Consider the following 72,089-nt stretch of genomic DNA (forward strand, 5'->3'; position numbering starts at 1 on the left):
TCAGATAGAGTTCACGGTCTCGAAGTTCGGGTAGGTGGAGCGTAGTGTAGCGGTAGTGAAGTGGAGTGGAGCCTGCACGAACTTCGCTCGAGGTAGTCTACCGTTAACCTCCCTTTTTATGACTTTCCTTGGCCTGGCCTGGGATAAAGTGAAAATTTTGCTGTTTCGACTTTTGTCTTTGGAGGATTAAAAAAAAAATTATTTATTATTATTATTATTATTTTTTTTTTGGGGGGGGGTTCTCCAGACTCCGTATATCTCGCCAGACAAGAAAAAGAAACAAAGGTATAGGGGGTCTACATGTATTGGGCTACTTTTCAGAATCTATTGTCCACATCTGCCACATTCTTGGGGAAGTTTTGACATTGAATAGGATGTTGCCTGCCCAGGGCTCTTTTTAAATTTCTTACGGGCAGATTGCACAAGAGGTTCTTTGCAAGGACAGTATTTGTGTCGTTGATTTGTAATGATGTGCCGTATGAGTCACATTTTTAATATCCATCTCATATAAATATAAAAAGATATACATGTAAATACATTTATTTTTTAGATTTAATATGTAGATCTACTATGCCAGGGGGAGGTACTTAGATTTGGTTTGGACAAAGGTGTGCGGCTGTAAGTTCGAAACCCGTACCCATATTTACAGGTCATTTTGGCTAAAAAGGTACCCATTATTAGGGATTCATTACAGGGGCGGATCCAGGATTTCCAAAAGGGGGGGGGGGGCACATTTTCGCCTGGAAAAACTTGACAAGCAAAAAAAAAAAAAAGGTTATCGCCCAAAATGTAAGGTCATTTTGTATTTGCACCTAAGACATTGGAGTAGAATATGGACCCATACGCCATGTTTAGGGATTTCTTCAAAAAAGGCGACCCATTCCTGTGGCATATCTCCATATGCCTTATCTCGTGAGTACCCCCCCCCCCCCGGGCTACTATGTAGCTGACTCTTGATTTTTATGCAAGCACATGAGGTGCTATATAGATGACAGATTTTTTTTCACTTTAAATTGTTAAATGGATGATTACAATGCTTTTCCAGGTGCTTTCAGTTAAAGGGTGTCTCATATGGTGCATCATTATTAATATTGAATGCATAATCATGATTTTTTTTTTACATCCTTTTACATCAAGCACAATTCTTGGGGGGGGGGCATATGGCATATGGTCCCCCTTGACATTTTTCAGAATAAATCTGCCACTCAAAATTTTATTCCCGCACCGCTGACTGACGTTTTACTTTCAAGTCTCACACAACTTTTGATACTAAATTTGCCATTCCCAGGTACAGGGTCAGGAAATTTTGCAACATCATGTTTGTTTAAGTACATGTCAGACAAAAACATGATTACATGTACAAAGTCAATATTCATAACTGGGTAATTTTTTTTTATTGACAATAGTAATTTAATGTCACTGATGAACTTTGTCTTGAAAATAACAATAAAAAAAAAATTAAGAAGTTAAGAAAAAATATTAAAAAAAAAACATGAATTGAAAGAAATTTATTTTGATACCAGATTTTTTACAGTACAGTTGTTAGGATTGCTCCAGAAAGGAATATGTACACCAAAGTTTGGCATTCTATTACGAGCTTTTTTAGTAAATTAAAGCAAAAGGTATGATTTCATAATTTTTTTAATTGCGCCGCCCATGGCTGAGGAACCATAGTGCCCCTCCTTAGGCCAGAAGTGACTTTAATCAAAACACCCTTGGACTACTATAATGATTAACACACTGGCAACTGAGCTTGTATATTAATTTCATGAATATGTTTTATCTCTTTGCTTTTTGCTTTTAATTGCTTACTACAGTTATGACAAAGAAGTCTGGAACCTCAGAACCACCATAACTGTGTCTGCTACAATGTGTGTTCTTCCAACCAGCTGATTGATTCATTTTATCAACTCTTGAATGGTAGGTTACATGTAATTGTAAACTGTATTATTATTAATAATTCACCATGATCGTAATGCGGATGGGGGTGAAAACTGTACACATTGACCCAAGGATAATGCAAAATGAAAAAGGCTAACACAAATCTCTATCTTGACTGGACTTCTCAGCAATGAAGACATCCCATTGATGGGGGGAGGGGATGGGGTGGTTGTGCTCATCCAAGGTGTACTGTATGAAAGTGTGTATTTTGCTTACATTGATTTAATTTATTACATATTTTAATTTCCATGATTCTTTTATTTGGGGAAAAACAATCAGTTCACACTTTTTTTATATTACATCATGGCAAATTGCCAATTACTATGGTCTCAGGAGTAAGCCACTATCCCTCTATCATATCATCATTTGGGTGCAAACAAGGCCCTTACCAGCAGACATAGGGGCATTTCTGCACCGATGGGTGCACAAAAATGTTTTGCTAAGGGCGTTCTTGCACTGAAAGGACAAAATTTGAACTAACCCAAGCTACATGTATGTATAGTTATGGGCTTGCATTATTTCCCATATTATTATTTTTTATGAACAGGTTGATTATCAGAACTGAATTCAGAGCTGCTCCTGTCTGTAGTAACATCATTATAAGAGTGGACTTCAGAATGAGGGCGTTGCTTGTTTAAAAACTTCACTCCATGGAGCTCTCCAAATTTATCTCAAATTAGACTGCTTCTGGAAACCAGATTTGTTCCTTCAAGCAGAGACGATTGTGGCTTTCCTGACTGGACTTCTATGGATTCTTCATGCCAACCTTAAGGACTGTGGTCTTCTGCATGAGACACATCAATTTCAAACAAGACATTCTGTGGTGAAACACTTGATGAAGATGATATTAAATTTTTATTTCATATAACTGAATCTCAGAAGTAATTCCTCGAGAGCAAGAAACATTGAAAAATGAAAATTAAAGGTCCATCAATAATGAATGTCTTGAGCAGTGTTCTTTTTTGTGCACAGATCAATGGATCTTTTCAAGTCCAAGCAGGGATGTAGTCAATGCTGACCTCGAGGCAACATTTTGCTGGCCTTGGTCCGAGTCACTGTACAGAATCTATGGGAAGTTCTCTCAAGCTGCCTCATGACTCTGAAGAATCAGCCTCGACCTCATCCCTGTATGCAAGTGTGATATATATCTACGATGCAATCTCATGATTAAAGAGAGAGAAACAAGAGAGCTTCAGATTTTGAAGTGTAGCAATCTCCTGAAATGTATGTTTTATTTGAAAATCAAACTAAAATAACTTAATTGGGCATGTTATTCATTATGATATGTATGAATGAAAGCATTTAAGCAATTTAGTGCTCTTGCAAAACATATTCTGAGTTGTATTTACTGCAAACGCTCAGATATATTGATAAGCATTTGCCAGTGCATGAAGTGTTTTTAATAAAGAGTGGCTTTTGTGCCTATGGAGAGTTATTATTTCTTCAACATTTCTTCATACAAATTATTTCAGAAATCACAATTTGAATATTCCATGACCTCTGATAACAAGAGCAGAATATTTTTGGTTATTGACACACTTTATAATGATATTAGGAGAGAATGTACTGAAATTGTGTGAAAATAATGGCATAATTGCTGAAGAGGCTTATAAAGATTGAAAATAACATTATTTCAAGTTTTTTTAGAAAAAAACCCATGGAAAATTGAAAATGGCATAATTTACACAAGTTTTCAACAACAACAACAACAACAAAAAATTTTGCAGAATTTTTAGTACACAAGCCTATGGACAATCAATTGAACGTAAATCGAACGCAAATTTTGCGCATCCTCCAAAATCTTACATAAGTTACGTTTGATTTGCAATCAATTGCAAAGCTTGCGCTTGATCTACGTTCAATTGATCAAACGCAACTTCTTCTTGCAACAGGATTGAACGTAACTTGCGTTCAATTGCAGATTTGCGTTTAATCGGAGGACTTACGCTCAATTTTGGGAGTTGCGTTCGATTTGCGTTCAATCGCAAGTTTCTTGCAACACCCCATAAGAGTTAAGACTAGACTCCAAACTCTCTGGCCCGTATTCTGAAGTCGGGTTTAACTTAAACTCAGGTTAAAAGTTGTGGTTTAAGTATTGATTGCCAATTGTTACATCAATCACTAACAGTAAAGATATCATATTTCAGCACATTTGGCTCTCAAAGCATTCATTATTGTCTAGGAAGTATAAATAGATAATTGTGTTCACCATCGATGAATCAGAAAAGAGCATACTAAACATAAGAAACATACAACTTAATTTAAAAAAAATACACTTTTGGCTTCCCATAATTTTAGCACAGAGTTGGACCATGGTCTAAGTTAACCTGACTTCAGAATACAGGCCTATGTCTGTGTCTATAGGGAATCTAGTCTCACTACTTCAGACTCTGCATTGTGCACTATGCAAATTGCAAGAACCAAGGGTCTGTACCTGCAGACTATTAAAGTCTGGTCTCTTACGTTTTTTGCTTATTTTTATCGACTAGGAATTTGTGCAGGTGTTTTCGTAACCAAAAAACTGCCACCGGACATTTTTGGAATAAAAAGACAACACATGCAGACCAAAATGTGTACATGTACATGTAGGTGGTGGTTCATACACTTCCATATCAGAGCACTGCTAAAATTTCACGTAACAGCAACAGACATGTATAAAGGCAAATTCAGACAAAAGCTGCAGCCTGTGCTGATAATATGCTAGTCAAAACATTGCTACAATCAGAGCTGATTTAAAGAGGCCACCTGTGTTGAAGTATCATTTGTCTGCTTGTTTGTAGGTTTCGTTTAATATTCTCCGTTGAAATAAGTATTTACACTACAGGAACTTGCCTGTACGACCACCTGCTCACGTAATCAATTGTTTTCTTGTCGATAAAAAGAAGCAAGTAACTAAACCAAATTAATACCTCGGCACATTTGCTCTATAGCGAGTTGAAAACAGCCATTTTATTCATTTTTATTCAAACCACCTTATCGAGCTGGTACAAAAAAAATGTTGCCGTAGAGCAAATGTGACCGAGGTATTACATCCCAACCATTCCTAGGAAGCTTTGAATCAGCCGGTGTGATGCCATTTTCAGAACACATCCAGAGGTGGACTTGGTCCAAGCTGGCCTCAGTCCGGCTTTTAAAACTGGTGGTGTTGCACATGTCGAGTCACCTCCAGGGCCGTATGTGTAACACCACCCTTAGATGTTTTAGATGCAGAAATATTGGTAATTTCCTCTTATGTACTAACATGTAACCAGGGTCCCATAACACAAAGGTTAGCAATTAATCGTATGCTTGATTTTCACGATCAATTGTACATTGTAGATAATGCAATCAATTGTAAAAATATGCTACAATGATTTCTAAGCTTTGTGTTACGGACCCCCAGATATATTTCTCATTTGTCAAGGATATGTAGCATTATGAGACAGCTAGTCACAAATATGTTCAGCTTAACAGTGCCTTTTTTTTTATTGATTGCAAATATTTGTAGTTTTTTTTTTGGACTTTCACATTTCAATTTTTTTGTGCATTTTACATTTAGGCAAGTTTCTCACATGTAATTATTGCTTTCTTTGTAATATAACTTTTGAAAATGATTGGAATGTGTTGCTTGCAGAATAATGATGTTCATATTTACATTCGGTTGCTATAATGTTGCTTTTTAAATATTGCCTAATTTCATTCATGGTGCACATTTATAATGTATATCAGAAACCTTTTTTTTTTTTTACAATCATTTGGTGCTCCCCTCTTATCCCACTTGTTCACCCTCTTTCTCCTTTCTCTCTCTCTCTACTCTTTCATCTCACCCCCCCCCCTCCCCACCCCATCTTTCTTTATGTACTTGGTTTAATGATACATGAACAGTAGGGTACATTTAGGTACATGTATAATAGAAAATATATTTTTTACATTGTGATTGCCAATTTGACATGATAATAATGCCAACATTCCATGCCAGGTTTAGTGCAGAGCTGATCTCGTACAATAAACTTTGTGTAATAAAGCGAGGGTACCGACAATCAGGGTTTGATAACTGATAACATGTATACAGGATAATCCAACAGCATGGCCCTGTTAAACAAAGGTTATCGATTATGCATTTTGTTCAGTAGACTGACTAGGTAGGAACCAATCAGAATTGATCCTTCAAAATTAGTGATTAATCGCTAATCTTTGTGTTACGGGGCCCTGATAAATTAGTGGAAATAAAGGATTTGGTTTAATTCAAATCTAAGCTGTATAATGATAAATAACGCTTATTTTTCATTTTTTTTTGTAACAATCTCATAGTACATGTAACTGGTATTGTGTTAAGCAGAATTTTTTTTTTGGGGGGGGAAGGGGGCAGCACCCCCATGATTTTTCAAGTTTGGTAGAAAAACTAGGAACAGGGGAAAAAATGTCACCCTTTGGGTTGTCTTGCCCCCCCCCCCACCCCAATCAATATACCATGGCCCCATCCCTGTCTCTCAGCAATTTACAGGATTATTCATGTGATTGATGTGACAGGGGCATATGCAGGGGGGTTGCAGGGGTTCACACCCCCCCCCCCCCAATTTTTTGAAAAACTTTTTTTGGTCAAATTTTCATTCAATTCGAACACCCCCCCCCCCCATTTACAAATCCTGCGTACACTACTGATACTATATATACTTCAAATCAGGAGTATGTGCATGAAAAGTACAAATATAGAATACCATCACCCCCCCCCCCCCATTATGACACTGTCGGGCTAAGATGATGTTACAAGAAAGCTACTGCTTTTTATATTTAATTGATTGAAAATTTCTATTGTGAATTTGAAAATGCAGAACCAAAAGCTTCTTGGTTTTCAAATCTACCCAAAAAATAATGAAATAGACAAAATAGAACTTTGATTACATTTTCAGTGCTAAGCTTGTTTTATTTTTTTTCTTTTCAAGTCAACCTTTGCTGGGCATGCAGGGCTTGACCTCTAATCATACCTGCCGGCCCAAATTAAAAATTTACAAATGTAACGCCCTAATTTTTTTAATATGCACTTTGAAGATGAAATAATATATATCAATGAAAATTTATGATTTTTTAAATGAATGATTTACTTGATCAGGCTCTCATTAAATTACCAAATCTCTTGTATGAAGGAAAAAACTCCCAAATTTGTGTAATGTGCATACCCATTTATCATGTACATATGTAATGAATGCATCGAAATTATGAAGAAGATATTTATGTACTGAAAGTTTAAAAGACTCTAGTTTATATATCATACAAGTGCAGTTTTTATGACAATAATATATATGGTGTTTTTTGTTATTGTACCATATTTGATCTTATCATTCCATTTTTCCTCAGAAATAATCTCATATTTTATCCGATTGTGATTGAATCGAAAAAAAAATGAATTGATTATAGTGTGTAAATAGACTAATAGATAATTGAATTGCATACTTTATTGGATGTGTGAATGAAATGAAGGTTATAAATAAATAATGGTAAAAAAAAAAAGGCATTCTATTTTGGGTTATTGGTTGTTAGAAGACGAAAGAGACTGTCCCGTTACCTTGCCCCGCTTTTAGGCTCAATATCCCAATCTATCACGCAAAATTTGATAATAAATGTCAAGAATATGATTGGGACGTACGTCAGTATAAAAGTATTCAGACGTGATCAACTATGTGTATAAGGCTCGTGTTAAAGGGAGGAATCAAGGAGTACCGGTACATAACTGCTGTGACGGAGCACAGTACATCACTCATGATGTTAACTGCACATATACAATGGCCCAGTAACACAAGACTTAGTAATCGATCATACTGCTGATTTTTATGATCAACTCCGCACAATGATCACTGCAATCAAATAAAAACTCAACACTACAATCAACTGATAAGCTTAGTGTATATCAGGAATGAGAATTGAACATCTTTGTTTGAAAAGACTAGTCTGCTGAGCAAACCCTTCACTTGAGTTAAGGTCAGACTATGAAAAGACATCCATGTTCCCTCCTCCCTCACTGCAGTAAGTGAACTATTTTTTTTTTAACTAGAAAATGGGAAATAGGAAAGAGAAAGAGAGTGATGGCCTCAAATATATGAATAAAAGAAGAACTATGAGCGCATGTAGGCCTATTACTAATACTTTGAAGACAGGTTATGGTGTTGATTTTTTACCTGATTGCTAGGAAAGCACGAATGCTTGTAAGCAAGCAACCAGAGGACCGACGGGTTAATGTCCTCTCCGAGGGACCTAGTAATGAGGATAAATGCCTTACCAAAGGGCACTAGTGCACCAAGTGGGATTCGAACCCGGGTCACTGGAATCCCAAACCCCCGCTCTACCAACTGAGCTATTGCACCTCCTCTACACACTAAAATACAATCCCAAATTTATTTAGTGAACAAGTTTGTCAGGAAATATAATTCGCAAGGATTTATTGATTTTGCAATTGATCCAGTCAGTTTGGAAGATTGCTTGTTGAAATGTTTTTTGCCTCTGGCATTACATCAATGAAATCAATAAAATATCAATAGACAAAAATAAGACCATGGTCTACAGCGTGCACTGTAATCAAGCACGCATGAATTATCTCATTCACAAAATTTTTAAGATCCATGTCGATAAAGTGCATTGACCTGTGGCATGCCTGTAAGCAATACTGGTGTAAAGTTACATTGGATCAATCGCCAGCTGTAATTTCTGCTTAAAACTGATGATGATTTTAATCATGGACCTACAAGTGATCGTATCAAGAGTCCATATTCACTTTTTAACTGATCAGAAATGAAAACATTAGAAGCTTGTTCCTAAGTTAACCATATACTCTTGAAATTGAAGAAAGCATGAAACTTTGGTAATTGCAATGGTACCATTTGCAGGGATAATTGATTATCAATGAATTGTGAATCTGAGCATGAATTGTCAGAGCATATGTGACCACCAGCGTAACCATGCATGTACAACACTGATCTCTCCACTATTGGTTAGTGGAGCGGAGATCGGTGATGTACATGTACAAGGCCTATTCACTTCAAAGCTCCATCTCAATAGGTGGTTTCAAACCGCCTCGATCACAAGAATCCCCGTTAAATTACGAGAACTTTTTTAGGCTGAAAAATACCCATTAATTATTCCTGCATTCACACCGCCCTGAAACATACCCTTCGGGATAAGTTCCTGAAGTTACGAGCATGCGCAGTATGGTCTGATAAGCAGCAAGGCGCGAAATTCAAAATCACTAGCCCAGCAGCAACCCATGCACGGCGCCGCACCCAACGACACGCTGGGCTAAAAGTTCCCGTAATTTGCTTTCAGACCGCCAAAATACCCACGAGCTTGGAAAAATCCCCGCGAAAGTTCTCGTAATTTCGCCAAGTACCTACTATTTATCGGGTATTTTCTTTCGGGGATATTACGCGTAGTTTGCTTTCACACCGCCAAAATACCTGGTATTTTCTGATCGGGGTAAATTTCCCGATCAGAGAATACCTGGAACTGGCGAACTTCGAGGCGGTCTGAAAACACCTAATGAGTGCATTGACCTGTGTCATACAAACAAGGACCTGGTGTAGGAGTTACAGTGGATTAATTGCTGGTTGTTAGCGAGTACTACATGTACAAGGAACGTATATATAAAACAGGGTTTGAATAGTTGTTTGCACAGAATCAGTGTATATTCTTCTGCAAAACCTACCCTGGAGAGAATCGTCTGGCATTTCATCGCATAAGTTATTTCAAGTTAAGAGTCAAGATGAAGTGGGCTTTCAAAGAAGAGCACTCCCTCGGTAAGCAAACATACTGTAAAAGAAAGTAGCTTGGGGTACGTGTGTTCAATCTTGGTTTCCAAATTTAGACAGGAACTTGCATCATGATTGAAAACGCTATTACAAAACGCCGATATAATGAGAAACAAAGGGTGTGTTCAATATATATCTTCCAATCCCGGTCGTAAGAGTAATCGTCTTTCAAATCACGATTCAGAGGAAAATTTAGACATAAAAAAACATTTGGAAACGCCGTCAGTTCAGATTTTACGAACTTCAAGATCGCGAATGCGACATAACATTTGCTCTCGCAGTGGAAGCCTACACAAGCATGCCTCTGTGCCAGAATTGACCTTTGATGGGTCAAACTGTGCAATAAAGCAGCGCTAATGAAAGCAGGAAATTTAAAGACAATTATTGACATATAAACAGCTTTTTCTTTTTGACACTGAACGGTGCACCCCTGTGTTTGGTGTTTTGTAATAGCGTTTTCAATCATGATTCATGTTGCTGTTTAAATTTGAAAATCGACATTCACATCCTTGATTGTGTTGTTAATAATTGATATAGTACTAGAAAAGGTATTTTCTTCAGCCATAGCATACTTACTGTATATGGATCTGACTTCTGGCTTCCAAAGTCAAGAAAGACAAAAGACACATAAATTGAATTTTCAAATTGGTTTGAATGATGAAATAACATACAATAAATGATTGGTGTTTTTATTTTCTATAGGCCTATATATCATTATTATTGTTATTATTATCATTATCATCCTCATCATTATTATCATGATGATGATTATTATTATCATTATTATTTCTGCTTTCATCCTTACTAATAGAGTTTATATAAATACTAGCAGAAGGGATAAAGAACATCTCGTCAGTGATAATAACAATAAATCCTATTATATAACATATATGAGTAACATTTATATTTATTCATTGAATATGTTGAAACAAGTGGATTACACTAATTTCAATGAACATTTTGAAATATTTTTTTATCATTCCTATATACTGTACAAAAAAAAATAGAAAACTTTGTGAGATGTTTAAATCTTTAGTGCAGCAAAATCTCCTGATATACCAGTCCAATGATCAACTAAGATCTTGCAAGTACATCTATAATGGAATGGAAAGGATGTATACGTGTATATATTGAAACATATTTGAGGAGATCATATCTATTCATTATATGCTCCTATATATTTTTTGTTTGAAAATTGAAGATTTTATCAACATTCCATTTTGACTTTCTAAATGAGAGACAATTAAAACTAGAGATTAGAAGCTTGTTTCCAATTAACCATATTTTTTTACATCAAAGTGATGATGAAAGTATGAACCTCACTTCTAACAGTTGCTTACTGCTTTAATAGAACAGGGCCCGTTTTACAAAGAGTCACGATCGATCCGATCAATCACAACTATGGACGGCCAGCAACATCAACATCTAAAAATGCAAATTTGTTCAAAATATAAATGTGATGTAGACATTTATCGTTCTCTTGAAGATTCAGTGTGATTCTCTTTGTTTTAAGGAGATTGTGCAAATTCCCTGTAGAAAAAAATTATGACACTAATGGATTTCCACAGAGTCATGATTGATTGGATCAATCGTAACTCTTTGTAAGACGGGGCCCAGATGGTCCCTGCACAAAGCCCATGCGAACTACAGGGGCCCGTAACACAAAGCTTAGCAATGATCGTAGAACAATTTTCTACGATTGATTCCATTGACTACAATGTACAATCGATCGCTAAATTCAAGCGTACAATCAATGGCTAACCTTTCTGTTACAGGACCCAGAATTCTCTAGGTTAAAGGAGAATGAAACCCTTGAAACCAGCTGAATCCATATCAAAGAGAAAAATCAAAGAAACATATTGTTGAAAATTTGAGGAAGATTGAATGAATAATAAGAAAGTTATGAGCATTTGAATATTGAGATCACTAATTCCATGTAGATCCTCCAATTGGCAATGCGACCTAGATCTGTGATGTCACACACGTACAACTCCCTCATTACTTTAGTACTTATTTCCCTTATATTCTCACTTTTATAGAGTCTATCACAAGGTGAGGTGTTCTCTTTATGAGAGGACAAGTACAGAGGTTTCACAACATTATATCATTGATGAATCGTTTGTCATATATGATTAGAATGAGCAAAAAGAGATGTTTTGGGGTATATTTTCAGTGTCCAAAAGGGGAGAGTTGTTCATCTGTGACATCATAGATCTTGGTCGCATTGCCAATGGGAGGATCTCCATAGCATTAGTGATCTCGACATTCAAATGCTCATAACTCTTCTATTGCTAGTCCTATTTTACTCAAACTTTTGTTGATGTTTTCTTAGATTTTTCTGCTTTCACAAAAGCTAACTTGCTCCAAGAGTTTCATTCTCCTTTAAGTGTTTAACCTAACAAGATTGGGGGGGGGGGGGTGGTTCAGTGCTACCCCCCCCCCCCTCCCAACTCAGAAGGCTCATTAATGCCTTTAAGTATATAGAGACATCATTCAATCCTTTTTTACTACATGGATGGTAAATTCAATTAAATTCATTCTAAAAATAGATTATTTCATATCTCAAAATGATCTCCACGATCCAGAATCCCGGTCAGCCGAATCTTCGCAAACCCGAAACAAATACCCAGACCGTCGACCGGTTATAGTGGAGAAAGCACCAAAGTCCACAATTCAAGACATTGACAAGAGACAGTTCTTGGTGCCATCCGACCTGACTGTGGCTCAGTTTATGTACATCATTAGAAAGAGGATTCAACTCCCTCCTGAGAAAGCAATGTTTTTGTTTGTCAATAAAGTAGTCCCAGCAACAAGGTGAACATTCTATTTCCTTATTTATTCATCATTCATCAATCCATTCATTAAAAGGGTATTCCCTGCTGAAAATAAAAATAACATTCAAAGCAAATGCTGTCAAACATTTCATCAAAATCTGATTACAAATAACAAAGACATTTTGTGTGAACAGTTATATGTTCGCCGTCATGAATATTCAAGTGGGCTATGATATACAGTATGTTCCCACTTTCCTTTTTCTTATATTATTGCATAAAATCATAATTATTTGATTTTCTCAAGCATGCTTGAATGATATGCCTCCCTACTAATGAAATAATTTGCAGCTATGATTACCTTACACATTAAATCAGTTGTTAATCCATTTTTTTCATTCTCAGTGGACAAAATTTGAATATGATTTCATATCATAAAATACAAAAACGTAAGTTGGGATATGACATCATCAGCAGCCTCATTTATTCATGAAGACATGAATAGAACTGTTTTACCATAATAACTCTAAAGTTTCAAATGTCATAACTTTGTTATTCCTTGTCCGATTTTGATGATTTTCAGTATCTTGTTTGATATAACTTCATCTATTCAACTCATATCACTTTCAACCTGGAATACTCCTTTAACTGTTTTATTCATTAAACCAAATATTTATTTATTCATTCATTTATTTTTACAACAGATGAAAATAAGCAATGCAAATGAAGACAAAATAAATAGAGTTACTAAAATTTTTTTTAAATAATATATTCAAACGATTGACACAATGGGCCAACAGAATTCACTTAATAATCCCCACTTAGTATTCCCCAAATGAATAGGTGAAAGTGATTAAATTGCACCTTTCTTACGAAATTAGGAGGGTTTGTCATTTCAAATCCAGAATAAGACATTTTTGTATGATAAAAAAACCTAGATTCTCAGCTTGAAACGACTTGCTATAATCCACGAAATAACAAGAACCTCGAAATAAAAATGAATATTTCAAAAATTGGGAGAAAACAGAGGATTATGAAAGTACTTTGTAATAATGAAATTGATGATTATTTTTAATCGCCTTGAGACTAATTCAACAGTTACTAGTAAACATTTATTTACCTGTATTATCATCATCTAATTTTTCTCAGATTTTTCATTGCATTTGTATGTCTTATACATTCATTGGAACATACATTTATTAGGAGCATTTATTTAATTGCAATTTAACATGTTTCTGCTCATTCACTGCATAGTCATTCTGTATCATTATGCTTTTTGTTTCTGAATAATCATACATTATTTTTACATTTTGATATTTGTTAACTTTTGTTAAATGCATCAATATTTAATATAATTCTAAATTTCATTACCACACTTCTATACTCTTTTTTCCTTATGCATGTTCATTTCAAACAATAAACTAATTTGATAAAATTTCAATCAAATTATTATTGGAAGTTTTTCGAAGTACTCTTGTTTATCGAAAGCTATTTCATCGCAAATCCTCTTAAACAATTACTCACATATAATGTTAATGAGTATATATCCTTCTGTCCATCATACTTTCACTATACAGTGCAACAATGGGAGCAATATATGATGAACATAAAGATGAAGATGGATTTCTATACATAGCCTACAGTGGAGATAGTACCTTTGGTACTTTTTGATATCTGAACAACATCAAGGATGGTGTTCTTATAATTAATCTTCAGACTAAACCATAATTTTAGTCCACAGTTTTATTTTATACTCGGTCTCATCTTTCTTTTGATCAACATTCATGTATGTGATAATACTGGTATACAAAATATTTATAGCAGCGATGATAGATAAAATAAGTGTTTGGATCCACTTCCAAGTTATTTAGCTTGTCCAAATTTGTTTAAGTAATGTATATTGCTTACATGAGAGATTTTTCTTTTTATTAAGGACCTGCCTACTGTAGTTGTTACAGAATGAGTGTCTTTTCTTTTTCAATTTTAAATTACATTCCATTTCCAATATATAGTTCAGTTCCAATTTCAAATTTAATTTACACACAAAAAAAAAAGTTTTAAAAAACTTGACACCTCACAAATTCTGAATTCAAGGAAAAATACCGGTATGCCATGATCACATAATTATCATATTTGACCTGAAAGAGTATGTCCTCCCAAATAATTTGATACCATATTCATGTGGTATGTGTTAACGCTTCGATGACCAGGAGATATTCTTTGTAGTGATGTAAATTTTTGTTTGCGCCAAATTAAGGCATGACTGCAATGAATGAATCCAGATGTTAATGATGTCATATTCCTACATGTACAAGGGTTGTATTAAAATCAACTTCAAAATACTTTTTCATTAATTTACATTATATTTCTTTAACAAGCACATTTTATTATCAATTCTCAAGTTACTTTTATTGCAAATGGATTAGCAAATATGCTCACCGACTCATGTAGGATTTTGAGCTCATTGGCGTCTGGATTTATTCATTGCAGTCATGCCTTACTTTGGCGCAAGTCAAAATTTACTTCACTGCAAAGAATACCTACTGATTATCCAAGCGTGAAGACATGCAACATAAATATGGTATCAAATTATTTGAGAGAAGATACTCTTTCCAGCTATACATAATAATTATATGTTCTTTGTAAGGTGTCAAGTTTTTTTCACTCACATGGTATATCCTATGCACATAATTTGTATGTATCACAATTGTCTGTATATGGCAGTATTTGACTTTCTGTAATTATGCTAATTTTCTATGTTATGTTATGTATGTTCAAAATACTATGCAAATTTCCATTTATTTATTATTTATTGGGACAATAAATACTACCATATGAATATTTAGATGAACAACCTTGGTTATAACTGAGAATCATCACTAGACAAACAAAAACATATCATATTGGGATGAGATTTATGATATGGAAGAGAAAAGGGAAGATGATGAAGTACATGAAGAGTAAGAATCAGAATAAGATGAAAAGGAGGTGGAAGAGGAAAGAAAGGGTAAAAATACGTCTAATGCCATTGCATCCAATTGCCAACTCGTCTACTATCATTTGGTCTTCCATTAGTTCGTCCACTCACCACATGGTCTACTTTCATTTAGTCTAATGCCATTCCGTCTAATAACCAGTTGGTCCAATAGCCATTTAGTCCATATACCATTTTGCCTAATGAAACTGAAGTGTTAATTGTTAAAAATGAAGGAAAAGAAAATGGGTATTAGACCAACTGATTATTTGACGAAATAGACGAACTGGTGATTAGACGAAGTGATAATTGGACCAAATGGTTGTTAAACGAAATGTTGATGGACAGAATGGCATTAGACTAAATGAAGGTAGACCATGTGGTGGGTGGACAAATTGGCAATTTACCTGCAGGGGGGTTACAGGGATTCAACCCCCCCCCTCAGATTTGTTTGAAACCCTTTTTTTTTGCTTGTCAAATTTTCATTCTACTCGTTGGTGTCACCTGGTTTGCATACTGATAAGCATTGTAGTAAAGAATAACGAGAGGAAAAGTGTGTTTTTATAAGAGTGCATTCTTTTTTTTTGCTTTAACCAAACATATTGGAAGTTATTTTTGAAAAAAAAAAAAAATAAATAAACATTATAGGAGCGGACATAGGTTAAACACTTAAACTTCTGTGAAAATATTGTCATCTCCATAATGGTTGCGTTGGCGATGTTATTGTGATGTGGGTTGGGTACTACTCAATATACTCCACTACAAAAAAAATAAAATGTCATCAAAAATTTACTCAGAATGATCTTTAACTATTACAATGAAATATAACAATATGCTATCTCTGTGACATTTGAGTGTTCCCTGCAGTAGTGTAATGAGGCATTTGATGGGCCAGACCTGGTATATGGGGCAAAATTTCTCAAAATTTGTGAGTGAGCAAAAATTTTGACCTTTTTACAATAAAACTCTTATTTTATTTTAGATTTTACCATAATATTCAGAAAATAATATCACATTTCACTCCTTTTCCTTTCTTTTTCTCCCTTTCAAGGAAGTACAAGACCCCCCCCCTGTTTCAGAACTTTGAACATGAAAAGTAGCAGTGTGACAAGGTATTTCATGGAATTGGGTTTTCAACGTCTGTTCTTAACATCAATACCACACCCTCAAAACATTTCAATCAACTATAATGAACAAGGGAATGTGGTGCTTGAGGAGAAAATTGTCAAAGTGAAATTTGCAAAGCACTATTTTGAATTTGTTTTTGAACTTTCATGCACAGCCGATTGTGACAAAGATCTAATCTTTGTGCAACGGAGCCCTGCTCATTGAAACTGGGATAATTCAACCGGCTTTGTAACCCATGAGCTGAAAACCTTTAAAAGTTGCGTCCAAGCCTCCTGGTAGTGACTGGCGGCCATCTTGAAATCATGGTATGTCTCGAGGTCTGCGTGGCGTTGAAGTGTCTGGGGCAACTTGTCCTTGCGTACATCAGCTAAAAGCTTCTTGAAGAGATGAAAGAGTTCATACTTGCAATTTTTGCTCCTGCAGCATACAAAAGATAAAGAATGAATCAAATATTCAAATGAACGTTCTAGGAAATGAAACTAGATATAACATACACATACCTTGACCATACATGTACCTTGAAGTGCCACATTTCCATCTTCACATAGATAGATATTAGTGTGGCAGGGTTTGGTGGGCTTTGTAACCCGTTAATAACATTGATACCATGACTCATGTCTTTACACACTTTCACGACCTCTATCAAATATATATATATATATTTAAAAAATCATAATTGTTCTTCAATTTGATTGCTAACTCTTCGTACATTGACCTGCAGCCACCTCTCCATGGCATCATTTTAGCAGCAAACTATTATTTGGGGTGTGAAAAGTTAACAGCCCATTTAAGAGGGCTATCGCTGTTTATTATGACGTTTTGAAAGAAAATATTACATTTGAAAGTTTGGATGGTGGTATGGACAATCGTGGAGTCGTTTACTGTACACCATGTTTTGATTCCTAGAAATTACTAGGAAAAGGTGGATAGAGGTATTAGTGAAATGGAGAGGCAAGGAATTGGAAGGTTGGAAAAAAAAAGAGTATCATTAGCTGACTCGACTCAAGCCAGTAGTATTCTCTCAACTATTCAAGCCTCTCTCATCTCCCCAACTCGAGCAAGCCTTCTCTCCAACTACTCAAGCCTCTTTTAAACTTTTTGGGTTTACATTCTTTGTAAGGACTATACTCATTTCCAACGATCTCTATTTTCCACTTTCTCACCTCTCCATATCACTTCTACTTCTATCCACCTTTCTATACTGTAAACCACTTCCATGAAATATCATGTAGCAAGATTTTAAAGTGTTGATAGACTTTCCAATCTTATAATAGTTGGAAAACTAACGTACAGTATGTGTTACATGTATTTATCTACATAACTTTTTGCTGCCTTAACATACTTTCTTCTGACCTTGCCCTTAGAATTTGTGCATTTCACAAAGAGATGCATGCAAGTGCAGCCTTGATGCCACCCATGCACATAAATCCTTTCTGGTTGGTCAACCATGCACAGTCTAGACAACACCATGCATTAGTAACAGTGTTTCTCAATCAAAGTGATTACAAACCATATCAACTAATTTTCCTGGGATCTCATGGCTTGTTCTACCCATTAAACCTTTTTCACTGCGCTTGGGATACATCATTCAGATCAATAATTCTTTTAATTTTCAATTCTCCCTCGCGGCCTGAGCTATCTTGTACGTCTTGGGGAAAAAAGTGGTCCACCCATATCTCATGCTAATGAACCTTTGTGAGTCATGTATTATGAAATGCATAAATTTACCGGTACCTGATAACAGTATACAACGTGAGCTTTCCAGTAATAGCAAAACAATGATAATCTGACAAGACTAAGCCAGTACAAAATAAAAAGAGAAAAGGGAGTAACTGTTGAAAATAGCTCTAGTGTCTGAAAAATTAAAGCTCTTTTCACAAAGGGGATGTGACTCATATTCCTAATAATGAACAGAATATCCTGGCTATTGTCTCATGATCATCAAGGAGTATTGATTTTCTGAAGGTGTACTACTGACGTTTATTTTCACTTTACAGATCCCACAATAAGTCACCCACTAAAAAGCGCTTAAGAAAATAAAAAATAACAAATTAGTGATTACTACCTTCGTTTTTTTGTGAAACAATGATAGACAATTTTTTTTCTATATAGTCATGGTACCAAGTTAATGAAAATTACAAAAGGGGTGATGGGGACGTGGCACTTTATGTAATTGCAATTTGATAAAGCTGTTCATGGAGTTACAAATTACTTTCAGATCAGATTCAGAATTTAAGACTGACAAGAATATGAAGTGCAAAAATTGGAGCTAAAAATTATTCCCAACATATGACTCGTTCATTTGGATCAAGGCAAATAAATATCTTCTCAAGCTTTGAAAATTCAAAATGTTTTTAACAATAAAGCTGTTCATGGGGTTACGTATTACTTTCAGATCAGATTCAGAATTAAAGAATGACAAGAATATGAAGTGCAAAAACCTTAGGAAGAGCTTCATAAATCCCTCCCCCCTCCCAAAACAGGAAAAACAATATTCTGGAGCAACTTTTAGCTCACTAGCCCAATTTTCCTACATGCTATTACAATTTACATATGTGACCTGTCACCCCAAAGCCAACAATGAGTCGACCCAAATTAATATTAAGATTTGTATTGAGCTTGAAAATTCATTTCCTAAGCTTTAAAATGATATATGATATGTTAAAATTGACCAACAATAACCATTACAAGTACTTGATTGAATGCAGAGGAAATTCACCAAGAGCTTTAAAAATAAGGAGAAAAAAAAGTTTAAAGTTTGGGGTTCACCCAAGCATGAGAAGTGCATACTGTGAAATCTCAGTGAAACTTCCAAGCAGTCCGAAAAAGTAGTGTCCAAGAAACTCGAGTATCTTTTCTTTTATTCAACTTCATGACTTCAAATTTTTACAGTATGAAGAAGAAGAATTGCTCTTTTAGATATTAAAGCTACTGTTTTAATTTTTGGTTTTTGGAGACTAAATTACTATTTTGGCTATTTACAGAGAAACTTACCTGATGACTTATTACTGGTTTTGGGGTGGTAGGGCACATATGATCCTACAGGAAATTCTGGGGCTCTTTTGTATTTTTCCAAGGCTCTTCGGGGCATTTTGGGGGCTAATTCGCCCCACCAAGCTCCCGTGTAATTTTTTCCCTGCACCATAAAGATGCACCAATCGATATACTGAAATACCTTGATTGGGGATCATTCCACCTCTTAGCTGTTGTACCTTGTCTCTTTCCATTGGCTGTCACCTCAAAGGGATGGTCGGGTACATCACTCCAAATGATAGCTGGATATACAGAAGAGGAGAAAGAAATATCAAGATTCATTCAATTCAATGTCCTCCACTTCAATAATCATTTAGGCACCTTCCCAAACGTCTGTACTATCTTCTTGCAAGCATCCTGCTCAGCATCTTTCACAGAAGAGTTTCTGCATTCCCCATATATGCTGAAATGGAAGGAACACACTCTCAAAAGATACTGAGCTGGATTCCAGCTGACAGAAGTTGCTCATACATTTGTTAAGTTGCATGAAAAAGAGACTAATGATACCCATGCAGTTAAGCTCCTGTCTATATTATGACCATTGAGCTACTAAGGATGGAGATCTGGCACCTCGAACGGTTTGCCCCATGCGCAGCGCTGCTAAAGGTCGCCAAGTCACCGACGAAGTCCGAGGCACCCTGGTCGGGGCTACAAGCTCTTACATAGTAAAGAAATCGAAAGTGATTTTTCAAGGTGAGTCTGCATGATAATTTTATCCTTTGACTTAAAACAGCAGTAAAAACAACATGAGAATGTTCTTGGGCAAAGGATTTCACATTAAAAAAATTATAAAAAAAAATAAATAAATAGGAATTCTGATTTAAATCGAAAGAATATCATGCCTGTCTAAAGTGATTTTTCAAGGCAAGTCTGCATGATAGTTTTATCATTTGACTTAAAATAACAGTAAAAAACAGCATGAGAATGTTCTTGGCAAAGGAGTTCACGTTAAAAAAAACTAAATTTAAATCAAATTTTTTTTTTTTAATCTGAAAAAAAAAATGGGAATTCTAATTTTGATTGGGAGAATATCATGCCTGGTTACATTGAAGAAACCCATTCAGGCGACATTCTCCTCACCTGCTCCTGCTGGTGTCATCTTGCCCTTTCTTGGATCTCTCCTCCCCTCCACCTCCCCCTTAGAGTCTGGGAAGATGACGTCGGACTGCCTCACAGTAGGTGAGTTCTGATGGTAACCAGGTGGAAGATGGCTCACAGACTGCACTCTTCCAATGATGGCACGATGCATGGCATCACTGTTATATGGACACCTACAAGTAGAGGTAAAGTAAATGTAACCCTTGTGGAGTGTCCCCTCATATTAAACACAATGATTTTGCGGGGCTGAGCAAGGAATAGTTTTTGTTGACAAAGTAAAGTACATTCAACATTGGGATACAATAGCCCCCCCCCCCCCACCAATATTATTGGAAAGGACTAGAGCACCCATGGCCAAAGACAAGACCTGAAGTTCCAATGCCACGTAATTGTCTACAAGGCCATTGGGCTGGCTTGAGGAACACAACACAACAAAACATTTTCCATACAAACAGTTAAGTCTGACTTATTCATTATACACTTATTCAATGTTTGTGGTCATTCATTCAGATTCACTCTTATTTCTGAAATATTTCCTAGAGTCATCCGGCCTCGTCCGAAGACCTATCCAAGGATATGGACTTTAGACCTCCCATGCCAAGAGTGGCCAAGACTTTTCAAATGCCTTCCCGGGCATAAACAGATCTCGAACATGGGACAGCTATTCTGCTAATTACTTTACAATTCTTTTGAAGTTGTATGTTTGTATTCTCATACACGATAATACTCATGACACACAAGTAAAGACATGTTGCTAAACCGACATCAACAATGAACATCTATCATAAACTCACTTTCCAATCGTTACTGAGGATAAATACACAGGTTCTGAGATGAAATGGGACAGCAGAGCCCCCTGAAGACCCACAACATTCCACTTTGCCATTTTATCACTGCAAGACATTGACATGGTTCTGTCCCCACGACCGGGTTTGATTCGCAGGAGTCCTATAATGTGGTATTCTTCGCCCCCTGCTCGCTTCTCCTGAGGTCCGATGGGTGTTGGCTTAGCACCAGTCCTGTAAATGTCTTTCTTTGGAGGTACAGATATGGCATTTTTTATTTTGAAGGCACTATTATGTCCAGAGGGGACGGTACATTGGCAAGATGGTAATTCTTCAGCACTCGTTGATTCTTGTGAAGAGTTCAAAGTTTCAAAAGATGGTTTTTCACTTTCTACGGATGAGGCTCCGAAAGGGCACTCCCTTAAGTTGCCTGAATCCTGATGACCTGGACTTCCCGGAGTATCACTTTTAGACAAAATATCTTTGATCTTTGACAGCACTTCTTCATTAGAGTTACAAGGCTCAGGACCATTCCGTTGCTTTTCAACAGTTCTTGAAATCTCTTGTGCAGTGTCATTATCAACATTAGGGCTAGGTGAGCATGCACATTTTTCTCCAAGTTTGTTGAAACATGCTTTTTTCTTGATACAGTTTTTATTTTTCGAATCAGTAGGGCTTGAGCTGGGCTCCAATCTGTCTCCTGCATAATCCAGATGCAACATGCTATCTGCTTCACAATGACAGCTTGAATCCGGTCTTATTTTCTGTGCTACCGGGAGAATGGATCCATGTGACTCGTCTTCTTCCGCCTTCCTCTTACTTGAATTCATCATTGAACTGTTGATTTGATGGTTCTGTCTAACTTCGTGCTCTGACGTTGTCTTGGTGTCTGTACAACCTTGGTCAGCTTTTGGGAATATAGATGCATCGCCACCTGCAAGGATCAGAACAGAACAAAACTAAAGTAAGAATTATACTGAGAAAGAAATTATTCTCCAGTACAGTATTTGTCATTTAAGAATGATGTACTAAGTGTGCACCACAGGGTCACTTGCAAAAATCATCAATATCCATTACCTAATCGTTTGAATTGAAATAAATTGTTTTAAACTTAAATATTGATTTTAAAAGAAAGTAAAACTTTCATAAAGAGTATATTGACACAGATGGATTCTTGACTGTGCGCAATAAAAATTAAGGTTTTGGCCATTGCCAGATCTGAATTTTATTGCAGTTCTGTTCAGTTTAATTTTATTCCACTTATAGGCAATACACATCTTTCCATTTAAATGCATAATGTAAAATACAGATACAAATTTAAGCAGCCACCCAAGAAATAATGACTTACATGGGGTATGGCTTGTATAGAAATGAAATCTCACTCCTTCTTTCAGCCTGCATCTCCCGTCTCCTCCTGGGTCTGAAAAGATGCTGTTGTCATGACAACCCATCAAAGCCAATCTCAACTGATGATAGAGATACCTAAAAATGACAGAAGAAGGTATACTTAGACTTCTCAGCAACTCTTACTTTACTTTGTAAAATAAACATATTCACAAAGAGGAAAAAAGTTAGAAATAGTAAAACTAAAAAATGACAGTCAAAAACATGTATGGCAATCATTAGTACTGTTATCAAACTTGCCTGCTGTTTTTGCTATCATTGATACTATTCAAACAATTTATATTCCTAGCATTGTAATGATTGTGCCATTGGGACTGTAAATGCTTAATCTTTGCAATGTGGTCCATTGTTTTAGGTGCAAAATCAAAAGAACTTTTTCTAATAATTTGAAGAATAAAAAAATAATTTATAAACCAAGAACCTGTGAGACTAGGGCTCTGTCCAATTGTAAATTTTGTCAAAAATGGAATACATGTGTCCCCTGCATGCCCATGTATGTGTCGAGACCTGCTTTAAGCTTTCCATAGTCGACATTCTTTCCCATCATACTGCTTTCAGCATGGATTATAATGTGCTACATTAAATTTTCCAACAATTGAAGAAACTAGAAATTTGACATGTCCAAAGGACACAGATGCCCCTGCTTAATGCGATCAGAAATTCATTCAATACAATTAAACTTAATATCGTGCAGAAACCAATATAATTTAGACCTTTGAACCAACTCGCATATTTAATGAGCTGTGACCTTTGATCTTTGACCTGCGATCTCTGACCTGCGGACTCTGAATTCAAACTTAGCCTGTATCTTGGTGTCATCTACCTACACACCAAAATTTTTTGAAATCCATTCAATATTTTTCGAGTTATTGTGCGGAAACCAACTCGCATATTTAATGAGCTGTGACCTTTGACTTTTGACCTGCGGACTCCAAATTCAAACTTTTCCTGTATTTTGGTGTCATCTACCTACACACCAAAAATCTTTAATATTCATTAAATATTTTTTGAGTTATTGCGTGGAAACCAAAATGGTATTAAAGTCCCCCCCCCCCCCCCCCCCCCGAAAGGTGAAGAATGACACCTTTTGCCAGTGGTTAATGTTAGGGTTAACTAGCAAAGATACTGCGAAGGGAAGACTGGACGCGGTAATTTTTTTTTAATGCTCAACTTCATACAGAGGGAAGGGTGCCCAACAGCACTGGGTATGTAGACTTTCGCATATCGGCATGGGACTGTCATAGAACACATGATAGAGGGGGTGAGGGAGAGGAAAACGGGGCAGGACAAGGAGATATATTGACAATTTGGTTAGCAATTTAAAATGTCTAAATCACCCCCTTCTTCACCGCCATACCATTTTCGACATATGTTTCGTACACAACCCCACATGGTGATATGCGAATATATACCTTCCGGATTCTGTTGGGCTCCCTAACCCAGTGTTTCATTACACATTCTATTGAGTGTCCAGTCCGCCCCTTGTAGTGTCTGTAGGGTTACCTGAGGAAGCCTCTCCTTGCCAGAACTTCTGCATGACTATCATTCAGTATGTCACCTTCAACAGAAAATAACAATTTATATTTAAGACCCCGGGGGGGGGGGGGGCACTCGACCAAAAAAGTGGTAGGGGTGTGCCGCGGGCGAGGCAAAAAACGGGGGCCTTGGAGCGGGCTTATTGTAAAAAGGAGGGTCCTCGGAACGGGCTTCGGAACTACAAATGTTTGTGAAAACGGGGGTCCTCGGAACGGATCTCCGTATCTCTGTGAGTGCGTATGCATCCCTATGGAACGGGCAATCGTGCATGACGCAGCTAGCGCGGCCTCCGCCGGGTGCGCTCTCGCTTAGGCGATGGTCGAAAAGCGCTCTATGGCCGCTTTTCACCAAATTGCAGCTCCTTGTAGCAAATCAATGCGACCGGAACGGCTTAACAAAAAATATGCGAAGCTTCGGAACGGATTTCTTTCTTCTTTTTTCTCGATAAGAAGGAAATGCCATGCCTTGGAGCGGCTTTCTTTGTTCTTTTTCTCAAAAAGACAAAAATGCTATGCCTTGGAACGGAAATTTGAGTGTAAAAATGGGGGTCCCCTCCGCGGCACATACCCACTATGCATTATATACTGAGTGCCCCCCCCCCCCCCCGGGTTTAAGACCAAGTTCATATTATAGTCATACTGGGGATAACTTTGATAGAAACCAATGTAGATTGTTATATCATGACAGTCAGATCTGACATGAATTATGCAATCTATACATTGAGACAATGAAATAATGAAAACTACTTGAAAATTACAACATGCTAAAAATCATGAATAAGCACACATGGATATGTGTAATACCATACCTTGGAATTTAATTACTCATCTAATGCAAAATTTGATCATCATTATTTGACCTTGATCATATGACCTGAAACTTAAGCTACATATCAGTGATACTTGATCACCCCTTTAAGTTTCATGAAATTGGTCCATACACTCTCTAAGTTATGATGACATTTCAAATTAATCATGGTTAAGATTTCAATTTTGAGGATGCAGTCGCCATGGTAAAAACGGCGTCCATATCTCGCTTCAGCTATGCAGGTGAGACAGAAATATTACTTTATGGGAAAGTCAATTTAACAATGTGGAGAGCAGTTGTAACAAAATAATATGGGACAACTTTCCAATTTATTGTGTACATTATCATCCTAAATCTGTGGTGTTCTCCTTCTATCCAAGCATACCTGTTTTGCTCATCTTTGAGGCACCTATGCACTTTGAGCCTGATGCCATGGCCACCACTTTCCATTCTCCTTCTGAACCTGTCATTGATGAAACAGAAGAAAATTAGTTGCCAAAAAAGTAATTCATGATCAAGAAATGTGCAGATGATGCGGTTCTGCAAATGAAAAAAATATATTTAGACATTTCAACAGTTCTTTAGAAAACAACACTAATAATACTGAAAAGCTTTTTGACTTACCTCCATGTACATGTATCAACAACAAGAAATGTACAGATAAAAATATACAGAAGCTAAGACAAATAAATGGTGTGATAAATAAATAAAGCTCAGAGTGACTGTCACAAGATACATGTAATGTGAATTTAGCTGCCGCATTTGATACATATAGCAGACAATCACCAAGATATGTCAGCAGATAAAAAGATTGCATCCAAAGATCGACAAACAACAACCACATCAAACGACACTGCCAAAATAAACTAGTTACTTTTTTTATTGTCAAATTCTGTATTTCCAGCTTCTTTTTCAAATGAATTTACATTATCATTATCGATTCATACTTAAAAACCCAGGTCATTATATCATTGCAGCAAAGACATCTGACCTGTTTTACCACCAGACCAAAAGCAACTGAAGACAGAATTGTATGTTCTAACCTATGCTTCACTCTATATTTCTTTGAAATATGCCAATTATAGAACAACTGGGCATATTATGAGCAATATTTTCAGAACTACCCTTAAATGAGGGGCAAATCTGATCTACCCAAACTAAAAAACATTCTACACACAGCAAGTGTGATGGTTGTGAGGACATTTCTGTACATATAGGTACTTTTTATAGAATTTCAGATAAATTCAGCAAATTTTACAGATCAGAGCTATGTACAGGGATGTTTGCAGCCACCGTGCAAAGTCTTCCACACCAGACGTATTGCTGACATTTCACATATAACAGCATCACACTCATAATTAATGGCAAAGATAAAAGCTGCAGACTCCGCCTAGGTTATAGGCCATGATAATTAAAGACAGGGTGCTAAATGTACATAAGCACTTGCCCGATTGCACGGGGCAAGTAAAAGTTAAAGTCTGGCAAGTGTTTTGAAGTAAATACCAAAACAACTCAATATGATATATTGACCCTAATTTTGGTCATGGCAGGCAAGATAAAATCACTTTGGAAAAAGAAATGCAATAACAAAGTAGATCAGTTCATGTCAAAAGAGGTAAAAAAAGTCAATGGTTTATAAAACCGCAAAACTTTCTTTTGAAGAGGTAAAACTTTTTTTCAATGATTCTTTTGGGCAAGTGAAATAGATTTTTGGGCAAGCATATTCCAACTATTCCAAAATTTACTTGCCCGACTGGGCAAGTGCTTCTAATAAGTTATGTAGCACCCTGAAGGGGGGCGGCACTCGGTTTTGGAAAGGGTAGATCTGAAACCATACCCTTAAGATAAAACCAGAGAACCAGAGATTTCAACTGAGTATCTTTCTTAAGAATGGGGGACAACTGGTTGGTCAGTGAAAAAGGTGTATTCTTGGAATGGCTGGCAAGATGTGAAATTAAAAAGGGACTCCCCCGAAGCAGGGACATCAGCGGTTGGGGGCCAGGGGGTCATGAAATGAACAAGATTTTTTATGTTTGTGCAAGAACATTGGTGCGAAGCTCTACTTCTTGTTCTTGGTCATAGAATTTTTTTGGGGGGCAAGGCCCAAACCCTTCCACTTGTTATTACATCAGTGCTATGCAGGTGGGGCCCCGAAATGGATCCCCTAAAACCTCTCGAGATTCAGCCATATTAAACCTTAAAGGTGGCCACTTTTTTCATTCAAATCACGAGGAAAAGATTTACACTACACAATACTTCAAGGCATTAAATACCAAACATTTTGAGGGGACAGAACGTAGCAGATGTGGGAAAATTTCTAAAGAGTCGCAACCCAGAAGAATTTTGGCCGTTTGAAAGTGAAACTCGAATTATGTGATGGATTTTGAAATTTATAAAAATTTACAACCAAAATGAAATTTTTTCTATAAATTGTTCTACAAAACGGTGCCTCATAATGAAGCTTATCATAGCTACGTCATAACGAAGCGATTTAAGGGTCAAGCCTAACGTATTACGCCACATGGGAAGGTTTTGCAGTAGCCACAAGGAGATCAGTCTGGTAAGAATCCTTTCATTTTTCATGTTTACAGTGTTATATTTTTTATACCTTTACATGCATAAGGTGTACAAAGGTATAAAACTGAATAAATTATGTGTTTTTTAGCAAATGGCAATGGTAAATTATCCATCAATGTTTACCACCTTCGACAGGTCTATAGGGCCTGTGTCTAGGTTCCATGCACCCATGAAAACATTGCATATGCTGTGCACATGAAAATCACAGGCACAACACATGCAACACTTCCATGGGATTATATTTAAAGGGGAATCCAACCCAAATAAAAACTTGTTTTTATAAGAAAAAGAAAAATCAGACAAGTTGATAGGTGAAAGTTTGAACAATATTGGACAAACGACAAAAAAGTTATGAATTTTTAAAAGTTGTAAATATTGGTAATCACTATACTCATGGAGACTTCAAATTGGCCGCATATGGGATTCATAGTGATGTAAGGCAAGGACTACTCTTCCATGTACTCCAATACATATTATGGCTAAAATGTCATTTTTCCCATAAGTTTTATTTCAAATTATATTTCCTTTCATGAGGACATTAAACTATATTCTACCTGGGTTATATTTAGATTACTGCCCCAGGGGAATGGGTACTTAGGAGAAAACCACAAATCCCTGATAATAAAGTACATGGCCTATGGGAAAGTTGTCCTTGCCCCTTGTCATAATTTACTTACCCAGTTGCCAATTTGAAATCTACATACTATTAGTGATCTTAATTTTAAAGCAGCTATAACTTTCTTATCGCTTGTCCGATTTCTTTCAAACTTTCACCATTTTGTTTAATTTATTTTTCTCCTTCCCAACACACCATTTTTTGGCCAAGGCTGGATTCCCCTTTAATTACAACTTTTGCTATGAATCTTACCAAACAATATGAAGCCACTTTTCCAAAATATTTGTCAATTGGTGAAATTTTATCAATGATTTTTCTTCTCTTTGACAATAGTTGGAGGTCACTCGGGGATTCTGAATCTTTTGCCTAAAGAGGGGGCGCTATTTATATTTATATTAAAGACACTACAAGGGAAAGACTAGGCACTGAAACTATTTTATGCGCAAATCAATGCAAAGTGTTACGCCAGGTCGGTGAAGTGTCCAATCTTCTAATTGTACAGACTTTACTTTAGTATACCATTTGTTGAGAATTTATTGTATAGACTTTAGTATACTATTTGTTGACAATTGAACAAAGGCTTGTACTACTGGTTTTGTTCAAGGCAAGTAGAATTTTTCTATTTTCTTCTAATTTGTTGTCGTTTTAAAATGATTTGCAAAGTAGTGCTATCATCAGCAATAATAATCTACAAGTACGTTTTCGAAGGTACTGCATTTATTGGTGCCTATATTTTATCAAATAATAAAAATTATTGCGCATATATGAATTTAGACAAACTTATAAAACTGCTGAAGAGCTGAACTGAGATAATGAACTTTATTAGCGCCACCTTCGGAGGCCCTGGTGGAAGCTCCATTGACAAGGACGAGGTGAGCGATTTTTCCTTATTTTTCTGATTTTATTGTGAAGTTATTTTTTCAAATTTTTTCAAATTTACATTATTATACTAAATATAGCTACATGTACTCGTCTGGAAGAGTCCCGGTGAGTAGATATACCGAATTTCGGAAAACATTACTTGTGTTATGAAACGATGTTTACCAACTTCTCAAAAATATACTGTGTAATCAAGTTGGTTGTGCGAGGTTAGCATACTAACCTTGCATGAGTGTGAGTGAGCTCTGTGATGAAAAGAAAAAGACAAAATTATTTTTTAAAAAAAACAGAGTCCTCTAAGCTAGGTCGTTTCCACACCCAAATGATCTCCTATACCGGTACGTGCACGTATACCTCAAGCGAAGTTCGTGCAGGCTCCACTTCACTTCGCGATCGGTTTGACCCACTCACACGTATTGCGAGGTTAGTATTAGTATACTAACATCGCACCACTCATTCAATGAACAAGGTTATGATATAACCTTGTTCTCAGTTATATCTCCATGTGTGGCAAAATAAGGATGGCAATGTTCGGCTTATTTTCTCTTTTTCTTTGGGACAAATGCTTGATTTTTTTACACTGACAGTTTCCATTACACCTATTCGTCATAAAACTTGGCCCTTAAGTAAATTTGATTCTTTAAATTATTTTTTTCTTAATTAAAAATAGAGATTAAAAAATGAAAATTTTCTTGCCATATTATATTCCACCAATAGAGGGCGTACACAAAAATATGCCCAAAATTCAAGTTTTTGAGCGCTCTAGTGAATACAAATATTATTCCCAAGTTACTAATGAAAAATAAATTGCAACTGTACGGAAATTAGTAATTTTGGTCACAAATCAAAAGTGATATTTTAAGTGTGTGCTCTGTACAGCATTGGCATGCCATAGTCCAACCTGTAGATTCCCCACAGGCAGGGTGGTTGCAGTGAACAAGTGCCTCGCACCACGAACCGCGTTTGGCAGTGGATTTCTAACTAGTGGGTCGCGCGTGCTGGGATCTCACTTCTTGGGTCCACAACACACGACTTCTATGGCTTGATTTTTCTGTGCGCGGCGGCATGTAATGAACCCTTGGGTGGGTTTGACCTGCGACTGATCGCAATCGCATGCGATGTTTTGAAATCAGCCATAAATAATACGTGTGAGGAAAAAGATGCTGGCCTAAAATCACAAATTTTTAGGATAATCGGAGGATGGACACGGAGTGAAATACGGGTGAAGAGTAAGATATTAAGTTGTTTATCTTTCTCGTTATAATAATAATATTATTTTTCTTTAATATTTACAATAAACATGATTTCCATCCCACCTTAGCTTTGTGACTCAGAATGTCCGATCGAGTTCACTGTCTCGAAGTTCGGGTAGGTGGAGTGTAGTGTAGCGGTAGTGAAGTGGAGTGGAGCCTGCACGAACTTTGCTCGAGGTAGTGCACGTACAGAGTAACAGAGAGAAGAGAAGAGTCAGCTGGTCCCACACGCAAATTTACGCATGGGACCAGTATGACTGTTCAAGATGCTTACCGTTTCTCGTTTGTTGTAAAACTGCAGCCAGTAAAGTCCATTCCCGTCCATTTTCTGGCTTACCTTTCCTTGGTAATGATCTCTCGTAGTGTCTCATGCACATCTCAGATATTTCTTGGTGAAATGACATTTTCTAGCTTTCCCATTTCCAGCGCTGGTTAAGCCTAAGGCTCTTAGTCTTAATATTACTGCAAGGGCTCAAGGGATGCTAGTCGGAGCCGTCTCGACGGCCACATACACGTACCGGGGCGCCGCCGGCCTTGATGCATGCACAGCTGATACATGGGCCGACGAAAAGGCCGGGGAGGGGAGTGGACACATCCGCGAAACGAGGATTCAATTCCAAGCACATGGCGGATCCAGGGGGGGGGGGGCAAGCCGGCCCGTGCCCCCCCCCCCCCATGTGAAGTGGATGTGGATCGCACGTAATACATGATGCGAGCGCGAAGCGCGAGCTGATATTCATTTTGACCTATAGGCCTATAATATAGGACCGGGACGTTTTGTCATCTTTATGAAAAATATGACTATCTTCCTATTCCTCTTTCTTAGCACGAGATGAAACTTTTCGATATTCCATTCTGAAATGGGGACAGTTTAGTTAATAGGAATTCATGAAAAGTGTTATCATCTTATTTATAAATCTTATAAGCCTAATGAGAGCGTGAGATTTTTTATTTTAAGGCCTGAAAACTAGACATTTTAAGCACTTTGTAATTATGAATAGGATGCATGGGTTAATATATTTTTAACATTTAATGCGATTGCAAATCGCGAGCTGAAATTTTTGATAAGCTGTCATTAAAAGGGGATTTTAAGTAGTTTGTTATAGAACTAATATAAAGGTATTAAACCCACCAATCAAAACGCGAGCGCGTAGCGCTTACATCAGGCCTACATTTTGACAATCAGACATGAATATTTTGAGAACCTTATGGAATACCAGAAGACAATAGGTACTTGGTAAATCAAATAATGCCAGCGCGCAGCGCAAGCTGAAAATGTTGATATTCATACCATAAAACGGATATTTTACAACACTTTAAAAACAAAGAAATCAATTTGTAAATCAAACAAAATAATGAAAGCTCGATGTCCGAGCTGATATATTTTTTGTATACTGACTTCAAAACTTGATATTTTAAGCTCCATATCAGCCTATTGAGAAGATATTCATCGAAAGGGCAATGCGAGCGCACATGAAATATATATATTTTTTTTCCAAGTCTTACTCTTACCTTATTTTATTCACTCATCTTCCTCCCCCTTATTTTTCCTCTCAGTCTTGTTTCCTCCTCTATTTCCCCTTCTTTTTTTCTTTTTTCTTTCTTTCCACTTTCTTTCTTTTATTTTTTGCTCCGCCAATAGGTGGCCCAGGCCCCTCGGGCCCCTCTGGGTCCGCCTATGTATATCAGGATATCCAAAAATTTGATCTCGTCCTTTGCGCTCACATATTAAAATGATAATATTTAGGCTGTAGGAGATACTTGAACTTGTTTGTAAGAATGAAAGACGTATGTACCGGAAGGGGAATTAAAATATTTCTGCCCTCTTTCCTATTAATGAAAGCTGGATCTGCCCCTGAAAAAAAAAAGAAAAGAATGCGACTGAGGAGAATGAGAAAAATGAGGCCTACCATACATGTAATTATGTTTCATGTTCGTCGCACATGCATCGGCAATAGTCACCGATATCTGTTGGTGACGATTTTGCGAGATAATAGGGAAAGAGGTGATTTTCATTAAAGCTTGTTCGTAACGGGGAGTTGTATATACGATACAAATCTGTACGATAAACATGACAAAGGGGTTCATAAATTGAATCATATTTTGGGAATGTAATGGTAAATTAAAATGTAACAGACATTTATTTCAATTTCAATATAGAAACAAATGACATTGAAAAGCGCTTATATTGCCTGTTTACCCGTGAGCTGGAAGAATGAATGAAAAACATAAATCTGGAATCACCCTCACCCCCCCCCCCCCCCGCCACCACTTGTCTTAAACGTGGATAAAAACATTATAATTACCTTCTGACCAAGTTGGGATTTTTTTTATTTTATTTATTTATTTATTTTTTTGCATCCGGCCAGCCCCTCCACTTTCGACTCGGCACCCCACTCCCGGCGCAAAGACACTTTCAAATCAGTGCTCTTACCACACAGACACAGTGACAGAAAATAAAAACATAAATCTGGAATCACCCTCACCCCCCCCCCTACCGCCACCACTTGTTTTCAATAAACGTGGATAAAAACGTTATAATTACCTTCTGACCAAGTTGGGATTTATTTTTTTATTTTTTTATTTTTTGGCATCCAGCCAGCCCCTCCACTTTCGACTCGGCACCCCACTCCCGGCGCAAAGACACTTTCCAATCAATGCTCTTACCACACAGACACAGTGATAGAAAATAAATCCGCGGGCATATTTTCTTTCACTTTTAAAAAGGATTCAGTGGGAGTTTACATAGCGAATTAATATATAGACCCTTTGTGATTTCCTATTAGGGACCTCCTTCTGACTTCTTCTCAGCGGTGCTGTATAAACTTCCTCGTACATGCACACAAAGGTCATTCCGTGTCATGCTAAACTTCCCCTTCGTGGTTTATTTTGACGGAGACAACTGCTGAGCCCGCGCTGGATCACAGGGACAAGCACAAGTTAAATACCGCCATCTACACGCAATGCTACCTTATCGTCTGTATAATATCGTCTGCAAGCGCAATCATTCACTCCAGCTACACGGAAACTCCGAGGGTACTAGTTGGCTCCGAAAATGTATTATTTCTTGTCTTTTTGAGCCCGGGAGCCTTCTAGGACATGGATTGCGATCTATGTCAGACTAAGGTCAGAAAGTTAAGCCAGAAAGGTGTGTGACGGAGAGCAGAACCTCGGGGAAGTTTATCAAAGTTGAAAACAACTCGACCATCGCAAGATATTTTTTCTGCATTCGAGCAGAAAGCTGTACTCAAGTACGCGTGTCACACCTGCTCGCTCCGCCTACCGCTACCCGCACCACCACATCCTCACTGCCTCGCTTGCTGCCTGGAGTTTCACCGGCTTCAGTTGAGGACATCCCGTTTATCGATTTTCCGGCCTGCTTCCACTGTCTGCTTCTAAAATTGGTGATTTCTCTTCAAGGTTGGCTTAGCTACCTGCCATTATTTTCATCCCTTGAGCCACAGTTTGAGGAGCCATGGCCTTACAACCTTTTATTGGAAGTTCTATTCTCATCCTCCTAGCCTGCTCTACTTTCGCACTTCCGAGGACAGATCACGTAAGTTTAACATTTACTTTTCTTTTCATTCTCACTGAGCAGTAAATTTAACACCTGTATGATGGACCATTTTTTTTTAATTTTTTTTTGTTTGGCTGCTTGTTATGGTAATTTTTAACTAGGAGTTTCAAAAGTAGGCTTGTTCCTATGTGCCCAACAAAATATGATTATGTTCTGACCTAGCAACGTACAGTGGTCTCCTTCTACGAACATTTCAATTGCTGAAATAACCAAGGTGAGTGTTGCTAATAACTCTCGAAATTGCTTAGATTTAAATATATTGCGATCAGGGACTAATCCAAATTTGGATTGAAGTTTTCAATCTAATAGATTTAGAATTCAGTCTTTAATATTTGATTGAAACTTTCGATACAACTTTGGATCGGTCCCTGGCCACAAATCTACGGAATTTAGAGTGAAAGTATAGTTGGATAGGAATCGTGTAATCTTTTAATCTGTTGACTTGGAACGTATTTCAATGCATGATCGAAAATTGTGATCCAAATTGTTGTACGCCCCTACCCATTCCAGAATGAGAAGAACAGAGATTTCAAGAAAAATCGGAAGTCAGTACGATAACTCAATAATATTCTGAGACCATGCATGGTCTGATGCATGGTTAGGAAGACAAGGTTTACACGCCTAATGAAAACCTTAACACACGTCCCCCATTGAGAGGCCATGTGATGAAAATATTTTACAGGGACCTGGGAACGATTTATAAAGAGGCGGTCCCGGAGGCGGTGCACCAACAAGCAAATAAACAAAAACAGTTTTCCCCAAAAAATATAGTGAATTTGTTCAGAAAAAAAGTAATGGCAAAATAAAAAAAAGAAGAAGGGGGTTTTCGCGCCCAAATTAAGGAGGAATGAAAAATGAAAAACTAAAATCTCAAAAATTAAAAACTGAAATTTCGACATGCCAACCTAATTTCCATGGGGTGCTGCGTAGAATGACGTATGGTTTGTAACATACGCAGCATGCATGCCCCCTGAAAATTCTAGAGGGTTCTTCAGCACCCCCTCTTCCCAGGGCCATGATAATGTACAAACATAATGTTACATGCATGAAAGAGTTTAGCTTATAGTAATACGCTTGAAAATATTCCTCTATTAATTTCTTGCGTGAACCTTGTTACGTGAACGTCACGTATAATTCCATATGAATGGTGATCGAAATCTTGGCCAAATAAATATGTAACTTCATTTTTTCTTTCATATTTTTTGCGAAACATTTTAGTAAGGTGATATTTAAACTATACGTTGGGTTTTGTATTACACATAATGATTTTCATAATATTTGTAAAATTTACGTATATAAGAATGCAAAGAAAAACTATGGAGTTTGTAAGTAACATTTTTTTTTTCATTTTTCTTTTAAATTTGTATGTGTGTAGAAGATACACATTGTCAATAAGCTATTCCCGTCAAGTGTTATAAGGAAAAGGTATGAATATATTAGAATTGTGTTTATATAGCAAGGGCATATTTCGAGCCCGAATCATCTTGAGTGATACTGGGCTGATCATACTTCACCGGGTGTTGATGAAAAGGGTGCAAACCCGTAGTCTGAAACAATAATATTGTATTGTCTGCATGGATGATTTATTTCAAACAGAGTTGATTGTTAGCTTACACATGGGACTTCACCTTAGAGCCCATGGAGGCGTCAAATAAGGCTAGTTTACATGACATGATTTTGTCCTGCAGATAGCATTGAAAACACTGGTGTACAGATGGGGGGGGGGGGCTTGAGGTCATGCCCCCACCCCCTTCCTCCCTAAAAAAAACCACGAACTAGGAAAAAGGAGAAAAGGGAAAGAGAGAAATACACATTGTGTTGAACATTATGTCAAAATCTATCCAGACATATACGAGTTTTGTTTTTTAAAGGTCGAAATCTTTGCTTGCTTGCTTCGCTCGCTCACATCTCATGAGAACTTTCGCTCCATCGGCCATATCAGGTCCGCTCTACATTTTTGGTTCGTTAAGCGACCGTTGAAAAGAATCAATGCATGTTTTTAGAAAATCAGAGCATATAGAGCCAACCGATATCTGGGATGTTCAATATTAATACAGATTTGTGGTGAGGTATGGAGCAAAGTTACCTAGTTTTTCTAATACTATCATCGATTTGTATAAAAGAATGACTACCTAATAAAAAAAATTATAAAGTCAAAAAGGGGCCTAAGCTTTCGATCCTAGCAGAATCTTCGTCGGAGGCAAAATGACAAACATATAAAGTGGAACAACCATAATATAGACCACAAACAAGCTACAGCAACACTAGAAACAAGGAGACAAAAGGGGCATTAGTGAGTAGAGAAGACCAATCAGGTTAGTGAAGGGGATGAAAGAAAAGGAGTAGGCAGACACAAAGGGAAGTTAGTGTAAGTAAGGCCAAGAGGGATTAAGATAATGAGACAGGCAACATCAAACAGGATCTGGAACAAAACAGTGATAGAGGGATGAATAACTAGAGAATTAGTGAGAGGTGGGTCAAACAGGTTACAAAGAAAGGCTTAATAAACTGGTGCATAAGAGTGGGGGGGAAAAAGAAGAAAAAGAATGGGGAACAACTGATAATGTGCAAAAGACATATAAGTATATATGATAAAGCATTAAACAAACTAAGAGAAGAAGGTAAGTGTAAATATGTATATATAAGTGAAAAAAAAAATAACAGAAAAGGCAATAATAAATCGTAGATTGTAAATTGCTATAATCAGACTCTACAGTAGGCCTATATGATTTCGAAGGCAAGTGATTAGATGATGTGGTTTTGCTGTTTGGGCTTTGCGAAAACTTTCATGATTTATATAGGCCTATAATATACATGCATAAAGTTCTGCTGATTCAAATAAACTAGAAGGCAATTGAATCATTCCATAAAAACAAAAATGGAAATGGAGCATCGGATTGAGAGTTGTTGGTGTTCTTTTTGTTGTGACGACTGGTCTTGGCATTTGCATTATCTCAAGGGAACGTTCCAGAGACGCTTAGAATGTCAAGAGATGTTGCAAATCATTTTTCAAAACACGTGCGCTGTCTAATCTTGCACTGTATTTCATGTATTTACCTTCACTATTCAATTTGTAGAGTTTTCAAGGAAGTACAATAAGACGGGAGATTCATGAGAAGTAAAACAAAATTAATACGAAGAAGATACAAAGTAAAAAAAAAAAAAAAAAATTTAAACAACCAGTAACCTGGTTTGGTATAGGCCCTGTGCTTGTCCTTTATTAGAGTGTAAAAAATAATAAACAAAATATCTTTATCAATTGGGCAGCCATGCTAATCTTTTAAGCAATAACTATTATGAATTAAATACATGGGTGTTTCAAAAGTGTTATTTAAATATTTAATCCAATACGTGAACGGTTTATAGTAAAAACTTGTTGTATAAAGTCGTTTACTATGTAAGAAGTTGGAGGGAAAGATCAAGGAGCTTCATCCTTGGAAAGATAGTTCATAAGAAGAAGGTGAGAGGGACCCACCCGTTTGACTACGAAAATGTGTAATACTTAGCCGTGAGGATTGAATTATTGCCTATAAGTGTCTGTTTTTGTAACAATAACAAAATGCCACGAAAAAATCCACATGTACTCACCTATCACTGCTTTCGGATTTCAATTCACAATTCTTGTATTTGCATACTTTCAAAAACCTTTTAACTTGTGTGTACTTTTGCATGTTTGCAAGGACACAACTACTAGAAAATAAACTCGAACAAATATTGTGGATGAATAGATAAACGGTCAGTTGGGTGAAATGATTTTTAAATTGTTAAAGGAATAATAAACAGTTTATTATCCTTTTCTTTTATAGTCATCTTTAATTATATATTTTCATAACAATCTAACATAATTAAGGAATTCATTTTTGACTGATCGAAATGGGAAGTCGGAACTATAATTGTAGATTCGAACAAAATTACTCACATTAATGATTCACCTTGTCCTTGAACGGTAGCAGAAGTACCGATATTACAAACAAGTGAGATCTTAGGAATGTGTTCCAAGTCTATGCCTTATTTAGCATCGGTAACCCCATTTTAAACTCGGTCACGAGACACAAGAACATTTTGATAGATTTGCGATTCATCGGACAACTCCTGTCTGCATTTTACCCATCTCAACAGTGCATCACCCAAAAATAGAGGGGCATTATATTCTAGGGTCCGAAGCAACAAAGATTAGCGATTACTCGCTAATTTAAAAGAACAATTCTGAATGGTTCCTAGACAGTCTACTGAGCAAAGTGCGCATGCAACGATGATCTTGATTAGCCATTTCATTGAGCGATCAATCGCTAACCTTTGTGTTACGGGGCCCAGGTGGGTGTTTCATATAAAGCTGTTCGTAAGTTAAGGACGTTCCACAGTTATGTTTGTGCGCATTATGATCTGCGCATAGTTTACACTCTGCGCGCTGACGTCACAATGGATGAACAGGTGATTGATTAGAGCTGATTTTTCTCATCTTCTGCACTTTAACTGCAGATCCGATGCGTTATTTCATGAAGCTAAAAAATTGAATTATTCCATGGACCATTTAAAAAAAAAATTCTACAATTTCAAAATACTTTACTCTGCACTGCTGCCAAGAATCACGAATATTACCCCGATTTTGAATAAATGGTCGAGTGGTTTTGATTTTTTCTTCACATAGATACAAAGCATTCGGCGCATTTTTGGTGTTTTAAAAAGCACATTTGCTCTAATAAAAATGCAGATAGTTTAAAAACAAGCACATGAACCCCTATTTTTTAATGTTTGTACCTCTTAGGTATACTTTCCTCTACGACTCTGCAAATTTTGGTGAAAATGACATGGAATTTGAATAAAGTGCAGCATTTATTGTACGTTTGTAGTTTGTTACTGAAATTTTACATTTTTTAGATTGGGGTTTTGTTATTGTTTACGCCTTTTTTAAGAACTGATAGCGCTGTTAAACTTAAAATTGCAAACAAATAGCACTATAAATAGATTCTCCATTCTAACGATACAATTATTAACTCTCTTGCGAAATTTGATGACTTTTTCATGTATTTTGACTGAGTAATAGAGGTTTAAACTCATTGTAGTAATCTTGGGCGGTCTAAAAATGCCAAATTCTTTTGAATGCGCAATTCTTAAGAACATCAATTTGGGTGAACTTTGAAGCTCTATAGCAAAAAATCAAGCACATGGACCTATGTTAATTTTTGCATATTTCAAATATTAAGGTTCTAAAGTATCTATGTGCAAAGTTTGGTGAAAATGACATGGATTTCACTTTAACTGTGGAACGTCCTTAAGTGTGAAGAAACAGTTGAGTAGTAGTAGTAGTAGTAGTAGTATAGTAGTAGTATTAGTAGTAGTTGTAGTAGTAGTCGTAGTAGTAGTAGTAGTAGTAGAAGTAGTAGTAGTAGTAGTATAGTAGTAGAAAAGGAGAAAACAAAGTTTAAAATGAGTAAAAGGACAATATAGCAGTTGCACGTAATACCCTCGTAGTGATCATCTTCAACACGAAATTTTGCCAAGTTCTGTCAAATTTAACCGCGCTTCTTGTCAAAACGGAAATGGGTCAAGGAAGCTGCAAGTGTAGTGTAACCAGAAGCTGTGAACTGCTCATCAGTAACTTTCACATGTGGAGAACTGTTTCGATGTCTTCATTCTCTCGTGTTTATCATCAGCCATCATAATATTTTCGATTGTAAATCTAAATCAACTTTCAGCAGCTTCCGCGAGGTCGGAAGACCAGCATTGCAATATATCCGGCCTTTCATTCATATTTTGCCAATCGAAAGAGGATGATGGTGGAAATGAAGAGGAGGAAGTTAGAGAGAGAGGGGAGGGGGTAGGGAATATAGGAAGGAGAACGAGAGGTGGATGGGAAGGGAGAAAGTGGGGGGGTATAGCAGGAAAATTATAAAAAGAAGGAGAGAAAACCTGAAATAATAATCTATATGGATTTGAATAGTAAACAGGACACGGAGCGCTTTCATTGGTTGTTATTCCTCTGGCAAAAGAGACCTGTGTTTTGAACATGCCTGTCTCAGATACCAAGAGCGATTCATGATCTTGCAGGGATAAAAGGTATAATGAAAAATAAAAATTTCCCATCAAACTCGACAAATTCCCATCTAATCATACCCAAATGTAGCAATTACGAAATCATAAATCTTATCATAATTCCCGAATACTATTCGATTTATAAAACCCCAGATTGTTGACGTGATTGAAATCACATAATAATTCAATAAAGGCATAAGCTTGACGAAAGCCTCAATATCATTTTGACAGAAATCGTGATAAATCGAGCGTTTTATTATCGACATTGCGGCATTATCTCAAAGAAGGGAGGGGGGGGGGGGCTTTACAACTACCGCGCTCCAGTGCAGCTCGGCTGTAGTTCGAGAAGTTCTTACGGCCAAGAGATGTTTCAACTCCTGCCGTTGCGCCTTCTCTCAAATATTTTTACAGGCATCAATTGTTGTTTGATGAGGCTTTTGGGTGACTGCAAAAGAAAACGCAAAGAATTCAGTAGTAATAAACATTATTGCTAAATAAAGTCTCCTGGATCGATGCCAAATGTGTCTGAGAGCTTAGCTGTTCAAAATACACACTACAATGCACAAGATGGTTCTAAATCCCAATCCTATTTACCGGATGGGGGAATGCCCACCCCCCCCCCCCCCCAAAAAAAAGGTGAACATGAATGGGTCGTATATTATTTCACAACGCACAAAGGATATTGGTCTGAGGATGAGGCTTGTGCCTCTAACCCTTGGATTAATAGTCAAGTGAACAAAACCACTACACCTCCAGCCGGCCTAAGCCTATCCTATACAGCAATGGTGAAATGAACTAAACATTTTGAGAAGGCTAGATCTGGCGTATCGGGCAAAATAATATTCATAATATTCATGATATTGTAATAGATTTTGACCTAATGTTTAAAAAATTGTATATCATAAAAAAAAAAACATCTCACCCTTCTCCCTTTCCTTTACTTTCCCTTTCTCTTTTCTGTTTTCTTTGTCGTGAAAAGTTTGAGGGGGAGAGAGCCCCCAAGCCCCCACCCATCTGTACGCCACTGCTATACAGTGTCGATGGAGACACGATGCTATATAGTGGCGTATGATACGGCGTATGGGGGAAACTTGTCTAATGCTTTGAGCGAGCAAAACTTTGACGTTTTTGATACAAAACCTAATTTTCTGATGGATTGGGTCTGACAAATAATTCACAAATTTATTTCATATTTCACCCTTTTCTGTTCCTTATATTGCTTTTTCTCCGTTTTTTTTTGGTCGTGAAATTTCGGTATTCCGTGCCCCCAAGCACCCCATCTGTACGCCATTGCTCGATGCCTTGTGTAATATTCGGTAGATACTTCTGTCTGACAAGTTGTAGGTTCGAAACAAGTGGAAAACACTTTATTGCCATTAATAAGATTTTTATTCTTGTTGGTCCCTCGATTATGACGAAAAGCCTGGTCACTTATTATCGGTGCTTTCCTCGCAGTAATGCAATGTTTTTGAAATGCTGGGAAACTGATCTACTTAGTGCTGTCACATTGATCTAGTGAGGTTAGATAATTAGATACAGAGCGACATGCTAAAAGTGATTTTGTGATGCTGACCTATTTTTTGTCTCTTTCTTGAATTTTACCCTTGTCAAAAAGGACGACTTTTAAAAATCACTCTCGTTGAACAAAGGGAATTTCGAACTCTTATATTTTCCTGAATGAAATGGAGCATAATCAATACTTGCTATGAAAAGGGGTGTTTGATTTTGGTACCTTATCCTAAAAAACAGACAAATGTTGACACCTATGCTGAAGATTCCCGTCGTGTTTTATACACTCCTTGTGAATAAATATCAAGGACAGAATATGTGCGAGAATAAAAAAAGAACTGTTCAGAATACCAAAATGCTATTAAACTCTCAGACACCGGCCTAGCTACAGTTATAATTGCCGATTACTTAGTCCAGGGCTGCTTGCGATAGTTTTATCACATAGGTTACCCCAGGTGCGGTTTTTGTCTAGTATTTGAAAAGACGGAGGCGCACAGGCCACACAACTTGCTTCGAAAAATCAATTCCATCCCTTTACCTCATTTTTTGGTGTGTATTGCGATATTTATGGCAAATCATATTGAATACATTATGCTGTTCTTTGAACAATTTCGATGCCGTACGTTCTCCGCCCTTGACCGTGTGACGGCCTCGTAATGGACACAATATTTCAGAATTCCTATATCGTAGGTGCTTTAGACTGCGCCTCTTTGTTATTATTTTTCCAGTGAAGAAAATATTTAGAACCCATGGACTAGATATGTCCAGGGTTGTCGGTTGAAATTTGTGAGAAAAACAAATGAAAATAGAATATGAGCCTAAGGGTTACGTCATTGATTTGTCGATCGACAAAGCCCCCCCCCCCTCACCCCGTAAAAAGAAGATAGCGGTCACATACCATCACTAAACTATTGAAATTATGCGATTTATACTCGAATACCTTTGGTATTATGTATATTTCAAAATGTGTGTGTTAGAGCGAAAACCAAAAATGAATCGATTTCACACTATACTGCGAATGTTTTTCCTATTTACAATATTATAAACAAAATAAAGAACAAAAAATAATGAAAATAGATAATCCTTTATGTCAATTTCTAGGGTGCGATTCGAGGTGATTTATAAATTTCCTTTGTCCTTAGTCCTAAATATTTTTCAGCCGAGTCGCTCCTCTAGTTCTCACATCCGTTGTGCCTTCATTCAAACCTATTCAATGCGGGAATCTGCAAAAGTAACAAACGGTTTGATTACTCTTCCAAAAGAAGTTCCGAAAGAGTTTGTGGCAGGGTGAATACCCCTTATTCAAGACTTGTGAAGTGAAGTCAAATGTAACACTCCTCATTCAATTATGTTTGCTCAGACCTCCGAGTGACGGATCCAGACACTCAGTGATTGTATTTTATTTTATTCTATCTTAATATACAGTTCGGCAAAGATGTTAAGTTGTCTCGTTCCTTTACGAGGGACTTTTAAGGATCGTACTATAATCGAAAAAAGTGTCTTGATTGAAATGATTGGATTTGGGTAATTTAACTAATAGTCTGTGCCACGTTATTAAAATAGGAAGTTCGCCATGGACTACCAAGTTGTTTTTAATATAAAAAACACACAGACAAAAAGAAGCAAATGAATTAATGAAGCTTTGGTGAGAATTCGTCAAACAATAAGAGAATAAAGTATTGTTTATGTTTTAATTTTTGTGATTATACACAGGAGCAGTTTTCTCATTGATCATGTTTATTAGTTTTTGCGTAATGTTTTTTAATAAATTTTCGTATGTCAGCATGTTCAATATATTTTTTTTTCGGACAAGTGCACATAATATCTCTAAAAGGTCTAGACATACTTTCATATGCAAGAATTAGAAAACCTTTCCCAATTCCATCTTGAATATTCTGAAATCTTGAGTTTTAAGTAAGAAAACAATGTTTACTGTTGACCGAGCTTGTATTTCCAGTCATTGGGGAATTCGATCCTTAACAGAACCATGCAATTTGCTGTTTGAAAGATACAGATGGTGAAGCGCTGTAACTGAGTAATGTATTGCAAACCCATATGTATCCTAACCCTGTGATTGAGTATATAGACAGTCAGGCTAATGAGCTAATGACCTAACTTTGGGTGAACTATAAAGCTTAACATTCTACGGGATTCTATGTTTAAGGTTTAATCATAAAAAGTAATAATGATAATATTGATAATGCCTGGTAACAACAACGATGGTGCTGCTGCTACTACTACTATAACTATTTCTGCTATTATACTCTTGCTGCTATTACTGCTACTCCTATTAGGCATACTACAACTACTTAGCCTACTAGTTTTGACGATAACATACACTACAACAACGACAACAAAAATGATAATTGATCAAGTTACATCATATAAGGATACATTTGTTTCATCGTATAGTCCAGCCAGAGCCTTGGCAGGTTTCTATACACTTGAGTTGTTGTGTTCCCCACCACGTTTGGCAATGACATTCGATGCCTTTTTGATGCTGCTAATTTTCAAAAGGGAATACAATATTCACAGTTTTGTATGCGTGATAGTTTTCTCATGTCTTCATAACCAGCCATCCCCAACCATTCATTAGTTGCGAGTGAAGATCTGTCGGCATTTCACTTACAAACTAGCCGTCCTTCACTTTACAGTAATATGAACTAGAAATGACCTAACAGAAGAGACTGAAGGAACATCCGATGCCAGGTCTGTATCTCCATCTCAATCGTCTTGATTTGTAATTAAGTGATTCCATTGTCATGATTATGGAAGCTTACCCTCTAACAACAAACATAAATGTTCTTGAATCATGCATGGCTATTTCGTTATTAGTCATCAACGTTAAACTTGCATCTGATTGACTATTCAGTGTTCTGCATCTTCTATTGCAGAGTTTATGCTGAAAGTTGGGCCTAAGAGTCTGATTCTGATGTAAGCGAGATAAAGAGTTTTGTATCCACTTGGTCTAAAAAGTATACAAGTTGGTGCTTCTAATGCTCAAATTGGCTAGTACCATCACGACCAAACCCAAATGGTCCACTAGTAGTGCTATAAATAATTGGTCTGCTTATCGTTTGGTATATTTGGTATGGTCTAATACTCACTTGGTGCCCGGATCGTTTGATTACACTTCGTGTGCTTATTCTTGTGCAATTAGACAAATGAAATTCTGGTTCACAGACAGTTTATCTATAGCCATATAGACTACGAGATGTTAGACCAAGTGGATAGTATACGAAATTGGTATAGCCTAACTGAAAATTTGTATAAATGAAGTGGTAAATGTCTAAATCGCAAAATAGTGAATAGACGAACTGGTTGCAAATGAACTAGGTTTAGACCACGTTGGATGAGACCAAAGGGGAAGTAGACAAAGTATGTAGATTAAGTGGTAATTTACCAATAAACATGATAAAGAACGGGGATAAGGTATTGCCCTGTCTGCCGTTAACCCCGAAGTCGATATACTTGGCTTGTACACCATTGTCGATAGGGCAGACCTGGGGATAGACCAAGGAAAATGGGAACTGTTACCTCGGATTTAAACAGCAATTAGCAGAATGATGCACTGAATGTCGGCATAATACACCATATGTAAAAGCAAGAGTTAGCAGGCCTTCATTATTGAACCAATTAGCAAGGACGCGGTGGTGATTGAGCCCAAATTGCAGATAACATAGTTAATGTTATATGACTAAGCTTAGGAGCTTGAAGCTCCTTGATGATACATTGGTTATTATAGTAATGTGATGTGTGAACGAGGTGAAAGTGACCAGGTGGGTGTCTCATAAAGATGTTCGTAAGATAAGAATGACTTTACGCACGACTGGTGATCCTTCCTTGTGCTATGCAATGGATTTATGACTTAAGAACATGCTCCAGTCGTGCGTAAAGTTGTGCATAACTTTACGAACAGCTTTATGAAACACCCTCCTGGGTGGCGAAGTGGCAGTGGTAACAGGGTTAATGGGTTGACTAAAGGCTTAAACATGCCTATAGGGTGTGTTGGATTAGTTGTATATGGGGTGTCAATAGCGTATTTTATATAGCATCCAATTCGCAGACTCTGTCCACAACGTTCACAATCAATTGAAAATGCCCGTCAAATCACAATGGACTGATTAGAGGTCATTTTCGAAAGTTGGGACCGGGATAGCACATCGGCTTCAGATTTGAACCAGACCCCCCCCCAAAAAAAAAAAAAAAAAATCAAAAATATGTCGTTTGACAGTTTTGATTCACCGATTTTCGACAAAGACTGCTTTAAGAAAGGCTTTTGACAAAAGATTCTCTGCGTTATAGAAAGCGTCTACGGAGTGATTGCTAAAATACCCTATTTGAATTGAAAACGAATGCACCGAACACTGGCTTAGACAGGTGGACAAGGGGCCATGCCCCCCCCCCCCCTCCACTAAAAGAACGTACCGATACTGATTCTGATACGGAGCCGTAAGATATTGGTTATGTATGGCATCCGCACATAAAACTTGTTAAGTCTGCACATGTAATATTCATACATATTCCCGGGACATATTCATTCTTTCCACTTTCATCACTACTGGTAATATATTTTCAAATGTATTTTTCGTCAATGGAATGAGAAGTCATTGATCCCTGTACTATACTAACAGCAGGCAGTAATTGTAGCTAACTTGTAGCTAATCTTTTGCTGTGCAGGTTAATAGAGGGAGAGAAGGGGGAGAACTAGAGGGGAGAGGGTGCGAGAATTTGTTATCTTGCCTTTATATATATATATATATGTTGCATGGAAGTTGAATTTTGAAATACCAAGTAACATTCCACACCAAAGATCCTTGTCTCCGAAACACTCCGTTTAAATGCGTGCATTGCCAATTATTTGGTAAATTATTTGAGGAATTTATATCCTATAGACGTGTTTTATGGATTTACATGTTGATTTAAAATGAGCTCCTAACCTTGTCATTTAATTTTAGTTTAATTAAAAACCTTGGGAGTTACGAACTTTCGTGAGCGGCATGGAATTATGGACTTTTGTGATTAACTTAAGCATTTTTTTTAATCGAACTCAATTGAAAATAAATAAAAGTTGGATGAGCCTGAAATAAACATGTGCAAGGAAAACAAAGAAAACTGTCTAATCTACAAATCACCAGAAAAAATACCCTTTATTTTCACTTCGTTATGTTGTAAGCCAATTTTTGTTTAGGTCTATGCAATGTGCATGGATGGTATATGGGTCGTGTTATAGTTATGTTGTTATTTGTGCGTGGGTATTTTTATGAAGGTAGTCAGGCAATAAACAAAAACAGTAAAATGTAACTAAAGAAAATGATTGAGGATAGCGATACGTGTAGGCTACATGAATATCACAATTGCTTATTTACAACTAGGCCTACTTGTCTCCCCCATGGAGAAGGAACTAGTATGTCATTATGGGAACTGCATATTATTTCATATTCCAAGAAATTGACATCAGGTGGTAAATTTTACACCGTTGAATTTGATTATATATCGATGTCCTGCAGGACACCGACACATTTTCTGTTTTCACCTGTGTATATCTGGATTTGATGAGCAAGAATACATGAATAGAGAGATCCAAGACAATACAGTATTTTGATTTCTTACGATTGTTGTGAGAGAAAGAGAAATAAAAATCTGGGTTTTTTTTCTGTCTCGTCGGCAGAAATCTAACCTCAAACTTGATGGGGCTGCTGACAGAGCGGTTCCACCACAGTTGTCCCCCGGTTTCTTGCCCCGAACTCGCCTGTTCTTGTCCCTCCGTGTATGACCTAATTTTCACTAAAATCCGAGCGGAAAATCTCGTTTCTCGAATAGGTTGAGAAAGTTAGTTTATTGCCTTGTAGATCAGAAAACCTTGCTTTTTCCCAATCATGATATGTTTTGAACACTTTCCAGCATTCAGAAATTATATGAAATAATTGGTAACGGCTGTGAGTTCTATTTCTCACACATTCTCGAGTGCAAGTTTCCATTTGAAGAAGCCCTGATCAACCTTGGCCTATAGACATGAGAGAAACGAAGGAAATATGGGATATAGGCCTATACGTATATTGTAAATGTCAGTGCATGAAGGTGTCTCCTTTTGTCGAAGAGGACACTTTTTTACATGACACCGGCACACATTCACCCGAAATAACCTCTACGTTTCTTGACTCAATGCATTGTGTACAGGATATTAAAAAAAGAAAGTGTTTCAAAAATCAACGAAACGTTGAAATATTATTCAAAGAAACTGTGAGTTTAGAATCGGAAACCTTAGTTGTCTATACCGTCAATTACCGAACACAAATTAGATATTATTTTATACCATCGTTTAAAATGATGGATTTTTGTCTACATCTAAACCCACTTACGTTATCGGCCGAGATATTGCAAATAGAGTTTGAATCGGTTTATATCATTAGTATTAGGCCTATTATGTATATGGTGGGATAATTTTCTGAGGCCATCTGAATAGTTAAATAATTTTGGACACCTTTGTATAATACATAAGAAACGAGAAGTGTTTAATTTAGGGCTACCATTTCATCCAAAGCTAATGTGAATTAATTTTCACAATTTCAACTTCTAGTCACCGTAGTGGGGAAAAGTGTCTGGTTAAGTATCGGGAGACAAGTGATGGGTAAATCTAATAACAATGCTCTTCTGGGAAGTATCATTCTTGAACTCTGGTTTGTAAGGTTGTGGGTGGCATACAGAATTACGGTGTAACACTAATGTTATAGATCAGCGTGATTATCATTTTGTGAAACAATTTTTATACCACTTCATACACTCTAAAAAAAGGGTTTACCCAAACATGCATGTTGGTTGGGTAAAAAAAATACCCAATGTTTTGTAAATTTTGCGCAGTGTTGCGTTGAAATAGCCCAATATGGGGTAGAAAAAATACCCAGCAAACATGCATGTTCCCCTTCTACCCAATGTTGGGTAAAATTTTACTCATTATTTTTAGAGTGTACCAAGTATCGGAGTCGCCACCTGATAGTTGAACAAAACTAGGTGTAAATGAAATTCCGATGTCAAGATAGTGGAAAGCAAATCGTGTTGAGTTATTTTAGATAATTTTGAGTTTCTATTTATTGTCAACTAGATTTATTTTGTAGTCTTGCAGTCGTCATTGGGATTATTCAACCCCATGGTATAATGGGGGGGGGGGTGACCAAACAGACCCCTTCCTGATTGTCAGTCTTGTCCGCCTTATTGTGAAACTAAATCGCAGCCCCTTGGTGTTACACATGTTTAATGGTTCTAAAAAAAAATCCGCTCGGTCTCAACGCTTCTCGCATATAATTGAGGCTAATTCATCCTGGGGAGATGGGCTGATATTACAGATTAATTCCCAGCTGACTAGTCAGGTTAACCCCCATCTCATGATGCCCATTATACTTGTAGGCCATTTACTTTTATCAAAGTGACCTACGTCACACAAATGAAAAATTATGAATCAAAGATGCGAAGTTACTTAACAATTATATATATAAATATATATATATAGACAGAGAGAGAGAGAGAGAGAAAGGGAGGGGTGGTAGGTACAGCATTTGATTCATGATTATTGAACTCAGATCAATCTTCATTGACTTGACCATGGACCTAGAGTAGTAGGTCCATGACTTGACAGACGTCACACATCCACCCCACCAAAAAAAAATGTAGTCTAGGACCGCGCCAGACTTTAAATGATTTTTTTTCTCTCAATCTCATACAAGGCTAACCCATTGACAGGAGTATTGTTAGGGTTGTTCATATTGTTATTGTCTGCAGGAGGTGTCGTGAAAAGAGATCAAGGGCAATATAATGTGAACAACTCATGTCTAAAGTCTTCAGTGATGACACATTGAGGTATAATCATAAATCATCACATTTTCTCTCTTGTTTTCTCTTTCCGCGTCTCCCTCATTTTCTTTTCATTTTTTGTCTCTTTTCCTTTCTCATCAGCACCGTCTGCAAACTTTTGGTTGCTTCTCAGATGGGCTAAACCCATTTGGTCTTCTATCAGTTTTGTGTAATTGTCGCTTGGTTTCATACTTTGATCTGCACAGCAATTGGTCTAATAATAACTTTATCTACTGTCAAGATAGTATAATTTCTATTTCGTCTACCTATTATTTTTTACTTCGTCATATGAAAATTATAAACAGTTCATCAAACTTAGAACGAGCAGGTTTTGTTTTGTCTAATTTATTGTATTGTCATATTTAAGTTTACAGGTATGTCGCTCAGTTTCATTTGGATTGCACAATAATAGGACAAAGTCAAAAATTATACGTATAGACCAACTACTGACATGACTGAACGATGAACCCGTGCTTTTGTTATGTGTCGTTCAGATATCCGTAATAGCTTACTTACTTACAAACTATTAAATAATTATATCGAAATGCTTTTTGGTATCCCTTCTTCTTAGATTGAAAAAGAAAACTAGTACAACTCCTTCACCGTTCTGTAGCCTGACTTGCACAAAGACAAATTAGTCAGCAACCCAATTCTTAAGAGATTTACGCTGGTTTCCCATCTATCCTCGCATTCAAAATACTTATTAACTTACCAATATTTACATCAGCTCGCTCTTATTCATCTCCAAGAATTATTAACTTCATGCAACTCCTTTAATATAAAAAGATACAATACCATAATCCGCGGAAATAGGAACTTATACTCCAAACAAAAGAAGAAAAGAAACCAATACTCCATGGGAACTTTGAGCAGACGTGTCCTTCGTTTATTTTTATCATAACCTTTGCTCAAGAATTGAAATGTCACGAATGATCAACTGATATCTAATGTTCTTTTGGGGACAAATTTTATTATTCGGTCCTCAATTAATAAAATCCTCGTTTTATGCATGGTTGGAGATTTAGAAAAGGTTCGAAGATATTAACCATTGATCAATCATTTTAACAAAGAGATCAAAGACTGCATTTCGTTCGTCTAGTCAGCCCCAGGGTTCATCTTTTATGGGATAATCTCGAAACCCTCGGAGTCTCATTTTATAATTATAGTTATTATTGTTGACATAATTGCTCACATAGTGCCTCACACTTAATCAGTAAAAGTGCAACAGCAGAATATGTTTCCAATCACAATAGATCGGTGCAAATGGGGGACTATCAGGCAACTACCTGGATAGATTTAGCTAAATATTTATTTTTTTGCCATTATAAAGCAAACAAATTACAAACAAAGAAAATGCTCCAAAGTAAAATATAATTTAACCAAATAAAATGACCTATTGATGGTTCTGATGGTCGTAACCATAACCATGACCATGGCAAAGCTATTATCGGTGACGTAATGAGCCACAAATTTTGAAGGGCACCACATGGCGTAAGAGCCAAAATTTTTCTAGCGAGCGAATAAAACATGTAAATTCATTATAGATTTTGACATGCTATTCAGAGAATGATATCATATTTAGCCCTTTTCCCTTTACTTTTATTTCCTATTTTTCTTCTGTTCTATTTTTATTTCTTGTTATTGGAAAGATTTCGGGAGCCAGTGCCCAATCACTTTTATGCATACACCAGTTACCATAATCGTAGGGACTTTTTATTACGTTAATTGAGCCCCTACGTTGCCGAAACTCTTTCCGTAGTCGTAACGCTGCCATGTAAATTCCTTACAAGTTATACTTATCAAGTTATTGTGTAATGATAACTTAATATCATTTTTGGGATAGAAATACCAAAAGCCCATACCATTTAATTTTCAAAATGATTGATAGTTGTAAATCCAATATCATCTATATTGTCTTTGCTGGCCTCGCTTGTATCGTTACCATGGAAACTAAATGTTGCCTCACAGCAAGTGATCAATATATTATGTTCCCACATTTTTTATTGACGGTGAGACCTTTTCATGGTTTTTGAGTCATGCAGAGTTCAGTGGTATTATCTTACATCTTCTTTTATTGGTTTCATTTTTTTTCCGGATTGAATTGTTTAATTTCTTCCGCAAATATAACCCTTTTCATCAGTTTCCGCATGTGAGGTGAGTGGAGTATGTTTCCGAGTCATCGCGAATCACATTTTAGCATATTGCATAAAGTTGGGAGATTTTCATTAGGATAATATTTTCAAATATAAGATTTCAGAAATGAAAAGACCAAACGGAACAAATACTCGTTCGAATGTTTTTAAAATATATTTTGTCAAGGTCGTCATTTGTGCAAACATTTCCGTACTGCGATCAAGAACTTTATAAATAAGCACCTGACAATAGAATTATTTTGAAAGATCTGGCAATGAAATTGAATTGGTTCAAGTGGCATTTAACAATCAGTACCCCGCTTGTAACTTACTTTTGAAATTAATAACGTGTTCTTAAAGATTATATACCATTTGAAAAATAAAATGAAACGCCAATTATTGTATTCTAAACATTTGAATCAATAGCTCGAGTGATTTTTGTTTTTGCACTTATATTTTTTTAGAAAATCGGATTCGTCATGTTCTTGCTCATTCCAGACTTTAAGATGTAATTGTGTTAATCAATATCTCATCACCCCCCCCCCAAAAAAAAAAGTAATGATATGGTTCTATCTTTTATAATTGACTCTCTATTTTGTTAAGTTTTGATTCATTATGTTCTAATGAACTGTGAACACTTGATGAAATCTAAAATTATGTTGGCTCTTAGGAGCCGTATTTTTAGATCGAATGCAATATAAAATATATAGTCGGAGTGAAAGGTGGGTTCAGTTTAAAAATGAGCAATCATCCTAGTCGAAAAAAAAATGAATGCGATTAATAAAGAAAAGGGGCAACGTAAATATTCCATATATATTGGTGTATCTATAGACGGAGAAATTTCTTCGCACCCCTGCCGCTATGGAGAGAATAGCAAGGAGGTTTGTTATCGATCTCAGTGAGTTAGAGGGGGGGGGGGGGGCCTAAGGTTTTGTGAAATAGAGTCCAACGAAATATATTTTACTTGATGAGAGATGACACTGAGTTAGATATTATCTCAAGAAATAATGAAAGTTGATAAATATGATTAATTAAACAACTCTCTTCAATTTATTAAACTTTAATCGCCTTTTCTATTTATCTGATCTATCTATATCGACCCAACATTGTTATCATATCAACGATTTTTTTAAGTCTACGAGGTCTAATACATGTATTATTTTGAATTTGTATTTTATTATATATATATATATATGTGAACCATTTGTAAACACATTATTTTTCAGCCATTGGCTGCCAAATGTGTATTGTTTTTGGAATAAATAAATCATGAAGAAAATGATATGACATATTATCATTTTAGCAAATTTAATGCTTCCAAATAGAAAAGAAAGATAAGTGTTAGCGTTATGTATATTACGAGGTGTCAATGTGTCCATTAATTTTTAAAGAGATGTTGAATTTACTATGTGTATTTTAGTTTGTTTATGTCAAAGAATTTAAAGATACTTTACTAAAAAAATTATCTTGTTTTCACATCGCTGTCATTACAGTGGAGAGAGAAAAACATCAATCTTTGGACATGTTCAAAAGTAAGCGTTTTCATAATCATCATGGTAAACAATTTTCATTCTTGAAATTTTTCATGAGTACTGATTTTAATGACTTTTGCGTTCCTGTAGAGTTGGTTTATCAGGCTTATGGTGATCAGTTTATATTTTAACTGAGGATATTGTGTATGCATTTTAGCATTAAAATCATGTTAACTGCTGACAGAGGATTCTGGGAATGGTTTCACTGTTAACATTTATAAGAAAATAAAATTCAAAGGTTGAATCCATCCCCAACTAAAATATGATTTATATGAATAGAGAAAAAAATAATGTAAAATTGATAATGGTAGTGATACTGGTTTATTGAAGAATTCATTCGCAGACAAAGGCTCAATTGCATAAATGGAATTTTAAGGAAATATATGGGATTTTTCTTGATGTAACATTAACTGAAAATGCTATCTTTTGTAAATAAAACTACAAATGAATAAATAAATGAATGAGCGGACTCTTGGTTTAATCACAATTTGTCATACTCAGATAATAATCGTGTCATTTCCACGAGATCCACCAAAAAGCGATGTTTTATATACCGTAGGGCTGTATGCATATAATAAGAAATCTTTCTTTTAGAAAATTAATATACAATGATTGTTTTGCGTAAAATTCCGAATCCAATTGAGAGACTTATGTTACTATGTTTGAGATCGTGATATTTAAAGGGACATGGACATTGTTTGAATGCCAAAGTTTCCTTGGGAGACGCATGGGGGGAAGACGTCGAGATCCAAGAAGGAAATTCAAGGATATCTAGCGGGAAATTGGGTGTGATCGTGTACTGCTTGTTTAAACATCAAACCTTTGATGGCTATAATTAGGATCGTTGATGTTATCGAAACCAGGTCCTTCATCGCATCAGCCAAGTTCTTGAGCATGCATGCATTGCGCGCGATCATGAAAGTATGGTATTCATAAAAGAGTTCACCTTCGTAATGGGGTAGGTAATCAGCTGTTCACACTCATGGAAGGCTTCGCAAAAAAGCGAACATACATGTCTCCTAGTTAGAATTGTATACTGTAAATACATGTAAGTAAAATTATATGCAGCATAGGGCAAATTTCACACAATGTTTTATATTGTTTTACCCTGAAAACAATACGCATGGTCATTTCTTCCAGTATAATAGGAAAACTAATGAAAGTGCTGTTATTTGTCGAAATTAGTATTCTGATAAGGGTTATATTTTAGATCGTATTTCATTTTGTTCTCTTTATGCTCCCCTAGTAGTTTCGTTGGATATCGATTCTTATTATTTGCAAAAACTGGTTCCGTTATAGTCGGGGCAGCACAGGGGTATTTCGATAGGGAAATATGGGTGGAACCTCATTATTTTCTCTCAATTATAAAATGGGATATTATATTGTAAATCGACGCAGCACACTTTTTTTCATATTCCTTTCTTCTTCTTTCTGCTTTCGTGTCCTTTTTTCTTCTTAATCACGTTCGCCCCTTTCTCTATCACTATATACCATGCCACCCATGGTAAAGGATAGTACTAACATAATACATATGTATTTTTATGGGCCTATATACAAATTGAACATAGAATAATTACAACAGTTTGCATTGGTTTATTCATTATGATATGCATGTAATTGTACTTTTGTACAATGGGAAGACGTTTCGGTTACAAAAGTCCGATCCGCTTTGTGCCTTTTCATTGATATCCAAGGACTGCCATAATTATGAACTAAAATCCATTCTAGCCTAAGAATAATCCATGTTGTCCGTGGAATTTTCAAAGCCTTGGTTATTTGTAGACTTACATTAGCATGTACTTACGAGGTTAATGATTGAATCTCTTTGTACACCAGCGAGAAGGAATATTGGCGTTTCTAATCGGATGAGATGCCGACGAAAGAAGTCACAAAATTGTAGCATTCTCATCAGTTTTCCTTTTCAATTCATGATAAAACGCTCTTTAAGGTAAAGTCCAACCTGGTAAAAGTGGTTTTAGTATATATTTAAACAAAAGCAGACAAAGCATCAGAGAGCCATATCAATGAAGGATTTTTTAAAATCCATCAAAATCCATTTTATTCATAAAATTGAATTTTGCATCGGAAACGCTTCTAAGTGAAATGAAACATGAGATATCAGCATTGTAAACAGTGGTTGTCATTTTAATCACATAATCATTGATTGCATCTCGTGTATAAACTCTTAACATCAATTTAATTCTGGAATTCATGATGTTCGGACAGGATCAGACTTATCTTCGTATTCATTTTCCCAACGCAGAAAGAAAATATGTAACCGGTTTCTACTTTATTGGGGCACATATTAGATTAACTTCAAAGTCTTCTAAGAATAAAGGCCAAAAAGTTCTCTGCAAGTAATTTCGTTTGCAGATGGATTTTTTAAATTTAAAATAACTGACCATCCCGCTGGTCACGGTTATCAGATTAAGATGTATCAGTATGGCGGAAAACCAAGCTCTAATTCAATTTCTTTGAGACCACTTGGTCCACTTGGAAGGCTGGAACGTATATTTATTTCATAGTTGAGATCGATCTAATATTTAGTATCTATTTTATCAATTTATCCAATATGCTTTGAACACGAAGGCTTTATATTGAACAGTTTAGTGAAATTCTTTCATATTCACCATGTTCACATTGAATTACGAGTAAATGTCATAGTTACTCTCCGAAGGAAATTGGTTTTAAAAAAATGTGAAAACCAAAGGAAGTTGGTGCCATTGACATCATTCAGTATTTATGTGTGAAAGATTGATGGATAAGGTTGTTCATATAATCATCAGACCTGTGGGATATGACTTTGGAGAAATAATTCTTCGAAATGTGACAGCCACAGCTTTCCCCAGGGCTATGGTCAACGTTGAGAAAGGTGTTAAGTTAAAACTTTTTTACCAGTAGATTTTACTTTATTTAAAACGTATATATATGGGAAAAGTATAAAACATCATGATGAAACATGTGTAGTGCTTTATTTGGGGGCATAACGAACAAACATAAAAGATCAAAAGCGATAGGATTAGGACCATGAAGACTGAAGGATATGGTGGGAAAAGAAATAAAAACAATAATTTATTAGTTGTCCGGATCAATATTTAGATACGGTTTGATATGATACTCGAGAATGATATAGGCAATTATTCTCAGTCAGGGGTCAACATCAATTTCTTAGTAGAAAAACAAAAAAACATACATTTATTTATTTTTAAAGACAGTCTAAACAATTATTTCGACGGTCAACCGTGCACTTGTACTCCTATTCCACGGAAAGAAAAGTACAGACGGTTGTCTAAAAAGATATATGATGTTGGCCTTGAACTTGTTTGTATAAGTTTGGAATGAAGTATGATTTCACTTGATTGGATAGAATTATTATGTTTATTACTTCCGTAGAATTATAGTTTCAATTTTGTTCATAATACCAATATATAAGTAACGGTGTAGAGAGGGCATATATGGGAAACAATTAAGCCTATAATCTTAGAACAACTTGAGGTTGCTTTTTTTGTCATGCAGAATTCATCTCGTCAGCAAAAAGGTTCGATGCACATGTGTGTAGTATAGATGTATACATTGTTGTACAAAATCTTCACTTGGGGAGAGTGGTCTGAATATACAGCCTGAAGACCCTGGCAGTGACCTGTGCACAAAATTGAAAAATCAAGTTTTATTTGTGCTAGTCTTTCGTCAGGTTCCACTTTTCATCAGGGTCTTCACCTGCTCACTAAATGATACATGCTCAGATGAAGTTCTGATATCATTCGTTTATTTTGTCCGTATGGACCCCCCCCCCCCACACACACACACACCCACACACTCACACACAATTCCACCAAATGCCCACATACACCCTCCTAAATATTTGAAAGAGTAGAGAACAACGAAATATTAAATATTGGAATATATATCACTACTCCATACATATCATTCCGTGTCCTTCACTGTTTTGAAGCCCCCCCCCCCCCCCGCCATCATCATTCTATTCCTGAAGATAATAGCTACCAGACCATGATCTTACCAAGTTCATGTCCGTTTGAAATTCAATCTCATGTTAAGAATGATGTCCGTCAATGGTGTGACCGCTTTACATCTAGTTACTCGCGCAAGGATTGTGTGGGGGAAGAGGAAGGGGGTGATTGCCTGAGGCGTCACCTCTGAAAAGTGAGGCCATTTTCTATTAACTTTTTGAAAATTTGGGGGTATGGTATAATTCTACGACCCAGCTATTCTCTTTTTTAAAGCCATCTTTCTTCATTCCTTTCGTTTTGTTTTTGCCTTTTGCCTTTTCTTTCTTGGATCACTTGTAAAACAAAACCATGAGGTACGCCCCCCCCCCGCTACCTTGTGGGGTCGGCCGCACACAAACGTTGTTAGCCCAACAGATCGCTAACAGTAAGCCCAGTCACATCTTTCGGAATGTGAAGTAAAAACATTTATTTCAATGTATAATTCTTTCTTGTAATATTAGGCATCGCTTCCATATTACCGGTTGTAACAGGCCTCTTTTAGCGCTAACAACGTTTTTGTGTGGTCAGTACAGGTAAGTACCAGGGGCTATAAGAGGATGTCCCGTCCCAAGTGACTCCACGACCGCAGTCCCAGAGCCCTAGATTCCAGTGTAACTGAGGTTTGTCAGTCAGGCATTGTCACAAAACGATGTTTGCATCATTATCGCGGAACGAATCTTCGTCAGGTCCGTTCTGTTCCTGAAATTCTGGAATGATGATCTTTTATCAGCTAAACGTCATTATAGAAGACGTCACCAACCATACATGTTCTATAGCACGGTAATTCTGTATATGGGACGGGGGTAAAGAAAAAAAACTCTAATATAATACGAGTTTAATAGCAAGGTGACCAAGCTGGCTATGAGGGCGTTCTTGTATTTCAACTTGAAAATGAAATATCCGATGTACGTTTTACTTTAATTTTTAAAATTGAGAATTGAGAACAATTACTAATTGCATTTTCGGGAGGGGAATGGCTATTCTCATTACCTCGTTGCGTACATCGACGTTACATAGGTAGGACAAATATATGGAGCCTGTTTGGTGCAACTTCAGCAACATAAGGCCATTATTTTATTCTTTTTCGTTAAACTTTGTCATCACAAATGACTTTTATTTATAAAAAAAGCGATGTGTCATGGCAAGTGAGCTCTTATAATAAAATCAAATGAATTCGCTTTAGCCATCTCGTTAAATATAATGTTCATAACTATAAGTTGTGTTTTAGATATAAGCGCTTGAAGCTATAGTTATCTTGGGGAGAATCTGTCACTTCTAAAAGCTAAATAATGGATGTTTTGATCCCCACTTAGCATAGTTCAGTGATACCCAAACCGTCAAAGTAATCACTTTGACCTCTGCCACCATAAAGGAAAAGGGTGGACATGGATTATTTCCTGTGACGTGTGACCGATGAACTTTTCCAGATATGACCTATTTGATAAACATATCGTGAAGACGATGATCAGGATCAGATATATTTAACAACGGACGACAACTTTGAGCCCATCAAGACATCGGGAGACAAGTCAACATTGCCTCAAGCTCAAAGTAAAGGCATCTTGTTCATTTGGTTTGAAGGTCAAGGGTTCACGTTTTACGCCTTCTTTACGGATTCTTTTTAGATTCCTCATGGTCAGTGAAGAGTACAGATTCAGCATATTTGAGTAGATGGAAACTAATCATGGTAAATCTAGATGGATATAAGAGGTATTCGAATGTATATTTTGCATTCTTTTGAGAACCTCTCTGTCGAGGTAGAGTTCACGAGATCTGAAGATGTGCAATCTTGACATTTCGATGGACTGCCGGTATTTGACTAGAGAACCTTCCTTGATTAAAAAAAAGTAAATACTTATAGGTCAATATTTCAGTTCTAAGGATTCCCGATCTCTATCATGTCTATCGGTTATTCTCACGCTTGTTTTTGTTGTGAACCCTAATTTTTAGCAACATGCCTGCGTGAAATCTTTTAGGCCTGTATTCTAATTTTCTAGATAACATCCCTTTTTCATTCCAGTTGTTATACAACATCAGGAAATGCTTCTAAACTGAATACGGAGTATTAGACACGTATACTCTTTATTTCTTCGACAATTATGTACAGAATTTATTGTTATAAAGAGCAGTGATTAACGGCATGGATTTTGAACGACAGTAAGGTGCGCAAAAATCGTATGCAAAGTTTGTGTCTAGCAGGTGTTATTCTCAACAGGAGCCTTGACACCCCATCATCATTTTACAAGCGTGTATTTCTACCCCCCCCCCCCACCTTATATATGCGTGGGTTTGATTTAAGTGTTGGAAGATCTATGGAAAGATTCCCACTTGAAAATAGGCGGTCAAGGCAAGTTCAGGGGGTTAAAAATAGAAGCAGACCTGGATATAGAAAGCTGATGGAAGTGTATGAGATGATTGCAGTGTAAATGGGGCATGCTTGCTACACCCCTGCTTTGTAAAAGCCAACGCCCAAGGGCGTAGGGTAAGAGTATTTTGTAATAATTTCCCTTTAATGGAAAAAAAAATGTAGTAGTTCCAGGTGTACACGCCTATTGGCTCTACAATTCTTTCTTCCCTCCATCATCAATCATGTCAATGGGAACACACCACTAAAGATGTCTTCATAGGCTCGTGTGTACGAGTCAGGGTCGGGGGAGGATTCCCTGATATCTATGAGTGTATGACTGAATTAATTAGTGGTGTGTAACATTCAGAGTGTATTTTCCAATTAACTATACCGATATACATGTAACACCAATGTAAAAACTTTACTTCTGACCCCCACCCCCCTTTCCGGTAGAAGGAGCATCAACATTGCTCCTCTGGGTAATTTCCTGGTATTACCGCAACTAATTAGTGGCGTGTAACCTGCTCACGGTCGTCAATGCTAATCAATTGGATAATAAAGTCTCTTCACTGGTCTGTGATTCGAGTGTACATGATCATGATGATCGTGATTGTGATTGAATGCACGGATGAATATCATTTTCAATATTCTTTAAAAAATTGCACTGCATGGAATCTATATTGTATGAATGGCGGTTGGGTGTAGGACCACCATCTCCAATATTTTAATGATTTTCTTCCCCATTTTTTTAACCAACTTGGCGTCATAGAGGGTGATCTTTCCCTTTGCGATCTCATATACCAACACAGGAAGATGTAACGTTATGTATGATGGCCTATGACTTCCCCCTTCCTTTATGTGACAAGGTCAGACAACTAATTAGATAGATTGCCATGTGGTTTCCAGATAACGTCTATAATGGTTAATTATCAGTGGGGTCGTTACCTCTGAAATGGGATGAGCTAAGGAACTGATGAATATTCATTCTAAATGAATGAGACATATGTATTCTAATTGAAGCCAACATTCATTGCCTGGTTATAGTAGGTGGTTTCAGACCGCCTCGAAGTTCGCCAGTTCCAGGTATTCTCTGATCGGGAAATTTACCCCGATCAGAAAATACCAGGTATTTTGGCGGTGTGAAAGCAAACTACGCGTAATATCCCCGAAAGAAAATACCCGATAAATAGTAGGTACTTGGCGAAATTACGAGAACTTTCGCGGGGATTTTTCCAAGGTCGTGGGTATTTTGGCGGTCTGAAAGCAAATTACGGGAACTTTTAGCCCAGCGTGTCGTTGGGTGCGGCGCCGTGCATGGGTTGCTGCTGGGCTAGTGATTTTGAATTTCGCGCCTTGCTGCTTATCAGACCATACTGCGCATGCTCGTAACTTCAGGAACTTATCCCGAATGGTATGTTTCAGGGCGGTGTGAATGCTGGAATAATTAATGGGTATTTTTCAGCCTAAAAAAGTTCTCGTAATTTAACGGGGATTCTTGTGATCGAGGCGGTTTGAAACCACCTAGTGAGGCATTATGAAGTTTACCAGACAGTTTAAGGATGATTAATTTGATTTTGATTGAAATTCTATAAATTTGCAAGATTGCCCGTGTTAATAATCGAGTAAGTTGATAACAGCCTAAGCAAAGAATATAGATAAATTGATACAGATGTTTGGTTTGTAAATATCAAGTTATGCATTCGGTAAGAACATAAACAATGGAGCCTGTCTGTCTATAATCAGTGCTACTCTCGACTTGTACCAAATATCTATGCAGATTAATGAAGAACAATATCTTGGAGAGAAAATATGATGAGAAAATAAGTAGGTTTGCACGAGTGTGTGCGCGGTGTGAGAATATGCATGTAAGAGGAAAGATACACTGCAAAAACTCCGGTGTTGATTTAACACCAGCCCAGATTCTATATATGTCCACACCAGAGAAGTATTGAAACAACACCAGTTTGGAATCAAACCGATGCTGTTTTAATACTAATTGGTGTTGTATAAACACCTACAATGTATCTGGTGTTAGACCAAAACGAAACTGATGTTGTTTAACAATTCTCTGGTGTGGACATATATAGATTCCGGGCTGGTGTTAAATCAACACCGGAGTTTTTTGCAGAGTAGGAGGGTAGAGATGTGTAGTTAAGATTATTAGTATAATGTTACCATGGTAAATTTCATACGCGTGCCATTCCCCTTGGAGGAAAGTCCAGTTCAATGTGCCTATTTTCAATCTTTGGTTGAAAAGGGTATATTATCCTCGGTTGGATTAATCTCTCGATTTCAAAATGCCCCATTCACTTATTAGATTTGACAGTTAGCGGAACAATGGTACAATATTTTAATTTCAAGTTCCGACGTGGAAATTACCTGAGTTCCCTTGTGGGTTGCTGTGTTTGTGGAATTGTTTCAATGCTGAAAAGCTGAAGACGTTGTTTCACAGAAGAAAGTGACTGTATCCAATATGTTACGACCTTTTTTCACTTTTCACCACGATTGATTTAATTCGTGACGTGTTTACAGTTTTTCATCTGGCAGGTAGTAAATGTTAACGTTTGTACCTCTTAGTTTCAGTAAAATCACGAATTATTCATGAGTAACCATTCAAAAGAATCATATTTTTAGTTTCAATAATTATGCTAAAAAGCTTGTACATTAATTTATTTTTGGTTTTTTCCTTGGATAATGCATGTTACTCTCTGCAGCCAACTTTATTTTATTGTTTTTAAAGCTATATATTCTTCCTCTTCATTATCTTTTTATACGACCGTCTTGCGGGACGTATTCTGGTATCACGCTCGGTGTCCTTCCGTCTGTCTGTCCGTCCGTTAACTTTTGCTTATAAACGCGATAAATACAGTTTAACCAATAAGCTCATATACTTTTGTGTGTATGGTGCTAGCATGGACCCCAGGACATGCAGGAAGCCTATTGATTTTGAGGTCAAAAGGTCACAGTGACATGTTTTCATCTTACCCTTCTGCAGTCAATTTGAACGCGATAACTTCAGTTTAACTTAACCTAGACTCATATATTTTGGTGTTTATGATACTAGCATGGATCCCAGGAAGCCTATTGATTTTGAGGTCAAAAGGTCAAAGGTCAAGATCACAGTGAAATGTTTTCATCTTACCCTTCTGAAGTCCTTGTATTAAAACATGATAACTTTAGTTTAATTTAACATAGGCTCATATAATTTGGTGTGTATGATACTAGCATAGATCAATTCTATTGATTTTGAGGTCAGAAGGTCGAAGATGAAGTCGCCACCTTCCACTTGCTTGACCAATAACTCCCATTTTCCGCGTTACAGGCGGGCGTATTATGTGCTCGCCTTAGCGACACTCATGTTGTAATAATTAATCCGTCTAGCTTTTGTATATTTTCAATATGCAAAAAAAAACGAGGCAAAATTTAAATGATTGAAATGCATGAACAATGCACAAAGGGCAATCTTTAATGAGCTTTAATCTCCCCCAGCAGTGCACTGTTGAAGTCAGTAGAAATATAATTAAATTGAATGATTTTGACTTGCGGTTTCTTTATATTTCTTGATAAGGAAATTTGAGATTATTTGTGTTTTCCTTGAATTTATTTTAGCCCGAACAACGCCCCCACACAAAATGTTTGGAAAAATCCAGGGAAACATCTTCATGTGGTATATGGCATCCATCTTCTGTGTTCAGGGAACATGAAACCAATTTATGTGATGATCGATTTCCATTGCGTGGACCCACACTGGGAAATGTGTTCTATTCCTGTGACTCTCAATCTACGTTTAAGAGTGAATTCTGTCTTTACAGATTACCCATCCATTTAAGTTTTGATAGTTTTCATTTTAAAAAATATATATATATTTACCAAGGGTATGCAAATATAGCAATCTTGAGTGCCCTACACTATTCTGAAACTGCAATCCAAGCTACATGGAGAAGTTACAAATCGATTCAGAGGTTCGAGGTTCGGTTCCTGGTCACTTCTTTCGGATGGTGACGTCAAAGGTCTTTCTTCATTGCGTTTGGAGATTTTAATCATTTTTTCTAGGAACATATTATTACAACTATGCTTTTTATAAGTTCCTCATATATCGCATCATTCTATTACTTTGTAAAATAGTGAATGTAATTACTGTCATTATGTTCTTATTCGCTAAAATGTGTATTTTTGTGGAATGCGAAACAATAAATCAAATCAAAGGTCGGCTCCAGAAGTAAATAACAGTATCTGATTGAAGCACATTATACATACATCCCTATTCTGATATTCCGAGTAACTTGTAAGAAGGCAGAAGATATCTCCCTACCAATGATCGAATCCATTAACCTCCCTCTCTACATAATGAGGTAGTCACCCTAATACCAAATCCAATATGCCCAGACAGATTGATGACATCAATATTGAAATTCAAACACTGAAAACACTTATTGTATCTTTAACGGTTTTCCGTATTGATAACATTATCCTCCAACATTATCTAGGAACTGCAATTATATGTTGGTGTGTAAAGATGAAGATGTGCCCGGGCCAACTTATTTCAATAAACATGATAAACAATATGAATAAACTCGCCCCCACCGCCTTCACGTAGAAGTTCATGAAGATTTCGACCCCGCCTCTTAATATCCAATGTATTCACTTGAGACAGGAAGACACCACATGACTTGTGTTTTTATTACCGGGTTCACTTCCAATTTTCTTAAATTTCGAGTTCTACCCCCCCCCCCCTCACACGCACATAAACACAAACACGCACGGAAGCTAACTGGAAAGGGAGGGGGCCGTTTTGTTCTCTCCGATGGGGTCTGTACTTAACATGCTTAACAATCATGGCCGTGAGTCAAGTGCCGTCGAATATGTTGCGATATCCCAGGCTTTGGGTTTCAACTCAATGAACTCATAATGACATCCTCTAGGCGGTGGCTTCGGCAGCTCTGGCAGCTTCATCTCTCAGATCGCAGAACACCCGAAAATGGAATGTTTCCGCCAATTACAGAATTGGTAGGTGTGATAGATATGTCTCCTGAGAACATGCATGTATCTTAAGATGTTCCTCGAGGGCTGTATTATAGGTGACACGAAAATACATGATAATCTACATTTCTTTGTGAAAACATGTGCAGCACACAACTTCCCTATAAAGTGCACATGTTTTCACAAATAAAATGTAGATTGTTATACATGTATATTGTCTATCTCAACCAGCTTCTCCGACATCCGTATCATCTACAGTGGGTGAGAATACATCAATCAAACGTTTCCCCCGTTTGATTCAGAACGCCCACGAAGTACCAGATTACTTTTGGCAATGCACTTCGGGGGAAGGTCTCAGTGGTTGTTCAAATGCTATGCGGAAGTTTATAGGGTCATGAACCTTATTAATGATAAATAAATGTCTTTAAAACAATATTACTTTCAACAACCCTGGGGTGCCGACCTAATTGAGACTATACGTCTCGTTTTTTGAACTCTGTGATCTGTTTGGTGATATTAATATCATGAATGTCATGCATACAGCCTGGGGGATTTCACCAACAAGTGGAGTCACATTACTTGTAAACATTGTCCTACATTATTTTATGTATTCCTTGGGACTATTACTTGCGAGTTATTTCTAAGCCGCGAAAAAACTGGCGATTAAAGTAAAGAAACTTAACATTAGATATATGCCTGGTATGAACATATATAGTTGTCAGTGAAACTGATGGTGACAGGATGAATTACGGGAGGAAATACAGAAGCATATGTAGGGCTAGGTCAATTGTAGATAAAGATCGAAATACGGGTATCTGAACTATTATGAAACATTTCCGAGTTAAGTCATTCCTGGGGATTTTTTTTTTGCTGATCATAAATTTATACACAACCTTTTCGAACCAATTGACTGTGACAAGTAAATTGTGTGTATCAGTCGCATTGGCCGAATTAGATTTTTATGCAAGTTCTTATTATTTTCCTGTTTGAACCGGAATGACGTCTCCCTGGAGCGCTTTACAGATAAATGTAACTTCTGATATTAGTTTTGAATAAAAGAAGTACACGATTGATATGGGGGATCGTTCCCACAAAACCAGAGGAGTAATGATTCCTGAGTAAGCGGGAAGCGGGTGGGAGAATTTTTATTCATTTCAACACCAAGTCGAGGTTTCACCTTGAAATATAAATTTATTTTTTGCGACTGATGATCGCCTCTTTCATCGTAAGAAATTTCACGTTGATTCAATTTCCATTGAAACCCTCGTCTGGCAACCACATCCATGATTCATCATGTTCATGTTGAAATTAATTCAGGGAGAGAAGAGAAAGAAAAGTTGATTGGAAACTAATGGAAAAGGATTTCAACCACTTGGTTCCAAATCAGTGCTATAAATTGCAGTGCATCGTTTAGTTTCCATTTGTTAAGTTGCTGATACGAGGATGATAAATTGCACTAAATTGAATTGATGAGAAAAGGGGCAAGGGGTAGGCCCTATCTCCTGCGTTGGCCCACATTCGAGTGGCAATTCCTCCCTCATCAGTATTTGTAGGCTATACGGATAGAGTAAACTAGGTGATACGCATGCATGTTTGAGTTGAATATAAAAAATGAATAAAGTGATGTCGATGAATTATAGGTTTGTTATGTTTTCATATAATTATTAATCCACTCTTCTCCCATAATATATTCCAAGTGGGGCTCTGCATGATGATGATCTTTTACATTATCATTATTATATTTGTTGTTGGGGGCATTTTGGAGGGGGGCATAAGGGTTCATTTGAAAACTTTTGAATATAAAATGATGACATCTTCACCATTTTCAGAGTTAAAGCACATGGAAACGAACGATGATATTACGCACGGATTTTCCAAGTAATTATAAAAATATGTTAAAGAACTTATGCGAAAAGACGCAGTTGATCACCTGTTTTTTTTTTTTTTATTGAATTAAAAGCATCTCGTGCACATTTTTAAGTTCGTTGTGTGAACATTTAAAATCAAATTTCGGGGGGGGGGGGCTTTGTCGCTTCCTTTGGTCCGAGACATTACCAGCAAATCTATTACTTAGACCGATCCCTTATTTCGCTTTAAACACATCATGATGATCATGATGATCCCAGCAGAATTCACGTCACATCGGACTATCTTGAAATCGAACGGAGATGGGGGAAGTGGGGTTAGTTCCCTGTAAGCCTCCTTTCAACGAACCCACTCTCCTGTGTATATCCCACATTCGTGATATCCTTTCAAAAATGTGAAAATGTTCCTAAATTTACTCACCACGTGGATTTATAAATTAGGACACAAATCCCTCCTTTCACCCACTGGCTCGTGCAGGTTTCGTTTAAGGCGGTGCTGCCCCATTGCCAGATTAAATTGGCTACTTCTTGAAGTATAACTTTTGATGTGTATACACGTAGATTGGAACAAAATCTGAAATCTAAATGAATATACTTTTACGTGTTTGACGAATAAATAATGAAATGAGATTACCTCATATAAAATTACTTCGTTATTGGGATAATCATTTATTGACAAAATAAAAATCAATGATGCGTCCAAACTGCCTAAAAATCATTTGTCATGAGATGATCGTAAAAACTGTCGCTGTTTCCCCAAAGGTTTAGAGATCTGAAAGAAACGTCCCATTTTCTAGATTGCTGCCTTCGAACATGTAGAATGCCACCCCCCCCCCCCCCCAAAGAAATGTCAAACTACTGTGATGGCCAGTTGAAGTGTTCATTCAGTAACTTTATTTAGGTTGTGCTTTTTTTTTTTACTTTCTCAATTAAAAACCTACTGGCCATGTTGCGTCAAAGCCAATTGCCTATTCCATGTAATGACCTTCAATCACAGTCAATCACCTGTTTGATTACTGAAATGATACTTAACCACTCTTCTTAATCTAATTAGATTAAAAATTAAGAGTACACTCGTGCAAGCATTCCAAATTCTGACGTACCACTGGAATCATACGTGAGCGTGGTGAGTGCCTTTTTGGGGTGTAAGCTTTCTAAAATGACAACCTGTATCAAGAACTACGTCCCTCAAATTTGCAGGCCATGGGATATACACATCGGAAGTAATAGATCTGCCTAGTGAAAGCAAAGCTTATCTGATAACCCAAGCTCTTCATCTGTCACTATATATTTCATATCTCTGAGGCCTTTGACAAAGACTTTATTAACCTCTTGGCGAATAATCAATATAATGATCTGGCAAATTTTGAAAAATTATATTTAAAATGAAAAAATATATATCATCTAGATTTATTCACGTAAAGAGATTTTGGAGGAAAAGTTGAGCTCGAGATCATTTTGGTGTGTTTCTTTCACTTCTGTAACCTAACATTGGTCTTTACGTGCTTTACAAACCATTTAAACTGGTATACAATTCGCTTGCATATAGTTATATCGGCTGTAGAAGACGAAAACACTTTTACGTTAAAAGTGATAGGGAGATCGAAACAAAATGTAAGTTATTTTAAAAGCCGTGGTATTTCCTTCATTATTTGATGAAGTATAAGCTTGATATCGACAATTCGTTCAATTTGAATTGCTCATTGAGAAATTGTACTTTTAGTCATTGTTAGGGACGGGTCCAGAATGCCACATAGAAGAGGGAGGCACAGATAGTTGGGCAGTTTCTTTCGAATTTTTCGAACAAGACAGTACACAAAAGAAAACCCACTCTCTTTAACTCCCACAAATAAACCATAATTCAGGGATATTCATTAAGAGAGAGAGAGAGACCCGATACACGTTGTTAGGGCAAACTGAGGGACAAGTGCCCCTTGATCCCCCCCCCCATGGATACACTCCTCTTCGTAATTAATGCCTTATTTCATTCAAAGTTTTTTCTGCTACTTTTAAAACATGTCAGAGTATATTTACCCTTGTTTAAATGATGTGACAGCGCTTACTAATGAGGGTAAAATTTTAGATTCACTTTAGGGAAAAATAAGAATGAAAAAGCATCTTTAACTATGGCTTCCGTACAAGTTCTCATCATATTTATCGTACACCATTTATTGGAATAGGCGCTTTGTAAGTGTTATGTCGTGTCTTTAGATATGTATTCCGTATTAAGAAAAATATTTTTAGAACCTTTTCATCGATGTATATGCCCTTATATTGCAAATCGTAGATGGATGGGGATGAAGATATTGGTGCCAAAATATCGAATTGATGCTGTGCCAATATTACTTTAACAGTTTATCGAGTAATACAGGATTTTTATCCAGAAACATATTCATACCGTTGTTGCTATCATAAACTGCCAATAAAGCAGTTACTTTTTTTTCATGAGGAATATGAATATTTTGCGTCATTTCCCTTACTTATGGATAGGCAACAAGTGCTGAATGACGTGTTAACAATCTGGCAATTGGTGAAAACTGTACCTACATAAACATGTTTGTTTTGTCCAAATTGTTTCATTTAATTTCCCATATATACTTAGACGAAAATTCAATTTGAGTAGTTTTAGATGTAAAACGTGCATTATTTCTCATTTGATATTTAAATAATAACTTACTAGTATATTGTAAAGTAATTAAATGCCATGTGACGTAAGGTGTTTTAATGTGTTATCATGTAGAATTAGGATGATTGTGATGGTAATGACGAACTAATATGTTTGAAATTTCGTAATCGATGAAACGAAAAAAATGTAACCAAATCCTCAATAATTGTTTTCAATTAAAACTACCTCTCGCGTGAAAGTGCATTCCGATTGCGTGTGTTATCCCAAGAAGGTATCGCCTCCTGGTTAATATCAGAGGAGATAACAAGAAACGCCTCTCCAATATCAAGTCCATGCCCCGTCCTACCGTGAACTTTTCCATTCCGTTCAAGCTTTGATTGCTTCTCAATCTCAACATCCATTGAGAAGTAGTTGACCTCGAAAGGCACGCGCCACGACCCGAGTATAAATTATTGCTCATTAATCTCGCAACGCCATCCCTATGCGTGTCTAATGACTCCGTGATGAGCCGCTGATGCGTAACGCATACCTGAGAAGCATGGATGCCGCTTCGTATCATGGGCGTAATTGGGTGACAGAGGGAAGGCATCCGGCACCACGTTAGGTGCGGTGAGTTCTGTGGAGCACCCGAGTCGGTGTTTTAATCGGTTGGAATAGATGTAGAGAGATGACCCGTAATGGAGCAAGAGATGGTTAGATATGGCAATCCGCTCCTTGTTGATTATGATCTGTCACCTTATCATGCTTAATTGGCCCACAAATGAACATCTCTGTTACCATCGTCGTGACGAATAAAATAATAGACCTATTAACTAAATTATTTCATATCGATCTATACTTTCAAAAAAGGCTATTCTTGATAACCTGAAAGCTGGTAAGAGACTTTTCAGACATAGCAACAAATATTTATTTAAACTGGATTCAGAGTATGTACTGTCAGGTCGAAGAAATAATATAGGTCAAAGGCATCAACCATCCATAACATCATAAATATTAATCACTTCGAGCGAAATTCATTGAAGTTGTCATTCTTGGACACAAGTAATTAACCTTAGGTTGTCTTACCAAGTTTTCCTAGTAGTGCAATAATTATAAGTTGGCACACGCATACAAAAACGCTTCTCCGAATGTTCTATGATGACGTTACAAAAATTACATGACTTCAGAAGTTCATTTAGTTGTAGTGACTGATTTTTTTTTTTATTCAGACGTTTCGGTAATTCAAAACAAATAAAAATTATGATTAAAAAATTGTTACGTATTTCCCCAAAAAAACTTATGTCGCTTTTCTTTTATTTCCTGAGAGCAATCTGACCTTTGCTATCATCATGGCCATCCTCTAATCAGTGAATTTGGCTCAAGAACTTAATTTTCACTTTGATTATTTATTCTCTGTGAACAATTTCTTATAGCAGCTCCGCCAAAGTTTTTTATCCGAGTTATCACCGATGTGTTTCTTCAATAATAAAAAAAGAGTTTTACACTATAGTACTCTTTTAATGTTTGTTACCTTCTATGAAATGGACTTGCACCTGTTTTGAGATGTTGTAACACCACTGATGAAGGTAACTGTCACCACATCATCAGATCGGCTCCCCTGCTGATTCACTGAGAATTGAAATCAATTTTAAACATCTGTCGACCAATCAGATCTTCTGAATTTGATTTAATCGCACTCAAAATTGTTTTTAGCTAACAGTGAATCAGCCCCAGTGAGCTTCATAGTGGACATATGGTTCGCATAGACTATTCAAGCGATCATATGCGAGTGTCGTCATCTGTCGTTATCCAGGGTGGGTATTTTGGGAAAGGGTTTCATCAGATAATCGTTCCCTGGTTAAATCAGGGATATCCCTGGTTAAATGAACTGCCCTGGCCTTGCACGAGTGGACAGTGATCCGTCCGTCAGAATGGCTTGCATATCTCCAGCTTCAACCTATTTCAAAGTGCATGTAGTGCTATAAATGTTATATTCCACCTCTAGGTAGGCCTTATCCGTGTATATATTTCAAGCTGGTGGAGCAAATGAATCTTTGAAGAAAAAAATATTTTGCATTCATTTGGGATAGCATGAACTATTCAGCGATATTGGGAATGGCAATGTTGGTATATTCTAAAAGTATTTTTGAAAAGCTCAAACCCTAGATAACCTAAACACTATTTCTGCGCTTCAGCGCATGCTCCTATACCGCACTCCTTACTGCTTTTTTATGACATTACTCATGGCGTTGGTTCTGTAAACCGTTCGCCCCTCCCCCTGATCCCACCCCACACAATACAAATAGGCACTATATATGTCTTTTCTTAAAAAAAAACAATTGGGAATATGTTGTGAATTTTGGAATTGTAATGATGGCATTTTGATATCCATTGACAACAGGAATTTCTTTATGCATGCATGCAGTATTGTTTGTCGCTTGTCAAACTAATGTGACACGATAATTGTAGAGAGAAGCAAAAAAGGGAAAATAATACTAGTGTGCATATTTTATAAGACTACAATGTCCGAGATGTTGCTTCCTGGGTAAGGGAACTGTTTGAAAATTGTAATGTTTGAGCTGGGGCGCGTTTCATGAAAGGACTTGTCGGACGTGTTCCCCAACAAGTCCCAGGGCCCGTTGCAGAAAGAGTTGCAATCAATCGCAACTCTAAAAATCATGCGTAACTTGATTTTCAACCAATCAACAGCGCGCATTTTGGACTTGCGATTGATTCTTTCTACAACGGACCCCAGGGGAGCGTTTCATCAACATTTTTCGTCCGACAAGATGTCAGATCTGACAACTGTCGTTGGTTTTGATTGGATTAAAAGCATTGTTATACTATGGTAACTGTCGGATAAGATAAGACTTGTCGGATAGAATGTCTGACAAGTCCTTTCGTAAAACGCTTCCCTTTTTTATCCGACATTTATAGTAACATTGCTTCTCAGCCAATCAGAATCAATGAAAGTCCGTCACGTTGTCAGGTCTGAAAACTTGATAGACGAAAATGTTCATGAAACGCCCACTGGTACTGTTCAAAGTGGCTGAAGCTTTAATTTTACCCTTAACCTA

The 72,089-nt window shown here is 36.8% G+C and overlaps 1 protein-coding gene and 1 long non-coding RNA gene across 8 annotated transcripts; one reads left to right on the top strand and one right to left on the bottom strand.

Annotated features, from left to right (window-relative positions):
• The first annotated feature begins 717 nt into the window (after positions 1-717).
• Positions 718-2,882, top strand: LOC129258273 (uncharacterized). Its single transcript, XR_010296743.1, has 2 exons — positions 718-1,920; positions 2,489-2,882. It is a non-coding gene; the product is annotated as an uncharacterized LOC129258273 (long non-coding RNA).
• Positions 2,883-15,388: 12,506 nt separating this feature from the next.
• On the bottom strand, positions 15,389-33,518 carry LOC129282137 (tRNA-specific adenosine deaminase 1-like). Of its 7 annotated transcripts, none has more exons than XM_064114590.1 (8): positions 30,852-31,282; positions 25,638-25,715; positions 24,413-24,467; positions 22,854-22,987; positions 21,515-22,439; positions 20,703-20,893; positions 19,765-19,864; positions 15,389-17,006 (listed from the first exon to the last, which is right to left on the bottom strand). In XM_064114590.1, exons 1-8 carry the CDS (start codon positions 30,979-30,981, stop codon positions 16,787-16,789), a joined length of 1,833 nt encoding a protein of 610 aa, XP_063970660.1. In that variant the 5' UTR covers positions 30,982-31,282; the 3' UTR covers positions 15,389-16,786. The 7 variants fall into 7 exon arrangements, with proteins under 7 accessions (XP_063970660.1, XP_063970679.1, XP_063970676.1 ...); XM_064114609.1 differs by lacking the exon at positions 30,852-31,282 and adding an exon at positions 33,245-33,518 and having other exon boundaries at positions 15,955-17,006; XM_064114606.1 differs by lacking the exon at positions 30,852-31,282 and adding an exon at positions 33,344-33,514 and having other exon boundaries at positions 15,955-17,006.
• Positions 33,519-72,089: the final 38,571 nt, after the last annotated feature.

This window comes from Lytechinus pictus, chromosome 2 (assembly GCF_037042905.1).
Source record: "Lytechinus pictus isolate F3 Inbred chromosome 2, Lp3.0, whole genome shotgun sequence".
Lineage (NCBI taxonomy): Eukaryota > Metazoa > Echinodermata > Echinoidea > Temnopleuroida > Toxopneustidae > Lytechinus > Lytechinus pictus.

Coding starts and splice junctions, on each gene's coding strand:
- LOC129282137 (XM_064114590.1), bottom strand. CDS start 30,981: ATGTCATTTCACCAAGAAATATCTGAGATGTGCATGAGACACTACGAG. Junction 25,716..30,851: donor TTTACAACAAACGAGAAACG/GTAAGCATCTTG, acceptor CATCAATGACAG/GTTCAGAAGGAGAATGGAAA. Junction 20,894..21,514: donor TCCTCAGTAACGATTGGAAA/GTGAGTTTATGA, acceptor CTCTACTTGTAG/GTGTCCATATAACAGTGATG.